This window comes from Numenius arquata, chromosome 3 (genome assembly GCF_964106895.1).
Source record: "Numenius arquata chromosome 3, bNumArq3.hap1.1, whole genome shotgun sequence".
Classification (NCBI taxonomy): domain Eukaryota; kingdom Metazoa; phylum Chordata; class Aves; order Charadriiformes; family Scolopacidae; genus Numenius; species Numenius arquata.
Genome location: NC_133578.1, coordinates 42,801,015 through 42,872,506, shown reverse-complemented (window position 1 = coordinate 42,872,506; position 71,492 = coordinate 42,801,015). Strand labels below are relative to the sequence as shown.

General features: G+C 46.9%; 1 protein-coding gene across 3 annotated transcripts; it reads right to left on the bottom strand.

The window, feature by feature from the left end:
• Positions 1-49,318: 49,318 nt before the first annotated feature.
• Positions 49,319-64,120, bottom strand: ASB1 (ankyrin repeat and SOCS box containing 1). 3 transcript variants are annotated; one of them, XM_074145273.1, is made up of 5 exons: positions 64,039-64,120; positions 63,739-63,880; positions 61,524-61,826; positions 56,821-57,206; positions 49,319-54,936 (listed from the first exon to the last, which is right to left on the bottom strand). In XM_074145273.1, the coding sequence occupies exons 1-5, from the start codon at positions 64,097-64,099 to the stop codon at positions 54,803-54,805; spliced, it is 1,026 nt and encodes a 341-aa protein (XP_074001374.1). In that variant the 5' UTR covers positions 64,100-64,120; the 3' UTR covers positions 49,319-54,802. The 3 variants fall into 3 exon arrangements, with proteins under 3 accessions (XP_074001374.1, XP_074001375.1, XP_074001376.1); XM_074145274.1 differs by having other exon boundaries at positions 64,051-64,099; XM_074145275.1 differs by lacking the exon at positions 61,524-61,826 and having other exon boundaries at positions 49,325-54,936; positions 64,051-64,099.
• Positions 64,121-71,492: the final 7,372 nt, after the last annotated feature.

Below are 71,492 nucleotides of genomic sequence, written 5' to 3'. Positions count from 1 at the left end.
GCTGTGTCTTGGCTGTGCTCGTTTCCAGCCGCTGCTCACTGTAACGATTATCAGCGATAAATTTTAAACGTGTTGGGCTCCAGTTAACAGGGAGCTTGCCTGGGCCCTGCTGAGGGAGTTTGTTGTTTCAGTTGGGTCTCTTCGTCAGCTCCTGAGATCTGATTGTCAACACCCAGTAGAAGGATGGTGGTAGCTCTTGGCTAGGGAATAATGTCTTAATTTGGGAGTGGAAATTGCTGCTTGCAGAATTGCCCTGGGCTATATCGTCTTCTCAGGGACACAGGTAATGCAGTTTATATTAAATGACAGTCCATCGTGCACTGTATCATCTCAATTATGCCCTACTGCTGTGCCGAAGGGGTAGCCCTGTTCCCAAAACCAGCAGCTTTTCCACCTGGGGCAGAAACTCATACTGCAACTAACGAGAGAGAGAAACACCATGTCTCTAAAACATCTCAGTTCAGCCCTTTCACGCTTCCCAGGATGCTCCTGTCCCACAGTGGAGATGAGATGTGTCTCTCACGGTCTGAATAGCCTTCCAGAGCTTCAAGCCAAGTCTATCTCTCTTGCTCATGAGTTTCATCAAGGAATCATAAGACTGAAATAAAAAGCTCAGAAAGCTCTCTTGGTGGCCAAATATGGACTCCCAAGTTGAGGGCTATAAAATCACGTATTACTTGCCAGATGTACTGACAAAATGCATGATCATGTTGAATCAAATTTCCTTCTGGGCTCTGCATAGGAGAGGGATCGCTTCTGGGGAGAAATATTAGTTCAAGGACATCCAAATGAAACCAAATGGATTCTTGAAAAGTTTGGAGCCAAAGTCCCATGGACAAGTTTGAATTGGATTTCTCTGCACAAGATTATGTTCAATTTTGAAAATCTACTCTCAAATTCCAGACCAAGAGAAGGAAAGCTCTGGGATTCATTTACCATAGCCTTCTTGCAGAACTACCGAGCATCTTGACATGCAGCAAACCAGATGTTTCCCGCAGAACTCATGCAAATGCAGAGTATACAAGCCAAATGGAATTGAGATGTTCTCCAAAAGTCCATCCATGGTAGAAAATGTACCACAAGATGCAACTTAACAGGGTGTTCAACTTGCAGGCTGATAAAGGCAAACAGCGTACAGCTGCATGCTTTATTCTTAACCATCCAGTGTGGCTCTTTGCTGAGAGTTCATAAATGCTAACCTGTGAAAAAGTTTAAAGAGTTTAAACGTCAGATTCATGCTAAGTTGAGAGACTTACATAGAGTGGATCATTGTGCCAACATCAATGGTATGAGTTTCAACAAGGGCAAGTGCCAGGTTCTGCACTTGGGCCACAATAACTCCGAGCAGTGCTACAGGCTTGGGGAAGTGTGGCTGGAAAGCTGCCTGGAAGAAAGAGACCTGGGGGTTCTAATTGACAAGCGGCTGAATATGAGCCAGCAGTGTGCCCAGGTGGCCAAGAAAGCCAACAGCATCCTGGCTTGTATCAGGAATAGCGTGACCAGCAGAAGTAGGGAGGTGATTGTGCCCCTGTACTCAGCACTGGTGAGGCCACACCTGGAGTATTGTGTCCAGTTTTGGGCACCTCAATCCAAGAGAGATATCGAGGTGCTGGAGCGAGTGCAGAGGAGGGCAATGAAGCTGGTGAAGGGCCTGGAAAACAAATCCTATGAAGAGCGGTTGAAGGAGCCGGGACTGTTTAGTATGAGGAAGAGGAGGCTGAGGGGAGACCTCATCACTCTCTACAACTACTTGAAAGGACACTGTAGAGAGGTTGGTGCTGGTCTCTTCTCACAGGTAATTAATGACAGAACGAGAGGGAATGGCTTCAAGCTGCAACAGGGTAGGTTTAGACTGAACATTAGGAAAGAATTTTTCACAGAAAGAGTGGTCGGGCATTGGAATAGGCTGCCCAGGGAGGTGGTTGAGTCACCATCCCCGGATGTGTTTAAGAGCCGTTTAGATGTGGTGTTGGGGGATATGGTGTAGGGGAGAACTTTGTAGAGTAGGGTAGATGGTTGGACTCGATGATCCCAAGGGTCTTTTCCAACCTAGACGATTCTATGATTCTATGATTCTATTATGGGAGTCAGTGATAAAAATGATTACTGCTTCTCAGAGAATACTGACCAGGAAGCAGCCTTCTTGCCCATTTTGTGAGAAATGCTGATATTTTTGAGAACAAGGAAGTAAACAAAGAAAAAAAAATTAATTTTGATGTGTAATCAAAGTCAAATTGAATCAAAATTTGACTAAAAACAACAGCATAAATCAACAAGGGGGAAAAAGTCTGATTCAGATGAATTATGATGTTGCATTTAATTTTTTTTTTAGCATCCTCTATCCCCAGTAGAAATACAATTATCTCACATTCTAAAGAAACCTGGAATAATTCTTTTTAAAACTAAAAATGGAACAGCCCAGCAACTTGGAAACATGAAATGACAGCAAAACAAAACCACCAACATTTTCTCAATGCTCAATACGTAACTTGTTTTCCTGCTAATCCAACATGAAACCCCTGCTCTATCAGCTGTTTGCTGGCTTCCAATGGGCAATGATCTTGTAGGTTTGAGAGGATGTTCTGCCTTGCAGTGCTCAGATCCATTCCCACAGATAACTTGCAATACTACATGCCTAATTCAAACACATCGAGGGATTTTGGCATCCGGTTCCAGAGCTGTATTGCTCCTTTGATCTTGTCCAGAGCAGTGGGCTGGCTCTGCCACCCATTTCCAGTTCTGACTTCTGGTGGAAAGCAGCAGACTTGGGACTGTTTAACCCCCTTTTGAGACCGGTTCTCCACTGTAAAATCCTGTGTGTTGTGTCTCTCATCACAGTTCCTTTTTGCAGTTTACCTAATTTAGGTGCATTTCCCACCAATGTGCCTGACCTGGCAGGTAGATTGACTGTTTAGAAGTATTAAGCTTTTTTAAAGCAAATGCATCCTTGATCTCTCTTGTCACCTCCCTGGTTGGCCACAAGCATCTGGTTCAGCCCATGCCTGGTGGCACCAATGTCAGAGCAGGGCAGCTCACAGGGCAGACTGACAGCAGCCACCAACATAACCATATGCTAAGAGCTTGGTGGTTTAAATTTTTAATAGCAATCTCTCTCTTTTCACCCCCTTCAATAAAAACGATTCTGGAAACACAAATCAATTATTCCCAGATTTCAATCTGGGAATTGGCACCACTTCTGGTGCAGCTGCAAGCACAGCGTTTAACCTCTTCGGTATTTCAGTGTAAATGCCTGCAGTGAGGGAATTACTGCTTTTTATGTTTTGCATTTCAGCTGCATGCCCAGCCCCAAGCTTGGGAAGCACAGTGCTCTCATCTCTGAGAGCATCCTGCTCTGAGCCTGTGCTTGGCTCATCTCTCTGCAATGGGCTGAACCAAAACTCCAGGCCAGAATACACTGAAGACTTCAGAAAAGTTCAATACTGTACCCAAACCTTTCAACTTTATTTTTTTTTTTTTCCTCTTATTTCAAGCTGGTGGGATTGAGTGGGAAATGGTTTTGTAGACCCTCACAGTGAAAAATGTTTTCTGAGAGTGAAAAAATATGGTTACTCCACTTGATGTGTGTGGAAGCTCCAAAGTTTCACACTTTCTTGACAGCCACAAAGAAAAATGAACAGTCCAAAGAGCTGAGCTGTCAGGACACCCATGGGGAAGCTGAGACCTGAACTTCTGCCACCTTCCACACAGGCATCTCAGCCAGCATCCATGTAATCTGGTAGGTCCTCAAACAGCCAAGGGATCTCCTGGGAAAGGCACCTTTGGTGCTGGCTTGAATTTGTGTGACTCATATCACCTCATATCACCTCATTCTTGTGTTGGCTCAAGGGGGAAGATGTGCCACATACTCCTTACCCACTCAAATGCAGGTTCCCAGACTCAGGCACCACGAGGAACCACAGGTTGTGGATTTTCTTTTTCTTTTCATCTAATAAATAATTGCCTTCTCCAGTATTCAAATCTCCAGCTTGGCAGGCAAAGGCAAAAATGTGATCTTTTTGGCAGGAGATGGAAATCAGCAGAGCACTACCTGAAAATAAAGTGCTGATGTTTTAGGGAGAGCAGTTCATCATCAGAGACAGGTCACAGGAGGAGCTGGTCAAGCCCCTGTTTTTCTGAGCTCCATCACTGCCATGTGATGCAGCGCTATGAGAGGGGTATGCCAGCCAGCTTTGGGCAAGCCAAGATGACTCAATAACTCATGGCAGAGGCTGGTGGAGAGAAAAGAGCATGCCCTGGAAGTAATATGGCTCCAGCAGAGCCATGACTGGTGTGGGATTTTGACTAAACTTCTCCTACTTCTGGTTGGGGAAGCTGCGCTGCATGGCTGGAGACTTTGGAACCCCGTTAGATGTCTACCTGGTCCAGCTGACACAGAGCCATGGGATGGATTTTCTTCTCTTGCCTGCCTCTTGTAGACTAGGTGAGCATCCCATTCTGGCCTCAAAGCCTACAATTTGAAAAGGAGAGGCGAATTCTCTTACCCCTCATTTTCCTGGCTGCCTTAGGTAAACGGGTTTGAGCATCGACATGGTTTTCTAGCACTAAGCAGTACTGTGAAGCAGGACAGAGCTGCGGAGGCCCTAAGACTGTCTGTAGGGCATGGAGGAAGATGGGTCAGAGGAGGTAGGCAGGGAGATGAAGTGGACTGAGAAGATGAACTTAGATAGGTTTGAGCTGATTGTATTATTCACCTCAGTGGCTTACAAATTGACTGATTTAATATCCATCGGAGGCAGTGAGAGTTCAATGGCCAGCTCTGTAGGGCTTGGCTGTGCAGATGCAGTGGCTATGCCCCAAATTTTGCCAGGGATAGGCTTGGTACCCTCCAGCTGCGAGTGAGATGGAGATCAAGTACCCATGGGGGATACAGCATGCACTTTATGCATTGCTGACCCCTTGGCATCTGCTCATCCCCCATGCTGACACCTGACAGCGAGCTGTGTGTGAGGCTGAACTACAACGCCCAGAAGCCTGCACAAGGTGGTCATGACAGAATAAATGGCACTCACCCAAATATATGAAGTGCTAATGACCCTTGTTGGCTTTACTTGAGGCAACAATGCTATCTCAGCAGTAAATCAGCCTCCTCTTCATTAAAGCTGTCACCTCGGGAATGCCAACTTCGAAAATAATGCCATCACCTCCTCCAACTACCTGCCAGGGTCTGAACACCAGAGGGCTTTTTATAAAGGCATTTTATATCCCAGAGTCCTTTGCTTTTGGAGAAGTCTGAGTACGAAGCAGACATACAATGGGAGAAAGAGCAAATTTCTCCTTCTTTTTACTTTTTTTTTAATTATTATTTTTAGATTGGTCCCAGGTTGCCAGGTTGATTGATTAATTGCTGGTGGAATGGAAAAAAAAAAAAAAAAAGAAGAAGTAATAGCCTGCAAATTTGAGAAGACACTGGAGGATTTGGGGAGGGAAGGGAGGAAAGGTGATCCACATTGCAAAGCCAATGAGGGGAATTTGCCCTGTAACTAATTTTTTTTATTTTTTTTTTAATGGTAGATGGTGGAGTTGTAGGTGTCTGAGGAAAGAACAGGGAAAATCAGATTCACAGCCAAGTCAGCCACAACAAGGGACCAGAGTGATCTATGAGGAAGAAACAAATGAAAACTGAAAATTTCATCTGGAAGGAGGGGAAAGAAGGATGTCTAAAGAAAAGATGGGCTGAAAGACTAGGAATTAGAAAAAACAGCAAATGATAAATTATGAGTGACATCTTGGAAAGGATCATGGGAGCTCACAAACCTGGCTGTAGAAAGAAAAAGGTCAGCAGGTAACAGCGGGTAATATGGATCAATATATATATATGTGCCTTTGTCATGGTCTAATCCAAGCCACCAACGAGAACCAAGCAGCAGTTCACTCACCCCTCCCTTTTTCCCCCCAAAGAAGGGTGGGGAAAAAGAGAGAAAAAAGGAGGGGAAAGGGAGGGAAAAAAACCTCATAGGTTGAGATAAAGACAGTTTAACAGAAACAATAACAGTAAAGGAAAAATAACAATAATAATAACAACTAAAATAATGACATGGGTCACCATCTGGTGAATTGGCACCTTTCTGAGCAGTGATCGTGGATTCCCACCCCCCCTGGCTAATCCCCATTTATATACTGAGCATGATGTCTATGGTATGGAATATTTCATTGACTATTCCATTGTTCTGTCTATACTTCTATGGGAAGATGAAAAAAGTCCTTGAACAGTGTAACTATCACTTAGCAACAACTAAAACCAATAGATATTATTGACATTCCTTTCATCACTGGAACGGGCTGCCCAGAGAGATTGTGAAGTCTCCTTCTCTGGAGATATTCAAAACCCACCTGGATGCATGCTGGTCGAACCTGCTCTAGGTGAACCTGCTCTAGGTGAACCTGCTTTGGCAGGAGGGTTGAACTAGATGATCTCTGAAGGTCCCTTCCAACCCCTACTGCTCTGTGATTCTGTGATTCACAGCAATCACCGGAAAGAAAATTAACTCTTTCCCAGCTGAAACCAGGACAGCCCTCACACCCACTCAGCCAACACAGTTAGGAAGCAGTTCTTAGGAGAAAGACTAACAAGGATCCTTCCCTCAGGTCATGGCACATGTTTAATCCTGGAGTCTGCAGCCAAAGTCTACAAACTCCTTGAGAACAATGGAAAGATAATGAGGTTGAAGTCACCAAGTTTTTTCTTAATTAACCTTACTCTCCTGATATTTACCAAAAAAATTGATATGCTAATTTGGTCTTTCTTAAAAATAACTTCTCCAGATGAAGGTGGACATACTGTGCAATGATGGTTAGTTGTCCTGGTGACACAAAGTCAATCCAAAAGACACAGCTGTGTGAAAGGGAGGCTTTCCTTCTCCAGTACTCAGTTGGCAGAAATCAATTGATGTTGCCATTGCCAGGAGGTTGGAGAAGTTGTTGTTGTTGTATGGCTAACTCTTGATCCAAGGGTAGTCTGGAACAGTGGGGACAAGGACAGTGCCCTCCTATTGTACCAGCCATTAGCAGAGGCTGGGCAAGGCTTGGCCTTCAAGGCAGAGGTTGTGCCTGACGGCTTTGTGTGGAGAGGAGCTCTTTGTGTCAGTGGCACCTTTAATGCACAACCTGTTAGAAAACACACCTGAAGTGCCCAAAGGGAAACAGCCAACACATGAACAGGTCTGGACCTCCAGGCCCTTATTTCAGCATTGCACAGGCTGGGGACCACTGCCCTGGAAGCCCCCTCCAGGTTGGGGAGAGCTTGCACACTTCGCGCAAAGTGGTCCCTGAAGAAAATGACCCTGGCTATTTTAGTTCTTGCAAAAATGTATGTGCCATGAATACCCCATTGTGAATCCCCGTAAAAGGTGCAGAACGTCTTAAAACCAGAGTCAACAAACACACACAAGTCTTGATGGAAATGCATCCCAGTCAGACAGGTCTGGATCCCATAACTATAAAGGTGTTTTATTTCCTGGAATTCTGACATCAAAGGATGGATTTTCAAGACAAATAGCTGCTATTTTCATTTCTCTGGAGAAATCATATGATGTGATTGACAATTAAGATCAGAAAAAGATTTGATGGGCAAAAGATCAGGAAATAAATCTCCCCACACCACCGAATCCAGGGCTGTTACTGAAAGCTATTCATCCACGCTCAGCACTATGAGGATCACAGGAATTTGGGACCTAATTTAGGGGTATTTTTTTAGTAACACTAACACAGGATTGAGGAAATTGGGCTTAGTTTTACCTGCTACAAAGATCCGTAAGTGTTAGAATGAAGGAACAGATATTGAGCTAGATTCCCTGAAGAAGGCACAGTGGAGACATGGGCTTGCAGCATCCTCTCCTAGACATTTTAACCCTTTGGTGCCAAGAGCTTTTCCCACACAGTGAGCAAACATCACCACCTTCCTTCATCCAGATTTTTTGTGCATGGAAGAGTTGCAATACCTGAAAAAATAGTACTGTTTGAGAATGCATTGGTAAGTGGCAGTAACAAACATGCTGAGGCTTGTGGTTGCTAGCTGTGATCTGCTCAGGGATGGTAGGAGGGAGGGAGAAGGGGTCATACTAGACACAGCCACCCCAAAAAATCAGGAGGGTTAGCAAGCCTACATTTGTACAGCTGAGCCTTGTCTCCACCGGTCTCTAACCATCGAGGCACTTGGGCTATATTTGACATTGATTGACCGTTTTACTCTGAAGAAAGAACATTTTATTTCCTGAGACCATTATATTTGTATGTCACAACCGCATAGTCTAGACTTCTCTGGTAACAGGCAAAGGCATATGGTTTTATTTCTCTGGTAAGCCTAATGGTGTACAGGAGGCAAAGTTATGATTCTGTGTTTGTTTTCCCCCAAGGGAACCCACAGATGGTGCTGAGTCCTGAAGTGTGCCATAAGCGTAAACCAAAATTGGGTTTGGGTCTTCTGTCCTACTTCAGTCCTGTTTCTAAGGGTCTTTGAGAAACAACCTCAAAACACGGACAGAGGGTTGGCAGAGAAGTGCTGTGATGGAGGAGGTGTGGCTGACCGTAATGTTTCTGCTGGCTGCTCCTATTCAGGCCTTCGCTAGGGAAGGGAAGGTGATCTTCTCAGTCCCAGGACCAAGTAGCTCGGGCACCCATGCTGAAATTCAGCTGTGCATGGGATCAGAGGGGGGATGCTGAGAAGTCCTTCTTCCCTCCTGCATCAACTGTCCCTCCAAATCAAGCTGTTGGGCTGCTGTTGGTGCTCCTCCCAAGAAAAGGGTGTTCTCCTGATGTACCATCACCTGCTACTTCACTTGAAGCTCTTCTGTGGCCCTTTGGGTTGCCCAGATCCTATAGTGACATGGGGATGCTAACATTGATCTACAGTCCAGAAATGCTCTCAGTTATATGCTGCAGTAATAGGAGGTAAAGAAGTACAAGAGAGACTTGGCTTCCCTTTCTGTTTACTGTTCACGATCTGGACAGAGTTAAATAAAACTACTTTCAGGTGGAAGACTCTGCCACCGTCAGAACAAGCAGATGACTTTCTCTTTTCCAATTTTTCTTTTTTTTTTTCCAAAACCTGCCCAAAGACAGCATCATTATTTTCCGATTGTTCCAACCTGAATCCAGGAAAGCACTTTAAGCACTTGCTTAACTTCTGGTATGTGAATAATCCTGCTCTTCTTTGGCAAAGCACTTAAGCACATGCCTAATTTTAAATTTGTTCTTGAGCACAATGAAATGTAAGCTGGTGTTTGAGTGCTCTGCTGGATGGGAGCCAGAGCGCTCAGCACCTTAGAGGGCTCAGCTCCTCAAAGAAAGATGCCATGATTCAAGAAAGCTGTTAACTTTAAGTACTTGCTTAAGTTTCAGGTGTAATGTGGTATAAAGTCTTAACCTGTGAAGCCGTAAGTGAGTAAACTGGACAAATGCCAACCAGAACTGGAACTGAAGAAAAGTTCCCTCATTGTTTTTCACCAGCACTTCTCTTTCTCTCTTTTTGCTGGTATTTTTCTTCTTTGGATACATTAGCAGCTCTCTGTGTGAGTTAAAAGTAGCCAAAATTTATTCAAAAAAACCAAAGATGGTCTAGATCCTGAAAGTCCCAATTTTTGTACCCTCTCAAAGGACAATGACCTCTTTTGTAACTTCATTACGAAGTCAACATGTACGTATGTTGCAGAAAATTGACTGTAAATGTTTTTAAAGAAGTAATGAATGTGTATATGCACACACACACACACACATATATATGTGCTCACGTATATATTCCTCTTCTCATAAATCCCAGACACTTATTTAATAAAGGATGAAACTTTGCAAGGGTATGGAAGGAAAAAGCTAGCTGTAGAAAGCACATCAAAAAATGCCCCTGCTCTTAAGGCTTCCCAACCATCCCAGCATAAACGTCCCAATGTGAAAGCTTGTCTTCTTGGTGATTTTCAAGCTCCGGTGGTTTGTGAAGCATCAAACAAGTCTCTGGCTAAGATCTGAACATTGCCCATCTGAGAACACGTCAGTAAAATTTTATGGGGGGGAAATTCCACATTTTAAGGAAAAAAAAAAAAAAAGAAAGGAGCGGAGATTTGAGTCTGGTTCTCTTTAGAAAATGGCAGCTGTTTGAAAGCTGCCTTCAAGTTCAAAATGTTAGAAGCTGGTATTAGGAGCTCAAACCTGGTGTTAACAGAAATGAAGGAATGGATATCACAACCACATATGTGATATTGATGCAAGAGTTGATGGGAAGTCAGAGTGAGAGCGCTCTTGTGTAGATGTAACATACTTGTAAATTATGTTTAGGGTCCTCTTCAGTCTTTCATCCATAAAGGATAGCTGCCTGCCATCCCTACTGTGAGATAAAAGGCTTTCTCCAGGCCAAGCAGTAGACCTGAGGCGCTGGTGAAGACGGTGATGAGGGAAGAGGGTTGATAACTCGTGTGATGGGCACATGGACATGGAAGAGAGTTTGGTGTGAACTTTAAGCAGAAATCAGAGTATTTTTTTCTCCAAAACAAAACAAACTCCATGAATTAAGGTGAAACAAAAGTTCTGGTTTAATTCTTTCTGTTCTATTTTGGATATCTTCCCGAGTCAAGCCACTTTTTAAAAGAAAAATAATAACGATGAATGAATATTAACGATGAAATAAAACGTTTGAAAATTTTCCAAGTGAAACCTTTCTGTTTTTAATATGTCAAAGCATAGCATTTTGACACCTAAGAAAATTTAAATATATATTTTTCTCCTTAAAACCCACTGTCTTGCCAAGCCTTAATTCAGCACATCATTCTGCCCTCCCAAAAATGCTTTTTTTAGTGTTAATAACTGTTCTGGCAATTCTGTTCCTACAGCTGGGGCAGTGGTGGGAGAGGAGAGGGCTTCCATAGCACCAGTTGTCCCAGATATGTGACCCATGGTGGGACGTGGCTGCCCTGAGGGCACGTCCTCCTGTGAGAACGTGTCTGCTTGCCTAGTAGATATGTGGAGTTGGTCCATAGCGCCAGTAGCAAACATCTGCCAACTTATTCATTCAGGTTTGGATCTTCAGCTCAAACCCTCCTGAACACTCAGTTTCCCAGGGAAGAAGGAGTATTTTGTACATATGTTTGCTCTTAACCCCTCTTTTCATAGGAACGTGTCAAGGGTTAATAGGTCTGCAGAACAGCCAAGGGAAATGGGAGAGCCAGCAAGCCCAGGTCTTCGCTGGTGTCTGTCATTGCAGGGTCTGTCTTTCAAAGCCTATATAAATAAACTTCCTAGTAAACTCAGCAATTTTGTCATCATAAAGGCTGGCAGCCTTTCCTGGCAATAAAATAAACTCTAATCATTTCTTCAAATAAAACACAAATAGCAGCAATGCATTCACAGGAGGCTCTGGCTGATCTTGCTTCTCCCCCAGCCCCTCCAGCCACCCCACCATGTGCGTGCCATGCCAGCCCATGATGGATGGAGAAATGCAGGGGCACTCTGCTGCTAAATGCCTAAAAGGAAACAGACCCTGTGTCTGCAACATAAATCAGGAATGGGCAAGGAGCTCAAACGAAATAAGAAACTGCTCTGATCCTCCTGTGGTGCGGCTCAACCAGATCAAAAATACTCCTGCCCCATCCACAGATCCTGAGGATGCTTTCCTTCCCTTTCTTATGCACACCTATTTCCTTACCAGCTCTCTTTTCCTGAAAAGAAAAAAAAAAAGGCAAAAAAAAGAAGCTCTGATAATCTCAGGAGAAGCCTGCTCTTGCCATTTGCTTTCTGTGGTGTGGCTGATTGAAAACCAAGCTTCGCAAAGAATGTGTGCATTGGACAACCACTGCTCTAACCAAAAGGAACGTTGAGTCAAAAATTTATGCCTATCAGCGCTATCAGCGATGTTGCATCCCTTTTCCTGTAGAAAACCAACCAGAAAGCAGGCAAACATGAGCAGAAATGAATGCAAAAGTGGAAGAAGAAAGAAAAGCATATCAGTCCTTCCTGCCATTTGTGCGCACGAACGTCCTTCTCATTTGAGGCTTGCTCTGCAAGACGCATCGGTGGCAAAAAAGGGAGGTGGAAATGGTAAAAGAAGCTGAACTATCAATTTTTTATATCATTTTATCCGGCATGTTGCTTTGTTTGTTTGTTTGTTTGTTTAAAGGTTAGGAAAAAAATTATGGGTTTATGTGCAGACATCAGCAGATCACATCCCATTCTGTCACATATTCACTCTGTCTCCAGGAATGTGCCTGATCCCTGTTCAATAATAACCCTTCTTTCTGATATCAAATATCTAGCTGACTAGCAGCTCAGAGTGCAGCCCCACCACACGCTTGTGCTGTATCTCCCTGGGCTCCCAGCTCAGCTGTATCTCCACTGCAGCATAAATGGCAGCAGCACGACTCGAATGTGCTCCATAGGCGTCACGGCAGGGGGTGTGCAGTGACGCCAAGAGCGCTTCAAGAGCACTGTACAGTTGTGCATCCATTTCAAAAACAAGCACAATATGGTCCGATTTTAGTAATCTGTAAAATAGAGCTGCTGGCTCGTGTCCTAGCATGGCGTCAGCCTCTCCAGATGATGAAAGCGTGTCACTTGGGCCAGGTCTCCGGCACAGTCCATCTCCCTCTGCCTTAGATCTAGGCAACAGAAGTTTTGCCAAGCATTTTGTGTTTAGTTGGGGGTGGGGGGTGGTTTGCAATCAAAATAGCCAGCTCTGGAAACTTCAGAGCACTTTGTAAAAGTTTGCAGAAGTCTCACTGAGCAGCTCAGCTAGGAAATGCTTCTTAAAAGTCTGAGGATGTGTATATTCTGAAATAAAACACTGTGGCTTTTCCACACAAAATTACCTTTGCTTTTTGACTGTCCTTATTTTGTTTTGCTTAGTTTTTTTTAATGCAATTTTCACTTGCTCAAAACTGCAAGGCAGTGTTTCTCTTTTAATCTTAAAATAGTTTACTTTACCTGGGATTTCCATCACTTTGGTTGGTTCGATGATTAAAAAAATAAATAAATCTGATATGACTCGTATTCATTGCGTTTTTAGTTGATAATGAATCAGAAACCATTCATTTGGACAGCCGGCTTCTCCCAATCCACTCTTAGCAACTTGCAGTGCAGAGGACATGGCTGGCATGGGAAAGTAGATGAGAACATCTGCTGAACACTTTTATTGCTTCCAAAAAAAAGGAAGCAAACTCCCTGGAAAAGTTTCTGGCCTGGACGATGCTTAGAGAATTGAGAGGAGAGGCGGGTTAATCTTAAACTTACTGAAATCTGCATCTCGCTGAAAAACGTGTTCTCTTTGGAAATGCATTAAAATGGGGTTTTGAGGGCTATGAAAAAAACTTTTCAATGAACTAGAAATATGCACATACCACATACACACTCCCTAAGATTTTCATTTGCATTAAAAAAATAAAATATCAAATGCCAAACTTTTTTCATTTGAGTAACGAAAACTGAATGTTTTCAGATTGGTTTTCAACTCTAAGCCAGGTTGCAGCTGCTCAGGTTGTAGTTTTATTTTGAGTATTATTGTATCATTGTTTAAAATCACTTAAAATTAAAAAAAAAAAGGAAAAAAAAAACCACCAAAAAAACCAATAACACAAAACCCTTTGATTTTAAATTAAACTTATTCTGGACAAGTCAAAACCTTCCATTCAGATCATTCTTATATTTTACAGTGCTGGTAACTACAAAGTTGCAGGAGAAAGCACTGACTTAAAAAACAAAGAACTTTTCCTCATCCTTAGGTATCCCGAATAAATTTTCACTTTAATTAGGCTGCAATAAATTAACATTGAAAGAAGTAACGCAGAGAACGTGCAATTTAAATCCAGACTAGTTTTTTATAGTCATGACCCATGGCGCAGAGACCCAGAAGCACTGTTGGAAGCACCACCACGTTTGTCCAGAAACTTGGAAATTTGTGCAGAACCTGAGTTTGGACATGGGAACTACCACGGTGCCCGGCACTGTCCTGCATTTACAGTGGGAAATTGCCGTCTCGGGGAATAGCCGATCATAATTTAAATAGGCCTTTTCTTCTTGACAGCTGGGTTTGAATGCCTGGGTATGGTGATGCAAATCATAGCTTTGGTGAATGTTTTGATATGTCTGAGCACAGCCATTTCTTTGTGGAGAAAGCCATAGCTCCCACAACTCTTAATGGGACAAGGTGAGATATTTGTGAAAGAAATATCACACTTTGTCTTCCTGCTTTTGCGATATTCTCCTGGGCAATGCTGATCCACCAGCAGGACCTCTCCCAGATTTCCCTTGAGCAGGAGATGGAGACTGAGGATACCTAGCTGAAAGTGACTCTCCACACACTGTGGTTTCACCACCGCCAAAAATGCCAACGCAACAGATAGCAACTGAGTGCAGGGATACCCAAGGCCTCCACAAACAAGGCAACACAGGGACTCAAGAAAAGCCCAGAGATCAGTACAGACAAACTTTCTTGAGTTTTTGATGGTCTCCGTAGTTTCCTTGACAGAGTAAAATTAGTCAAGTGTTGAGCTCCATGGCTAGACTTCTGGGACTTGAATGTGTTTAGAGCTAGAGCAGATAAGTCCATGCTGGAGTGCATAGAACATGCTGGAGCCCTGTAACAGTGCCATTTGGTGGACGGAAGTCAAGACCCATTTCGAGCTGCGATTTACGATACACTCGGCATCTTCCCTGCTGCCAAATCAAGGATGAAAGACCTTTACAATAAAGGAGGGCAAAGGTTTCTGTGTTTAATTGCGTTCCTTCAGCATAAGGGAAATACTCTTCAGAACAGCCACCCACAAGACGAGGATGAACAGAGCCCTGCTAGAAAAGCTGAACTTCCCACCAGCCTGCTGGGATCTCCTTCAGAGTCCCTCAACAGGAAAACATGTGCTCCCTTAGGGTCATTTCTGCACATCTCTCCTTACCCATCGTCTCCTTCTCACTCTCTCTCCTCCAACTTTGCACACCCACACCACATCCTCACCTCTACCAGCTCCTCATATCAAAAAGGCTTCCCCAACAAATTACCGCCCGCTTTAGAGAAGTGATAACAGGACATCTGAGAAGGAAAGGGTCCCATCCTAAAGAACCTGGTTGTGTCATGCTTGGCCATTCTTGTTATACCTGGGATGATGTTGCCTACCTGAAAAGATTCAAAGTAATAATAATAGTAATAATATCCTCCCACTGAAGGGTCGTACAACTTCACTGAATCAACGATATTTTAAAGTGGTAATTGGATTCTTCATTCTAGGAATTAAGAAACACACTCTGTAAATCTCTCTTTGGCTTGTAACACTGTTTATAAGGATATCTGTAGTATCAGCTTGAGTTTTTTTTGTTGTTGTTGTGGGTTTTTTTTTTCTGGTATATTCCCAGCTCTTCTCCTGGACAGCCATTTCCACTTCCTGGCTCATATTGCATGAGCATTTTTTATAATACTTCTTTCATCTGATTTTAAAAATGCTTTGATCAAAATCTCTCTTCTGAAAACAGAATGTGGTTTGAATCATCAAGCCGTGACTATTGCTAATAAAAGGAAAGAACTGACTTTTAATGACTTTGCTGGTGTTTGTGTGATCCAAAAAGAAATCACTGGGAATATACCTGCAAGTAACAGAGGCCCCTTAGTACTTATTTTGTGTGAATTGTTTTTCCAGGCTTTTTTTTTTTTTTTCCTGCCGTTGTTGTTAGAATTTTTATGGAGTCATCCAAGAGGCTTTGTTTGGTTTTATTTTTAAAGCATACAAATTTGACTGACTTTCGCTTTTTTCTCTGGAGATACCTTGTGTGAAAAAAAGATTTTTCACTGCAAGTCTGTTTGCAGAAAAATCTGTTCCATGAACGCTCACATTCTGAAGCAGCTCCAGAGAGGTAAACACATGGTGATACTTGCTAACTAGCATTTTAACCTTTCAGCCTATGGATATCCTTTTTCTTCCCCAAAACATACATGGCAGAGATCATTACAAGGCCTTTCATCCACACAGTATCCCCAGACCACCCTTTGGTGGTAGGTTGATCCCAAAATGCTTTCATTCCCATAGAAAAGAGCAAGCTAAGAAAGGTTTATGTGCAGTGTGAACCCCTCCACAGCTAAGACAGCCGGCTGCCCCTCTCCAATGGGCTCAGCCCCACATGCATCAACACCAGGACTGGAAACTGGGAAACAGAGTCCTACAAAGCTGAGAGCAATCTGCTTTGTGTTTTCTCATGCGGTGGAAGTGCACGGACATCTGCTCTTCATTAAAAGCAACTTTTTTGGCTAGATACAGGTAGTGTGTTTTCACTCGGTAGCTCTGGCATTAAAATCTTATCTTGTGATTTACTAATTTTAAGGGAGAAAATGTCAAATCTCCACTTGCAGGTGTCCTGTGCTGAAGAACCCACCAAATCTGTAGCCAGGTTGGCTGAGAGGTTCCCTGTGTCTGGGTGTCTCACCTGCAGCCTGAACTGATTATGCACCAACAGCTACATCTCTTTAAGCCTCTGCCTGCTCAATCAGAGAGTTGTCTGCTGTCAGAAGCACTCCTGACCTAAGACATTGTAGACTACTCTCTTAATCTTCTCCAAATATACAGTTTGGTTCCTGATCTCAGCTTGTGCACATCTCTTTTCTGCACTTCTTCTGGCGTCTTTATTTCCCAGAGCCACCCCCATCCATCCATTACACTCCCACCCTAGATCTTGGCAAAGCAACACCTCTGGAACTAGCCACGAGATAAAAAACATAATTTTAGGTCTTTTTTTTCCTCTTAAGACACCATCTACTACATCCAGTTCTGCATGCTTCCAACCACTTGGTTCTGCCCTTGAACAATTAACTAAGTGTGAGAATAATGATGTGGCTCATTTGAGGTTTTGTTTCCACTCAGATGGGAGTTAATCTCCCCTGTGAGTTCGAACATTTCTTTTCCTGATGAATTGTTTGTTTTTTGATTCTGGATGATTTCTAAGAATAGCAGTTTGGGTTCCATAAAAATTTACTCTTGTGCTTTGATTCATTGCACTTAAAGATGCTGTTGTCATTCTCCCAAGTGTTGGCATGCAGTATTTGACAATCTTCAATGGAGAAAATTCCTAGAATATAAGAACAAGACCTTGGGCTTTGACTTCATTTTCTTTTCTTTCCTCTGCAGACGCAAAATGGATGTTTATTTTTCATTAGCAATGCCACAAGATTTTTGAAGGCATGTTCCCTTTGGTTTTTAGACTGACTCTTTTTTTCCGGCTTTAGATTTGCCCAGGCTTCTACCCTTTGTTCTCTGCGGATGTTATTCTAGCGGGCCAACGCTCCTGTAGGAAACACAGCCATGGCCTTGATGTGTCATGTGGCTTCCACAGTGGTATGAGTTTGTTGAACTAGGAGAGCTGGCTTGGGACTAGGCAGTACCCAGTGACTTAACGACTACAGCGACTGCCCCGAAGGCAAGTGTCTTCTCTTCCATGTGTGTAATGGCATTGCAGGGTCAGAAGAGAGCAGGGCAAACAGCATGAGCCCACAGATGGGGATGGCACCTGCAGTAGGTCCTCTTTGGGGTACCAGGGCCCCTCACATGGTGAAGGTCTTCCCAACCCTACACAGGCTGGGGCATCATTTTAGCAGGATGCACTGAGAAGCAGGAGCTCAGACTGGGGGGTTGGATGAAGCGGCCAGCACTTGGCATTGCCCCCACGGTGGTCCATGGAGGTGCTCTGGCAGGTCTGTAACCACCCTGTGAAGTCAGTCATCGCCATTGGGGTTATCCCTGGTCCCAGCACTTGCGCAGTAAATACCGGAGATGTCAAAGCAGGGGTGGCATTATCTCTTGCCTGTCCTTTGCTGGCAGAGCGTACAAGTGTGAATCCCCCAGCACAGCCTGAGTCACATGAAGAGTGATATTCATGGCAGTAGAGGTTTCTAACCTGAATCCTGCAGATTTTCTCATATCTGATGTAAATCCCTGGTTTGTCTGCCTCCTGCTTCCAGAACCAGAGGCACCTTTGCCATACAGCATTAGTTCTGCCCACTCAGTTCTTTCCATGCCTTTTGACCTAAGTACATTTATGAGAATCCCCAGTCATCCAGATTGTTTCAGCTGATGCCATCTCATGTGAATCACCCTAGCTCCAAAGCTTTGATTTTTTTTTATTATTTTTTATTATTTTTTTAATTTTTATTTTTAAGACAAGCTTTCCTCATCTTTCACCCCACTGGGAAGCACTCAGGCTCTGGGGTAATGTCAGGTTCCTGTAAGTGCTAGAGAGCTTCCTGGTGGCCTGGAGCTTCAAGCCAGCATCCACCCACATTTGTGGTGCCTTTGAACTGCTTATAAATAAATTGCGCTCATGCGCTGTTTCGTGTGCAACCATGGGACCGAGGGGAAGAAACTCAGATCTCAGGCACAATGTACAGACTCTGGTGTCATCCCAGCCATTCATCAATGCTGAAACCCTTATGAAATCCAGAAGAGATTCTGACATGCGATTTGCTCACTCCATCATGGGGGTTGGGGGTGGGGAGAAAAATTTTTTTAGGAAAACAAGCGAGCGAGCAAGCAAGCAAACTGGCAGAATTCCTGCCACAAGGAATGAATTTGCACACACACTTTGATCCCTTTATGATTTTTTTATTTGTGTTAGCCACATCCTCTTCACTGCACCACTCAGCAAAAGATGCTTTAAATTAGATGAGGCTTGGAAAACACTCTCTTTGTGGCTCCCTCCCCCCCCAAGTCTTGCCTGCCCCTGAGGCTTAGTATTGGTCTGGTAGCCAGAGCCTTGCCTAACATGAAACTGGCACAAATGAAAAGGCGGATAAATAAACGTCCAGGAATCTTGTTTGTCATATTTAATCCATCACGTTTCCCAAACAGCCTGGTCAAAAAATTCTGCAGCAGTGTTTACATCATCCTGATTGAAAGCTACATCCGTGCATATAAATACCATTCCTCAGTGTAGCTCCAGTTTCACATGAAGGCAGCTATCATCCTGTCTGCCCTCACCACTGGAAAAAAAAAAACAAAACAAAACAAAACAAACCCTTTTGCATTCTTCTTTCTCTCATTCCTGCCTAATCCAGCCTCCAGCACTTGCACACTTCTTTGTTTTTTCCCTCCTTTTCTCAAGTCTTCTGGTTAGTGTTGCCCAACTCTGTGATTTCCTGGTATATGCAATGGGTGATAAGCAAGTGGAACTCATGAGCCCGTGAAGAGAAGGTTAGAATCATAGAATCATAGAATCGTCTAGGTTGGAAGGGACCTTTAAGATCATCTAGTCCAACCATGAACCTAACTCTGATAAAAAAACAAAAAAAAAAAAAAATACAACCCCCCCCCACACACATTACTAAACCATGTCTCTAAGCACTATGTCAACCCGTCTTTTGAAAACCTCCAGGGATGGTGCCTCAACCACTTCCCTGGGCAGCCCATTCCAATGCTTAATAACCCTTTCCATGTAAAAATTTTTCCTAATATCCAATCTGAACCTCCCCTGGTGCAACTTGAGGCCATTTCCTCTTAAGGAAGGTTAATCTCCTCTTGGGTTAATCTCCATGCTAATGAAAGTGGCACAATGCAAGCACTTAGGTATGCTTCCATATGGGGCTTTGAGTAACCTGCTCCAGTGGGAGGTGTCCCTGCCCATGGCAGGGGGGTTGGAACTAGATGATCTTTAAGGTCCCTTCCAACTCTAACCATTCTATGATTCTATGATATGCAACCTGGTAGGGTTTTGCATCATGACAAGTCACACGTCAGGTACCGTGCACTGGGGCTGGGAGCAGCAACTCTGTTTTGAGGTGGGAAAAACCACGAGAAACACAAGTCAAGCCAGTGCAAATGAGAGATGTTTTCCATTTAAGTGATTGGAAGGTGCAACTGGAATAAGAAAGAAGCTATTTCATCACTAGATCAGGGAACAGGAGTGGTCACTGATCCTACATCCAGGCAATCAAGGGCAAGAGATCATGGTGAGGAAGTTTAGAAAGGAACACAGAGGCCAACACCTCCCCATGCCATTGGCTACCAAACACTTCCCAACAGCTTCGGCTCTTCAACAGATTGAACAGTAAGGAAAAAAAAAAAGGAAAAAAAATAAAAAGGAAAAGGAAACTCTAACCCGAAACATGATATTTTGTCTCATCAAAAATGAAGTTTTCTGTTTATTTCATGAGCTTCTCCTGTTAGAAGAAAACCAACATGTTTTTTTTCCATCCTCACCTTCCCTCTCAACTATTTTTCTTGTGGCCAAAGTTACTTATCAGACTGGATGCAAACCATTGTCTGCAAATCATGTTTTTCTGTGCTAAATGGTTTCATCAGAAAATGTCACACTAGGTTGCCTCCAGTGGTTCTCATCCCACTCGGACACACATTTCTATAAAACACTTTGCCCACTCAACTGCCCTTATGGAATAAGCCCAACATTGCAATGCACTTTGACACTGACACACAGTTAAATAACTTCATTTTTTAAGATTCACCTTGATTTGGTGGCATGATTTTTAACCACGCTTATTGGCCGTATTGCCCAGAGGTTGGACTTTACAAAAGGATTGGAGACAGACAACCTAGGAATGAAAGGCTTTGAAAAACCAGGCTCTTCCTTGGACATCCCCTTGGGTTTGGGGTGGTTTCTGAGGCCCTTATCATTGAAAACCTCCAGCCCCAAAAGGAAACAGCACCTGTTTTATTTAGCCAAGCAGCACAGACGTTTCCCAGGTGCCTCTTAACACCCATTAGAATAAAAATAAGGCTGTCAGATGATGCATCACAGATAAATCAGTATTTCACCTGTCAGAAAATACTCACCTCTCTACTTGTAAGTACTGTCAGCGTCTCTACTTCTGAAATTAGGGCCCTGTGGAGGACTAAGGCAGACACTGCTATCTCGAGTAATAGCAAACTGTATAACTTTATAAGAAGTTTTTAATCCTAGTGAAAAATAAGAGACTGTAAATCCACTTTTACTCTTCCTCCTTCACCTCTTGCCTGCTCAGAAGCAGGAGCTGCTTCTGGCCTCCAGATGTCAAACCCACAAGCTCTTCCCTTTTTGCTATTTTTGCCGTACACTTTGATCTTTTGCAACGGCTGCCCAGGGAAGCGGGTGGAGGCACACGGGACCTGGGGGCTGTGGATGCTGCTGTGTCCCCCCCACCCTGAGCCCACAGACATCACCTCCTCACTTCCGTTTTTGCCCTTCATAAGCAGGGGAGGGAAACCCACCCAAAAGGTGGGGTAAAAAATGGGGAGAGAGGTGGGGGGAATGGTGTTGGGAAGAGATGGGCAGAAAGGCAGAGAGGATGCAAAGAGGGAAGGGGTGATGGTGAGGAAGGGAGCTGCTGGATGGGCATGAAGGGGGGGCTGGAGGGCACCTTCCTGTGGACTCAGTGCCAAGGTCTGAGTGGGGATGGGTCTTGGGGGCACAGGGAGGAGTTTGTCCCTTATGGCACATCGCTTTGGGCCAAAGTGGGATGCAGGACCTAAGAGCAAGTTGCCGTCTCGAGCCACAGGGGCAGACGGAGGTGCCGAACACAGTGCTCCTTGGCCACTGCCTGCCTTTCCACCACCTCAAATAAATCTCACCTGCTTCAGGGACATTTGATCACTCTGGACTTCCCTTTTTCCTGTACCAAGGGTTGAACACCGCAGCACTAAAGACACTAAAAGGGAGTGTGCTAGGTATAGCGGTGTAAGTATGGTGACATATGAATCCCTTACTACCGGCAGGGTGCCTGACCTCCAGGCATCCCCAAAAGAGATGGGATTCCCTTTCAAAGACAAGGAAGTCACGCCCAGAGAGGTGTCTCTGAAGTAATTCACTGCATGATCAATGAGCTGTATTGCCCCACAGTGTCTTAGACTAACACCTCGAAACCCACACTCTCTCCAATAAAAGAAGAATAAATAAATCTTTTTCATGCAATACCATGCAAGAAAAATGAAATTATACAATCAATGGGACTCTTTCCTGCAGCAAAGGAAGCAATATTACAGCTGGAGAGTCAACGTCCAGCTCAAGAGTCGCGAATATCTTCTTTCTGTTTCCCTGCCAATGTTTTATTGTTGTGGTGGGGAATGCAGGAAAGCTTTTGCAGCACAGCTCAGCTTGCCTTGAGAGACCCACTCAACAACTTCAGGCTGCCAATGGTGCTGAGAGGACTGCGCGTCTTGATGCTTTCATTGCCAAAAAAAAAACCAATAAAGGAAAAACTGATGGTTTAAAAAACCTATGGAAGCAGGGGAATGGATATGGACGTTTGTGACCAAAACAAATCACATCAGGTATTTGTCCAGTCTCTGCATCCCCCTCGCTGAGAGCGTGGGGTGAGGAGATGTTCAGGCACCTTACCTGGGCAGACGCGGGCAAAGGCATTGTAATCCACACTGACAAGCTGCGGAGATATAGGCAAAATGCTGGTGAGTGCGAACCTTGGTGTTTCAGTTGCTCCAGCTTTACAAGGGAAATCAGAATAGAGGCTTCATTTGCAGAAGATGTACAAGAGAACACAGAAAAGCAAATTTTTCATACAAACGTCTTTGCCCCTTTAACTTCCAAACAGATCACTGCATTTTGACAGCCAATATACCTATTCAGTGTGCTCCAGGAAAAACTTCTTTCCCATGGACTTTTCACTTTTTTTGGCCAGTGAACAAAACATTGGGGCAAGTTCATGCGCATTTTCCTAAGGAGAAGCAAATTTAAGGCCTCCTTCTCTGTCATCCTTATATTTTCCAGCTGACCTGAGACTGAAGAGGTGACTTCAGTGCTCTAAGTCAACAGGAATAAATATAAACACTCAGGTGGGCTATCTGTTTCATGCAGACCTTCTTGAATACTAGCCACGCAGAGCCCATCTGCAATGGCTGCACAAGTGAGCCAGGTGCCTGCTATTACAGATGGTGCTGGTACAGGTCTCAGGCAGGCGAAACGGCTCCAGTTCTGCCTGTAGTTCCTCCACGACCATACCTCTTACCTCTTTAGCCATGCTCCTTGAGCTCCATTTCTTGCCTAAAGTGGGGTACCGTGGGATAATGCTTCCTCTTTGCCAAGCTTGTTACAATGATGGATATCGTAGTGTGATTGGCCCCAAGAGGCTCGCAGCAGCAGCGGCTCACCAGGCACCTCCCCAAATCTCAGCTCCGTCAACTCTGTCTCAGCCCCTTGACTCAATCCGGCTCTACCAGCAGAGATCCTGGCACAGTTCAGCTGTCATCCATCTCCCATGGTCGGTCCCACCGCTTCCCGGCACTGGGGATGCCCCATGCCTGCACATCTGGGCATCCTTGCAAGCCTCACGTGGCCCAGGCTGCCTGCAAGCTTGCAGGCAGGTTTAAGCTCAGAGATGCAATGAGTTTACTGTATCCAAGGCACACCGATGGGGCAGAGGGTTGTTGAGATATCCTGAAGCATGGTTAACCATTTTCCAATTGGATAGGGATAAACTGCAAAAAGCAACAGCGAGCTTGGGAGTTATGCCAGAGCATGAGAGTGGTCCTCTCACATGAGCCCAATCTTCATTTGAGATGGGACACATCGGTAGGCAAGCCTGACCTCAATGGTCTTCTGAGGAACCATGGCTGGAGGTGACCATTATCACCAGGCTCAAAAAGTGAATGATCGGGGCATCGAAGGGAGATGGCACAGCTTTCCAGAAACCCAAGCCAGCACTAAGCACTAAGTGGAGCACTAAGATGATTTAGAAGGTAAAACACTTGAGTCTGTGTCAAATTTCTCTTTCCTCTACTCCCCAGCACCCACCTGGTTGCCTGCTATTCTCCAGCCCTCCATTGCTACGCCCACCCCGCTCCCAGCCGCCGTCACCTCATTGCTCATTGTGGCACAGGCCAGGGTGACGACAGGCAGACTTTGCACATTTCAAGGGGCTCCAACGTGAGCACTCCATAGGTCAGCAACCTCCTCGGCTGCCTCCCCGTCCCCAGAGGAACCTGCCAGTGCCTGGAGGGCAAGGGACCGCGCTGTGGGGATGCTGCATCCTCCCAGGCACCCACCACCCATCTTCTTCTGGGTGTCTTGTGGTAGCCACGATGCTGTAAAAACTAAAAACAGTGTCAACAATGTGCAAACAGGTGTTTTCTATATATACATACGTGTACATATACATGTACATATATCCCTGACGTGGCACTGAAACTATTTGCTGGTTTTTGTTTAAAAGCTCCGGTTTTGCCCTGAGGCACTTGTGAAAACAAGGCCACGATACACATTACAGACAGATACCACCACAGAAATCTCCTCTCCTGCAGCTGTAGCAACTCTTTCCCTTGTAAACATATCGAGTTGAGATCAAAATTCTCTCCCTCCAAATGAATTCTTGCATCTCCGCTAGCTGCATATTTGTGGCTGTTTAGTATTCCCAATTTAGGCATTGGCAGAAACGAAGAATAAGTGAGTATAAGAACACATATGCTGAGAAATGCAGTGCTGAAGGGTATCCCACCCTTAATTTAAATAGTAGAACTAAAATATCTCGTGTGTGTCTATGTGTGTATACACATATGTACATATGTCATGGTACTTAAGCAAACACTAGATCCGCAGACCACTGAGCATTTGTTTCTCTTATGTCACATTTGGAAAAGTGCTAATGCCTTATGGGAAATGTGGAAAAAAAAGTAAATATTCTGTTTGAAGCAACATAGGTTACCAACCTGCTTTTCTGACTTTCTCTTCTCCTGCAGCAAAGAGCAAGGAAATAATGCACTGAATGCTTCTGCTTTCTCCACGTATAAACTAATTCTGTCCCTTTGAACCAGCCTAGCTGGGAGCAGGTTTTCTTCAGGTACATTTTTAATACTCTACAAATCTTCAATTCCTATTTCCTGCCACCTTCTTGGGGGAAAACAAAAAATCACATCCAAGTCAATTGCCAGGGAAAGGGCTATAGTTGCAAGAATTGGACTCAAATCACCCGATTTCTAGGCTGATACAGATTCTGACCAGGAGGGAGGGGATGGTTCCCCTTGCATATACAGCCAGTTTAGGGCTGGCACCCGTCCAGGCTGCCCTCTTGAGGACCACCAAGGAAACCTGGAGGGAGGGTGGCATCAGCGACCCCACATTGTGAATGGCTCAGCAGGTGCAGAGAGATACCATGGACCCCCATCTTCAGGGAGAAGCTGATGGTCCCCCACATGGGGAAATACGCTCAGCTCTGCAGCAGTGAGAAGTTTCATCAGGAAATATTATGTCCATGCAAAAATTTTTGCAATTTTCGCAAACCTTGCATGGAAAAACGGAGACTTGGACACCAGAATAAGACTGCTTAGCAAACATCAGCTATAAAATATTTCATTAAACATCACTGCTCTCTGAAAGAGCTGCAGGCTGATGGGTGAATCCACGCAATAGCTCAGCGTAAGTTATCTGTTTAACAGGTTCCTACTGCCCTGCGCTTTGTGGAACCCTCCTTTATTACTGGATAAATCTTGGCTTCCCAGGAAGAAAACACTCCTGCCAAAAGGGTAGCTATTACCTCAGTGGCTTCTCGTTATAAGAGGGCACCAGGAAATGGTGCTGTGCTGGGATCAAGGAATTTTCCACCACTCTCCTGCTGTGCTGGCATAGCACAGCACCGAAGCTACTGCATTGAAATGCTTCTGAGACACTGTCATATTCCTCAGTCATATCTTCAAATATCCATTTCACTGCATTATTAAGGTTGTTTTTTGTACTACACTTGTGCCACAAGGTCTCACTGTGCTCAGGACTGGAAAAACACAGACATATCCCTCTCTCCAAGTGCTGTGGATGTAAATGGAGACATTGAAGCAAGGGCCAGCAGCAGGGTGGCTATTTCTCTTTATTTTTTTTCCCTGTCTTTGCACAGAAAACTGGCTCCAGCTAAGTGAGTTACAGAAGGTTGCTCTGGGAGCTGGTGGCACTTCTAAGAAGAGGAACTTTCACGCCACACAGAGGTTTTAAAGCAAACAATGCGCTGTGGCCATCTGGTTCAGGTGAGGTGGGAAATGGAGGTCCAACTCTTTGTTGTGAGGATCTGATTTAGATACCTGGAAGCAGGCGAGGGGAAGCTAGCCTTAACCCGGGGAAAATCTGAGCCTGAAAGGCAGGATCCCTGCTACCAGTGGATGGGATAGCACTCTCCAGTGGGAAGGGTTTGATGACCACAGACAACGCAGTACTGCCTCTGGCCTCCCTACCAGCTGCCTCTGCTCAATGGGCTTAGCTCAAACAACGTTTTTGTACAGGAGCACACCAGGAGGTGAGACAGAGATGACCAATAAAAAAGACTCGATGTAAACATTTGCCTCAGGCTCACTTTTTCCCGCTAATTTCTGTTCTCTAGCTAGAGATGACACCATGTGGTTACTTGCCACAGCCTTGAGAATCAGCACTGATGGAGAAGGGTGACTTTTCTTGGAGAGCTAACAATCTCTCGGGACAAGTGACCTGTGAAGCTGTAGAGGGTTAAAAGGCCTGGGGGAATATGTGGTCTGAGGATGAATTTATGAACCCTAATAAAACTGCTAGGAGAGGAAAGATAATCAGGGCAAACTGAAAAATGTTTCAGCATTTGCATTCCTCCACCTTCTGTCCTAGAGGCAGAGAGACGTTCTCCCTCATGTCCTGCCAAAAAAAGAAATGGCTGTAAAACTGCTGATATCATTTTCAGTTCCTCCCCCACTTGGAATCTGCAAACCTCATCCCTGCTTCCCTCTCAGAGAGTAGGAAATGGTTCAGGTTAAATGAGCGTGGAAGCTGGAAAGCCTGGAATTGGAATCATTTCCCCGCTGGCCTTCGAGGGGCTCCAATGGGAAAAGGCCCCAGGCACAACCAGAGAATGAGATCTCCTGCCAGGTCTTCTCCCACTTACACCTCCCAGTGTTTCACCTCACAGGGTCTGCTTTAGTACTTAGGTGGTGGGGCTGGGCGGGGGAGAGAAGGTTGTTTTTCTTTCCTTCAGCCTTTTCAAATGGGCTTCCAGGGCAAACAAAATAATTGGCTCAGGCAAACGCTAGAGCTGAAAGGCATCACTTGGCAGGTGGAGGTGTCACCTTTCCCATCGCTCATTGCCAAGGCACTCCCTTGGAAGGAGGCAACTGTACTCCCTGCCCATCCTGCTACCAGCCTCCAGGGTTATTACATAGAAGATGGTGGCACCTTCCATATGTTTCAACATAGGGATCCCTAGAGGGCTTGAAGGGTGCTGAATACTCTTTTCAGTGGTTGCCAGTGACAGGACGAGGGGCAACGGGCACAAGCTGGAACATAGGAGGTTCCACTCAAATATGAAGAAGAACTTCTTCACAGTGAGGGTGACAGAGCCCTGGAACAGGCTGCCCAGGGAGGTGGTGGAATCCCCTTCTCTGGAGATCTTCAAGACCCGCCTGGATGCAGTCCTGAGTGATGTGCTCTGGGAAAACCTGCTTTGGCAGGGGAGTTGGACTAGATGATCTCTAGAATGTCCCTTCCAACTCCAACAATTCCGTGACTCCATGATTCCGTGAATATGTACAGTTATGCTTCAAAAAAGAGATTAAGGTTTCCAAGAAACAAGTATGAGGAGCAAGGAGAGAGATGACTTGAAGAGAGGGGATGGATAGGGAGCTCACGTCCGAAAATTCAAGACATCTACAGAAATACTCAAAGGGAGATTGCTCTGCACTATCTGCGAGATCCGTTCCCCTGAGCACACAGCAGCAGCAAACGAGCTGGTTAAAACAAAGGGCAGCACAGCTCCAGAGGTGACCGCATTTTGTTGAATACCTGGAACAGAAAACCACTGGAGGCCTCTGGAAGAGGTTTGCATGGAGGATGCCTCCAGCGCAGTTACCATCACAAAGGAGCCCCCAAACCTGCCTTGGTGCAGGTCTTTCATCAGTGAAACTCCAGCTGGAGATCTGGGACTCAAGCTTCTCTGTGCCAGGCACTGTACAAACACTTTGAAGATGGTCCTGGCCTGCAGGGTTTGGGCTCTGTTCATCTAAGACATCCCCTGTGCATGTAGGCACTGACTTTACTTCCTCCACAGCCTGGAAAGACAGCCCTTTCCCTCGTCTTGCAGGACTACATGACCTCCTTGGGCTGAGGAGGATCCTGCAGCAGAGGTGGATGTAGGACCCAGGCTTCATGAGCACCAGCTCTGCCTGTTAAACACCAAACCTGTCTTCTCTCCAGATGAATAGGAGGCAATTCCAGCACTCTGGCAAAGCCGTGTGGAGAGAGGTGATAGACCCTCAAGGCTATCCCTAAATCTGTCATACAGTACATCCTCCTTCCCCTAGCACTCACATATTGATATTGTTGGGGAAAAAAAAAAAAAAAAAAAAGCAGCCCTGGCCCTGGATGTCCCTGTAGATCTCAGAGGAAATGGTTTTATAGGACTCTGGTGGATGCAGAAAATAACTTCCACTTAACAGCAGGCTCTGTCTCAGCATTTGCTGGCCTGAGACAGATCAAACACTTCAGAGCAATTCCCAAGTTATTGGTCCTCCAGCTCAGAGGTTCACAGCCAAATCTTTATCCTCTGCTTCTAAAAGCTGGTTCTACTTTATATTCAGGAATAATATCCCTAAAACCACACATTTATGAACGAGCAATACTTTCCTCACTCTGCAAAAGCCCTGCACCAGGCTGGCGTCCAGGACACAGCAGAATCTCTTGCAAAGGTGAAGAGCATTTGTATCCAGACCCCTCAAGTGCTTTGGGAGTCAGACCCAACCTAGCACTGCCACCTTTGCAAACCAGGTATTGGGACACAGGCAGGCCATTTAGTTAATGAGCATCTGCACAACACATTTTTAGTTCTCCTGACCCTTCGTCTCTCATTATCCAATGATCTTGAACCAGCCCGTGTAAAGGGACGCTTACCGATTACCTGGTCCCCCAGAGCAACAGGCTTTCGGTTGGACTAAGGCTTCAGAAATGATGCCCAAACTGGATGAGCGGATTAACCTTGGTGATCAAAACGGTCACACTTCAGAAAAGGCCGTGTGCAGCCCAGAGAAAGAAAAACAGCACAAGGTAAATGGAAAACTCTCACCCAGAGAGAGCTATGCTAATTGGCACCAGCTGGCGCTCTGCTAATATTTTGATAAAGTCCTGTTTTCTCTCCAGAACAGAAACTTTACTGAGCTTTTTTTCCCTGCCCCCACCTCTTCCCTGCCCTTTCCTTCTGTCATAGCTCTCGCATGGTGTAAAGGGGAACATATGTAGGAGACAGAAATGCCAGATGAAAGCAAAGAAGAATAGAGGAGGGTAAGAAACCATTCAGCTTCACAGACACATCCAAACCTGGATTATATCCCTACGCCAAGCTGTCCTTCTCTCCTCCCCCCATCCCTATCCCATGCACGCACCTTGCCCTCCTGCAGCCTCCCTTGCTGAGTTAAAAGGGAGCACAGCACACACAAAACCTGTACTTAAGGGTGAAGGACTCCCATTATAAAGTTGAGCTCGTGCATTCAATTAAGGCTGGGAACCAAGGGAGACCCTGGTGCAGGTGGGTCCCACACCAACATCATGCTCTCCCACAGCGTCTGCACACAGTGGTGCAGAGCTGGCAGCAGGGTCCACCAGCAGCTCCAGACAAGGCAAAGGGATGGACCCCACCAGGACCCAGCCACAGGTCCAGCCAGGACCAGCAGGAGATGAAGCAAGGGAAGCTGGACATAGGTCTACAAGACCCCATCCAGGAAACAGGGTGAGAGAACTTCAGAATCATGCAATAATTTGGGTTGGAAGGGACATTTGAAGGTCATCTAGTCCAATCCCCCTGCAATTGGCAGGGACATCAACTAGATCAGGTTGCTCAGAGACCCATCCAACCTGACCTTGAATGTTTCCAGGGATGGGGCATCTACCACCTCTCTGGTCAAACCTGTTCCAGTGTTTCACCACTTTCATTGTAAAAAAATTCTTCCTTATATCTAGTCTGAATCTACCCTCTTTTAGTTTAAAACCATTACCCCTTGTCTTACCACAACAGGCCCTGCCTGACCCCATCTTTCTTACAAGGCTCCTTTAATTACTGAAAGCCTGCAATAAGGTCTCCCCAAAGCCTTCTCATCTCCAGGCTGAACAACCCCAAATATCTTAGCCTGTCCTCATAAGAGAGATGTTCCATCCCTCTGATAATTTTTGTGGCCCTCCTCTGGACTTGCTCCAACAAATCCATGTCTATCCTGTGCTGAGGGTTCCAGAACTGCACACTGTACTCTGGAAGGAGTCTCACCAATGTGGAATAGAGGGGTAGAATCACCTCCCTCGACCTGCTGGCCACACTTCTTTTGATGCAGACCAGAATGCGGTTGGCTTTCTGGGCTGCGATTGCACATTGTCAGCTCATGTCCAGCTTTTCATCCACCAGTACCCCCAAGAGATGGGTATACTTACCATGTAGCCCAGGGCAAGACTGGATGCCTTGCCCTGAAGGCAAATGGAGCCCAAGAGCCCAAGGGCAGAAGGCACATGGGTCAGAGTCCCTGATGAGGCTGCTCAGAGCAATTAAGGTGCATTGGTGTCCTCCAGGCCCTGAGAGAGAAAACCCTCCCGAGTTTCAGTCCCTTTGGGTTATGGGCAAATTTGTCTTTCATTAATAAGGCAGTTGACCTCTGGCTCTCATAGAGTGTGTCTGAGCACGTCTATGGTACAAATCTTGGTGACAGCCACCTTGCGGAGATAGTGGTGGCCAACTCCTCTCATGCTTTGGCAGATGCAAGGGCAGGGACTTTCTCTGCACTGAGTCCCATTACCTGGTTCATGGATGAAAGCTTCTGGAAGTCAATTTCTTGCATCCAGCTGCCATTTATTTACATCCCTCCCACAGAGCCAGCAGAGTTTATTTTTTTTAACCTACTGTTTGTTGGATAATAAGACAGATGTCTGCACTGAGTCTCAATTTGAATAGTTCTAAACCAGAAACAAATGTATTAGATGGGATGAATGAATGTGTAGTGTGTATCCTGTTCCAGCAGGTCTGACCAAAGCAAGAAAGAGTGGCTAACTCCCATTTTATTTGTCGAGGGAGCTGCTTTTTAGATGGGAAACGGAAGTACCCCAGGAAAGGAGGGGGATCCTTGGAGTAAGACGTGACTCACCTAGGGAAGAGTAAAACATAAGTGAGAAAATGTAGCTAAAACCATGCAAAATACAAGAAAAGTGGTGCTTGCCCTCTGTCTCTGCCTCCTAGGTCCCCTGTGGTGGGCTGAAGCATTCGGATAGGGAATAGGACACCCTCTTGGTGAAAGCTGAGTTAATTCTGGAGGAAGAACATGCTCTCGGATGCCTTTGAAAGCCCACGGCAGTACTTCTGAGGTGGAGATCAGCACACTTGAACGGAGACCAGAACCACCTAGGGAAAGAAGAGGAAGAAAACAAGCCAGGGGCGAAGTGGAGCAGGAGAGGAAGGTGGAGCAAAGATCAAAGGAGAAGGGCAGGTTCAGAGAGCCACCACACCGCCTCTGGAGCCAAGGAGCTCTCTGGTTCTGTTGGGTCTTCCTCCACCAGTCCCAGCACACGTGTGTATCTGTTTGGACAGCTGACTGTCACTGACCCTGGGTGCTCAGAATGGTTGGTGGGCTCAGCAGTGCCGGTTGCTCACTGCCTGGGATGGTCCTGGGGGCTCACCGGGGCAGCCCAAAGCCTGTGTGTGGTCAGGGCGCTGCCTCCCCTCCCAGAGCAAGAGATTACAAAGAGCACAGCTGAGAAACTCAAAATACATTAGAAGGAAGCGAAATGGGAGCTGGGGAATTCAGCATTGCAACCGCCTGGGGCACTAGCATTAATCAATAGAGTCCCAGGAGTTGGTATACTTTCTACAGCTGAAAAAGGCAACTAGATCACCACAGCCCATCGTAGGCTAGCAAAAGTAGGACAGAGGCAAGCCATCATGCTATGGGAGTGAAAGGTTTGTCACCCCATCTGTCACCTCTTGCATAAAGGACTGCCATCTCAGGACAAACATCTGATACTGGTTCACCTTCACCTGTCCAGCCAGCTGCTCCTTCTGATAGTCTCCTTTTTTTGATCAGGAGGTGTTGTCAATATTTAGGCCACTATTCAGGGAAGAGTGTCAGTAGTGTCCAGGCATTGCCTTTTCTCCAGCTACTCTGAAAATCCCCATCCCAAGCTCCACTTTCAAGCTGAAGGGACCAAATAGCAGCAGCATTATTTCACTATTGCTTATTTTATTGGCAGGAACTGATGCAGCAAGTGGGTCACGGTAGAGGACTCCAAACATCATTAAATAGTCTTAGAGGACAGAGTTGCCTTCTGATGCTCCTGAGTTCAGAAAAAAGCTGGACTCACAAGGGCACAGTGTCACCCTCATCAAGGTCCCGTCTGAAGCTCCTCTCACCATTTTAATTTCCCTTAGCATATTACCTGCCCTAAGAGCTTTACTTCACTTGTTGGGTTTGGCGTCTGGTTTGTACTATTTTTTGAGAATTCCAGAACATGTTTCTGATTTTGGTCATCTTCATCTTCTTCTTATGATTATTAATAATATTTTTCCTTCCAGTCACTGGACTCATTGCCATGTTGGCTGCAAGGCTTCAAGACCAATTGCCATTTAAAGAATCACAGAATCACAGAATATTTTTGGTTGGAAGGGACCTTTGAGATCATCGAGTCCAACCAACAGAAAAAAAAAAAAAAAAAAACACACCCAAAAAATCCCAGAACACCAACACCAAAACCAAACCAAACGCCCACAACCACACCCCACCCCACCCACAAACAGACACAAACCAACAGTCTCGGGCACTAGAGCATGCCCTGAAGTGCCACCTCTACACGTTCCTTAAATACCTCCAGGGATGGTGACTCCACCACCTCCCTGGGCAGGCTGTTCCAGTGCCTGACCACCCTCTCAGTAAAGTCATTCTTCCTAATATCTAAACCTCCCCTGCCCCAACTTCAGACCATTTCCTCTGGTCCTGCCATTATTCCCTTGGGAGAAGAGGCCAACACTCACCTCTCTACACCCTCCTTTCAGGGAGTTGTAGAGGGCAATGAGGTCTCCCCTCAGCCTCCTCTTCTCCAAACTAAACATGCCCAGTTCCCTCAGCCTCTCCTCCTATGACTTGCTCTCTAGACCCCCCACCAGCTTGGTGGCTCTCCTCTGGACACCCTCCAGCAGCTCAATGTCCTTCCTGTAGTGAGGGGCCCAGAACTGAACACAGCACTCGAGGTGAGGCCTCACCAGTGCCCAGTACAGAGGCACCATCACTTCCCTGCTCCTGCTGGCCACGCTGTTCCTGATCCAGGCCAGGATGCCATTGGCTTTCTTGGCCACCTGGGCACACTGCTGGCTCATGTTCAGCCGGCTGTCCACCAGCACCCCCAGGTCCTTTTCTGCCAGGCAGCTTTCCAGCCACTCTTCCCCGAGCCTGTAGCATTGCCTGGGGTTGTTGTGACCGAAATGCAGGGCCTGGCACTTGGCCTTATTAAACCTCATCTCATTGGCCTTGGCCCATTGATCCAACCTGTCCAGGTCCCTCTGTAGAGCCTGCCGACCCTCAAGCAGATCAACACTCCCACCTAGTTTGGTGTCATCTGCAAACTTACTGAGGGTGCACTCAATCCCCTCGTCCAGATCATCAATAAAGATATTAAACAAGACCGGCCCCAAAACTGAGCCTGAGGGACACCACTGGTGACTGGCCGCCAACTGGATTTCACCCCATTAATTACAACTCCCTGGGCACGGCCATCCAGCCAGTTTTTTACCCAGTGAAGAGCACACTTGTCTATGCCATGATTCGCCAGCTTCTCCAGGAGAACGCTGTGGGGGATGGTGTCAAAGGCCTTACCAAAGTCCAGGTAGACAACGTCCACAGCCTTCCCCGCATCGAGCAGGCAGGTCACATGGTCATAGAAAGAGATCAAGTTGGTTAAGCAGGACCTCCCTTTCATAAACCCATGCTGGCTGGCCCTGATCCCTCGGCTGCCCTGCACTTGCCGTGAGAACTCACTCAAGATGATCCTCTCCATGATCTTTCCCGGTACCGAGGTCAGACTGACAGGCCTAAAGTTTCCCAGATCATCCTTCCGGCCCTTCTTGTAGATGGGCGTCACACTGGCCACCCTCCAGTCATCTGGTACCTCTCCTGTTGACCAGGATTGTTGCTAGATAATGGAGAGAGGCTTGATGAGCTCTCCCACCAGCTCCCTGAGTACCCTTGGGTGAATTCCATCCGGCCCCATAGACTTATGCGTGTCCAGGTGCATAAGCAAATCCTTAACTACTTCCTCCTGGATTACGGGGGGGTTGTTCTGCTCTCCATCCTTATCTTCCAGCCCAGGAGGCTGAACACCCTGGGGGTAGCTGGTCCGACTATTGAAGACAGAGGCAAAGAAGGCATTAAGTATCTCAGCCTTCTCCTCGTCCTTGGTCACAATGTTTCCCCCCACATCCAGTAAGGGATGGAGATTCTCCCTGACTCTCTTTTTAGTTCAACCTTCCTCTCTTTCAAGAGCACCTTCTCATAACACTGCCATATTACTGCTGCAAGTCCATGGAAAATAAAAACTTGAAGGATACATCCCTGTGTATGCTTTGTACCATAAATGTTTTCTCTCCCTCTCCTATGAAACAGAAGGTCCCCCATACCATGTGCCTGGTAGTACAGAGGGAGACCCCCAAAACCTCAGAAGGCTTAAAATAAAATTTTTTGCCATGAAAAGTTAGGATCTGGCAGCCTGATGCAGTGGGATATCAATCTTAGAGCAAAAAGGATCTGCTGACTGAACAAGTCTCCCCAGTTTGGGACCAGCCAAGGATTCATCACTGGTGCCCCAGGAACTAAGAGAAGTCCCGAGGTCCCAGCAAGGATAGAAGAGGAGGGGACATGCCTACTAGAACAAGGGGAAAAAAAAATCCAACCAACCAAACAAACAAAACAAACAAACAAACAAACAAACAAAACTCTGGAAGAAGAAATAGGTTTTCCTGAGATTGACAAATATTCCAGATTCCTCCCTTTTCTCCTTTGGTACTGAACTGAACATTATACAGAAAAGCTGTCAAAATCTGCTGTCTTCTATAGTTTGCAAATAAATAGCAGCTAAAACCCAGCAGACTTAGATGAAACGAAAGCTGTCTAACTTGGTCTCCCTGTGCCTTATGATGTGATGATGAGGTTCCTCCTGTCCTTGGGCCCTTACTGCACTGGGTGCTCAGGCTCCACGTTATGGGTTTGGAAAGTTGATCAAACCCCACGGGGCTCTCTCAGGACAACGACAGCTTAGTCCTTGCATTGCACGAGAAAAAGCTTGCATGGATGTCTGCATTCACCCTGACTTCAGTGCCAGTCTGCCAGCAGATAACTCCGTCAGAAGCTGATATGTGTGGAGCAGGGAGGACACCCCTGCTGGCCTGTGGATGGGCAACACGTAGTGCAGCAGAGAGACAGAAAGGAAAGTTATGTGTCCCAGCTGAGAAAACATTAGACTGCAGCTGGCCAGAAAACTGACTCCAAGAGAGAAAGGACCTGCACAAAGGAAGAAGGGGGGAAAGAGAGATTTCTGAAGGCAAATGCAATAGTCATTTCAAGTCAACTAAAAACAAATCGCTTGCTGTGCTCTACCATAACTTATCTCAGTGGGGAAATCCACAGCTGGGCAGAGTGAGAGTAAATTGTATATGTTGACAGCCAAAACTATCCCCCAGTAAGTGGAGACACAGGCAGATTGGAGATACAGAAGACTACTGAAGATAAAGAAATAGGGTTGGGTTCTTACAGCCAATGCTTCAGCAGCCTTGAGACTGTTGGTGTCACAAAGGAAAAGTCTTGCAGAATCCAAATCCTTTGTTCACCTTCAAGACTCAAAAAATGTGAATGTGTACAACTAGCCATGCTGTGGAGGAACCTAGCTGCCAAGGCGCATATATCATATTGCATCAGCTAAAGGGAAAAACAAATCAGACCCGAGCCTGGTTTCTGTCTGTGTGTGGGTCAGGTCACCCATGGCCATCAGAGCCCTTCCTTGTCACTATCTAGCTGCCTGGCTAGAGTCCTTTGCAGATAAACAGGAACCTTAGGGCTTAGATGAAATTAAGTCATTAGTGTGTTGTGGTACTGCCCCAAGACTGAGTGCCAAGCACTTCTCCTTGCTCCCAGGGAGAAGGGATGAATCGGAAGACCTATGGCATAAAACGTCTTCCCAGAGACACCTCTGGATCCACCCCTGTAGGGGTGACTGAGTGGGGACCCTGCTGGGATACTGTGCAGGGCTGCTGGATGAGGAATGAAGACCCCACCTCATCTTGCAAGAAAGCAAAGGACTCAGCTTGAGACCTGAGGCACAGGCTGAGCTTTGCACCCACATGCCAGGGAGCAGGGCAGGTTTTGCATCATGAGAGGCTTCCATAGAAAGGAATCAGTCCCTGGCTGGTATGAGACAAGCCAGTGCTGTTCCCTCCAGCCAAGACATGCCCCCACCCCTGTCGGAAGGAAAGAGGATGGCAGAGCTGTATCTGCAGATCATGAGGCTGGTATAAACAAAGGCATTTCTGAAGCATGTCCCCAAGCCTTTGGCTGCAACATACAGCTCCCTTCTGCATTTTTTGTTTTTCAAGTTGAATCTGCAGCATTTCATCAGCATAGAAGTATTTCTGCCCTTTGTTGCAGTGCAAGGCAGCATAGGAAAATGAGTGTGATGGTGAAGGTGGCAGCTGAGCTAACCCAGCTCTCATCAACATGTGCTTTAGCATCCTGCAAGTGCTCTCTCTGCATGTCTGCAAGGTGCACATCATCCATGTGGTCTCTGATAGTTCAAGGCAGGCTAGGACTTGTGCCTACCATCCTCCCACTTTCTCCCAATGACTGCAAGCCCTACCCATCTTTGTCTCCTGGTCAAACAGCCTGCTAGCTGCAAATGCTCCTACTAACCAGGTCTCAAGTTCCCTGAGGCACAGAGTAGGAGGAGGAGGCAGGGCCACAGCAACCAACTCACCCACAAGGACCCTAAAGCCTTCAGTGGACTTCTTTGGGAGTTCTCACCGGTGCAGGGACCCAGAGCACTCATCCACTTAGGAGGCCAAGACTAAGCACAGCCACCAAATAGCACTGCGGTGTTTCCAAGGTTGATTGCTCTCCTCAGGGTGCCTCATTGCCTCTGTAAAGCTGGGCCATGCACAAACTGAACCTTTTTTCTCATCCTCACGACACATCTTCTAGGAAAGCATGGTTTGCAAGACCAAGTAGGTAGAGAAAGACTCAGTATAAATATAACAGTCTCCCAGACCAACTGTAAACTTCAATCAATCAAACAAATCGTAACTTTACTCAGGACATAAACAAACCTTGTTCTTGTAAGATGGCATCACTTTGTCTCCTTTCCCTCATCCTTGAGGAGACAGCTCTCATGGTGGCTGTGCAACACTCACAACACACATCCCTCTCACCCGTCACCAGAACTCACCACCTTCTCTTCTCCTAAACCTTAAGAGCCATGTATCTTCTGCAGTGACTCAAATAGTGGCTTGTTGTTGTCCAGTCTGCCGTGATACGGAGAGCACCCAGCAGAAAAATCAACGTGCAACAAAGATGAATATAATCATGGCACTTCAATTGCTGACAAAAGGCATGTAATGTGCAAACATCCACCTTTTCTCCTGCCTCAGTGTGTTCTCACACCAAATTAGCACAACAAGATCTTTCAGGAATCCCTGAAACCATTTAAAAAAAGCATTAATGGGAAAATAAGATACTGGCCAAATGAAAAAAGCACCAAAACAGCGAAGTGACATGTTTTTCCCAACTGGCTTCCCTTGGAGCAGGGGAGTACTTCAGGGTAGGGGGAAGTGAGGGATGCTGTTAGAGAAGGTAGCTGATGGGGGCCCATACAAAGCCTTCCCAAGGAATCTCCCTTGGTGGCTTTTCCCACAGCATTACACAGCACAGCACAATCGAAATGTCGGCAACGAAATAACACAGCTTGTCTTTGGACCTCCACCACCTCCCCTGCCCCACATTCCCTGAATCAAGCAGTATGACAATATGGTAAGGCACCACACAAATAAGTTTTCCCAAAGTAAAACAAGGGAAACCTTCATTTTGGACACCTGGGGTCTGACACGAGGCGGGTTGCAGGCGAAAGAAAAGCTCCTGCCTCCGTATAAAGGCAGCACTGTGGAATCAGGTGAAAAGTGGGTTTTTTTTTTGGTTGTTGGGGGTTTTTTTTGTGATTTGAATTCGATATTCCTGCCTGCTCTTCCAAAAGGTTTCCTTGCCCTCCATGGGACTGCACCATGCAACAAGGCAGCCTAAGGTGATTTATAGCATTGGGTGAAAATCAGATGAAATTCAGTTGTTTCCCACTTGAGCTTGAAACTAAGCAAGCTTGGGCTTTTCTTTGGGGTGAAATTGAAGCACAAAGGAAAACTTGGGGGGTGAGAAAAAGGCAGAGAGGGAAACCAGGTAAGCTGAAATGGAAAAGTGTTTTTTTCCTGAACTCACGTGAACCCAAACCACTGGCCTCCATGCATCCACGACCCTGTCCACACCAGCCTGTAGCACATAAATCTAACACTGAACTTGGAACTGAGCTTCAACATGGTTTCAACCACATGCAATTAACCCGAGTACAGGATTTTTTTTTCAGGGACTGGTCAGGTCCTGCCTGCATTTTAACTGGGAGAAAACTTGCGTTGCCAGCAGATGTTGCCATTTTTGCAGTGGTATGTAGTTTGGGACCACATATGCTTGGAAAAATTGCGTGCTCAGGCTATTAGCAAGGGCAGGGAAAAGATTCGCTGTAAAGATGAAATGCATTAAAGAAGCTCACATGCTTTCTGATGGTGCTATGCCAGGCATCAGTAAATGTGACCAGCTGAAATTGCCTCCAAAAAAATAAAAGTGGAGGGGTGGAGGGGTGAGGGGGAGGAGGGACTGCTGGAACCCAGAATTATTTAAAAAGAAAACAAAACCTGGAAACATTCACCAAGTGAAGCCAGACTTTGATGATTATGTTGTAATTATTCATGGTTGAAGGGACAGAAAAAACCTCCAGCATTTAAATGTGATTATTTGTTTGTTTTTTTGTTTGAGTGCAATTGCTAATGGTGATGGTTAATGGGAAAAAAAGAAAGGAAGAATTGTGTATAATTGACACACAGCGCCTGCCCCCTGTATTAGTTCCCAAGTCAACCAGCAAAACCATAGTCTTATCGCTTTGGGCCTTGTGTGGACTTTACTCGTAAACCTGTATTCCAAATCCTGGGTAGTTGCCAGGAATGACTCTATTTAAAAAAAAAAAAAAGATATCCTGGAGGGTTATGAAATACATTCCCCTGTAAGCCATACTCCATCCCTGTTGTTGGCATTGAGAGCAAGGAAAAAAGCACTTTTCTTTCTCATTTTTTAAATACATACATTTAAGAATAATTATGGGATGCTCTGAAATGGCTTTGTACCCCTTTGAAGTTCTGCCTTCAATCTGAAAGAGATCCCAGGAGTCCAAGTGTGTTTGTGAGCCACAAAACTTGTGCTTTGACAAGCCCAAGGTAGGATGCAAGGACTCAAGCTTCCCCTAGTGCTCCCCTGGCATCTTTCTCTGCCATCTGTGAATATCCAAGGAAAACTATTCTGCAGACTTCCCAGCTGCGAATGTCCTGCTGCCCTGCACATCCCCTCTGGTTACCAAGAACAATTGCATGCACAAAAGTAAAAGGTTGTGAGCTCTAAACTCTACACTTCTTCCTATCGGCAAGATCTTGAATTCTCTGCTCAAGAAGCAAAGACAAGCCAGCAGAACTCCATGCATCGAAGATCTTCAACAACAAAATATACCAGCTCAGACAATAGTGCTGTTGGCTTAAGAGGTTTTCACGATGTCCATTAGTGATTTAGGAACATACATTGCCCTGACACCTAAGAGATTTAAGTACTTCTGAAAATGCTTATCGAAGCAGGAATGCAAAAGTAAAAACTGTGGCCTGTGCTCCTCAAATAGTGGCCTTAGACTGGATTGGACCAAGATCTCACAAGGTCCGAGATACGATGTTTCCGCCCTGCCTAATGGTGGTACGGCGCATTGTACCACCCTCTTGGTTCCTAGAAGAGCAGCTGCTGCCTGAGGTTCTTCCTGTTTCCTGTTGGAAGCCACCCAAGCTGTGAATAAACGCCATGGGTGGGCACTGAAATATCCAAGGCAACCTGAGACCTTTTTGGTTCCTTCCTAAACATGGGAGCATCATGCATGGAACTCCTCTGGGTTACTAAAGACAGTGGCGCTGGTAGATGTGACAGAGGTCCCATATCCTTCTGGAGCAGAGGTGGGAGACTTGGAAGTCTAACTTACCAGTCCTAAAGTGGCAACATCTTTGAGCAATTGACTCCAGTCCAGGATGTCTGAGATGTTTTTTCCATCCAGCGACCTTATCCCCAGCCCTGAGCAATGAAACACTTGGGAGGGTTGTGTCATTCCCCTGCAGCGTGGCATGGTGAAGAGCAGAGCATCGGTTTAAACTACAGCCAGATGGGTTCAAGTCAGAAATTAGAGAAAACTTTCTATCAGGAAAGACAAAAAAGCAAAGGGATTAATTTTCTGGTGACAAGCTGGTTTAAGTCTTTCTACCTGGCCAAGCGATCTCCTTTCCAGAGAAAGGAAGGGACGGGACAGGTTTGAGAGTGGCTTCCTGGAGAAAATGGAGGTTGGGGGAAATCCTGAAAGAGCCCTTCAAGACTTGCTGGGATGGCAGATACTGACCGCGGGAGCAGCAGCAGCTTCATCATTTGTCCCTACCCAGGGCGCGTAGGAACAGGGGGTCCTCAGACCAGCGGCAGTGGCTGTTGCACCAGGGATGCTCTGTCTTTCTGATGGGGTCTGGACCCACCTGGTGATCCTGGACGGCCGGAAAGGTCCCGTTCAGGCAATGACTGCTAAAGGGGCATTTTGACAATCACCTCTGTGCAGTCACCAACAGGCATTGGCATTAGCTGGATTTATAGTGAAGCTTTATCTGTTGCCTGCAATTCTAATTTGTGGTTCGTGAGCCATAAAACTCCAAGTTTTCCAGGCAGGGGAAAAAAAGAAGTGACGATTGACTGTTACTGCTGCTTCTTTTTTTTCCACTAGAGCTGTTTCTTATGCAGTTGTAACCAAATAGTAACCAAATAGACTGTCTATTGGCCAGTGCTGTTTATTCCAAAACAGTATGGATTTCCCATTTGTAATTCAAAAACCATAGGGTGTAACTTTCTTTGCTTGGCATGAAGCATGGTCGAGCTTCTAGGACACAGAGATGATCCTGAGGAAAACTGTTCCTGCCTGGAGAAGGATCCATGAGAAATAAAGTGCCTTTCACTTTTGGTGAATAATGTATTTTTTAAAAGCATCTCCAGCTTAAGCTGCAAAGCAGCCATTTGTTTCCCAAAGTGAGTATTTATTAGACTCTGCATAGTTAAATACTTTTTATTCCCACATGAAAACTCATTTTTCTTGCCCCACGCAATGGACAGGCTTCCATTTACACTTGAAATTGGTTTTTGACATGAGTTTCATCAAATTAAAAGGAAACTACAGAATTACACAGAAATATTAGCCTGTATCATCTCATGTGAGACATAGAATAAAATCAGAACAAACTCACTATCAAACTGAAACCTGGCTGCCCACGCTGGGCACTGCAGCTATTTCTGCTTTTCTCTAAAGGGGTGTTATCAGCCCACCACAAGCCAAGGCTGCAGCCTGTGGCAGCACATTGAACAACTGAGCCTCGCTGAGTTTCACTTGCTAAAATGCTGCAATTTGGGGGGGGGGGGTAAGGAGCAAAGTTCCTCACCCTCCTGATCAAGGAGAAAATTTGGCAAGCATTTTAAAATTTTCAAAGTAGTTGCAAAGCTGCAGGAACCAAAAGAAGGCGGTGGGAAAACGCAACAGCTCAGAAATACAGGATTTGTAAGGTATGGGGTTTTCCATATTCCCATGATTTCTGAGAGCCTGAAAAATGTTGGTATGTTTACCTTGCAGAGTAATGTCATTATGGGGGAAAACATCCAGGCTTTGGTGTATTATTCAGTGCTGGCATCTTATTCAGTGCAGGTAAGATGTGGGGTTGGGTCTTGCATCCTCCATCTCCAGAAGTGTTCAAGATCAGGTTGGATGGGATTTGAGTAACCTGGTCTACTGGGAGGTGTCCCTGCCCACGGCAGGGGGGTTGGAACTAGATGGTCTTTATGGTCCCTTCCAACCTAAACCATTCTATGATTTCAAGAAAGGTGTGGAGCAATGCAAAGGTGCCAACAAAGGCTCAGGAGAAAAGAGCCATCATCTCAGTGATACCTGCAAGCCAGGACCAGATCCCACCCCAGCTATGGGAAAGACCCCACAGAAAGGACAACCTCAGCTGGTATAACATGATGTAAGGGAGATCTAGGGAAGTTTGCTCATGAGGTACACCAAGAATTGGAATAAAATGGATGAGAAGAGGGTGGGTTTACTGGGGAGGAGGTTCAATGCACATCCCTAGGAATAGGTTAGAGGAGGAATGCAGCAAGCGTGCAGGCGAGGGCTGGGGTGGGATGGACTGGGCAGAAGCGCAGGGTCCAGCCCAGGCGCAGCTCAAGGGACCACAGAGCATTTTGGCAAGCAGACCCTCCTCAGGAGCCAAAGGGCAGAGCAGGAAAGCTTCCTTGCAGTCCAATTACTTCGGCGGGAATCTAAAAGATATTCCCATTGCCTGCGAAGCTGTGTGCCAAGTCTGGTGTTTGTTTGTGTCTGTGTTTATTTCTCAGAGAGTTTCTTATTCTGCACCCCAGGGAACTGGCTGGATGCAAGCTCTGGCCTTCTCATGGAATAAGAATTAACTCCTGGATCTTGGCAGCATCAGGAGGAGATCGGCTCCTCCTGAATTGCAGCCTGACGAAAGCCCCGCAAGCTGCAAGTCACCCAAAAAGCAAATGCTCTGTGCCTCCCATCTGCCCAGAGACCCAAAAAACCCAGGCCCATCTCTGTCCTGTAGCACTTGGGGGGCTTTCGGTGTTGCTTGGGGACCTGGTGTGCTTCCACTACAGACATAATCATCCAGACCACTGTGGGCTTGAAGGGCCCATGATTCACAGCTCCATGCCAAGCTTGAAAGTGGGTAGGGGAAGCAGTTTGAAAACAAGAGTGAAAGGCACAGTACTGTTTCAGACAGCAAAATAAAATGGTATTTACCCAAGCCCAGTTTTCCGCTGGGCTTTTAAATTTCTGAACTAATTAAAATCTTCTGGTACAAATTGCTTTTGCTTCTCCAATGGACCATGCTGACTTGCACAAAGGGAGGCTCTGACCCATCCTTTCAGGGGCTACTTCTGTTGTAAAAGGGTGTGAGTAATAGCTGAAACATGTGGGGACTTTAACATTTGGGGAAGCTTCTCCCTATCCCCAGTGGGGATAAACCAACGTCAGTTCTTGGTGGTTGCAGGGAAATGACCTGCTGGTCTCGGACTTCCTGCATCCCGGCATCACACATTCCTGCTAGCAGTGAATCACATGGAACAGACGTGGCACTTGCCCACAGAAACCCAGCTCGGGCTCAGGGAAGTCTGGGCAGAGAGCGGGAAAGTGATGTGAAGGAAAACACCCAAGTCACTAAGAAAACGGGTCTCGAGGCTCCCAGGCTTATATCTACCCAGGGGACCTGAGCACTGCACATGCCTGAGCCACAAGAAGCCTGAGAACTTGTTGCTCTCTCCCTTTTCTTGTTGCTGTCTACAAAGAAGGCAAAAAAGCAGCTTCAGACACTTGAAAAAGAAAATGCTGATGCACTGAGGCACTGGGCAGAAACATCAAGAATATCTTCTTGCGAGCAGCAGATGCTGCAGGGAGAGGTAGGGCTGTAGACTGGAAACACCAACTGCTCGGGCCAAATGGGCACCCCAGCAGCCAGGGCTATTTAGCCAGGTCCATCTAGTAGCCTAGACCTCATTTTAAAGAGAGGTGGTCTCTGGAAAAACACAAGATCCATCTGATTTGTAATCTAATCTTCTGAGGACATTCACGGCATATAAACTCTTTTCCATGGAAACCTATCTGCAGAATGATACGCATGCCAGATGCCTTGATTTAATTAGCCCATATAATATCCTTAGTTACGTTTAAACATCTGACCCATGCTAACAAGATTGAGTACTTCAAAGATGGGTGAATCATTTTTCATACCAGAGCAAAGGAACATCGGCAGAGCCAAATTTACAGCGAGCACCCAGTGACGTCCCCTTTGCCAACGCGTTCACCATTTTCACTGACCTTGGAAATGACTGTATCACCAATTAAGTAATTTCTTCCAAACAGCAGGATGGTGTTGTCCAGATTCCCGATGGACCCTGAAAAGGATCCCACATGAAAGTACATCCCAGCCAAGGCGTCCAGAGGATTTTGTGCTGGTTCAGAGCAGAATGATGCACATTGACCATGTCTCCACGGCATTTTAAATGCTCTCTGCTGGGAAGCAAACACAGACCCGCAGCAATTCGACCAGCACAGAGCTCCTTGCAATGCTACAGAAGTCTGAACGTACAAATAACCTTTACCTGTCCTCTATTTGGTCTTTGGATAGCACACCACTGTGGGATTCATATTTACCGGCACCTCATTTCTTCTGGCCTCTCGATGCAGAGTGAAGAGGAACACAGTTCACGCACCAGCAATGGAAACAGAAAAGCTTCCTAGAGTTGTTTGCATTGGCACAACGGGTTTCACTGACATCTTTGCATCATTCACAGTCTATGACGCATGAAATATTTAGGGTTATCACTAAACCGAAAGTTTATGGACTAAACCCAAAGTTCACTGAACACCCAGCAAGAACAACTCCCAGCAAGAGGGACCAGACACTGTCTCAGGCTACCGCGTTCAGAATAATTCTCAACTTTCCGATTTCACAGATGGCCTTTAGGCTACAGTTCTGGTTTGAATAATGGGTGATTCGGACAGAACACTCTGGTATTGCATCATGAAGACCACGAAGATGCTGAAACAGGCAGGGAAAGAGCAGCTGGAAGATGTGAAGGTGCAGATGACCCACCTCCAGACTGGCGGCAGTTGCCGACAAAGGTAAAGAAGAACCTCTGCTTTGATGTTTTGGCTTTAAGGAAGTTGTGCTAATGGAAGTTGATAATTACAGGAACTGATATTAGGAGTGCAGGTAGGGCAATTGGAAATCTCTGCTTTCCTAGGTAGTAGTTATAGGAGGCTTTATTTGTTGCTTTGATGAAGATAAGGACTTGAATGCATTTAAACAACAGAAAGTCTTACAACACATTTGGTATAAAGCAAAATTCCTTTCCAGCTCAACAAGAAGTATCTGGAGGTACATGTCCAAGTGCACCTTGGTGGTGTTGAGGTGTGAGGAAGATCGGTGTTGCACAGCCATAAAGGCTGAAAGAATGCAGCATCTCAAGACAGAGTCAGGCTTTCCATGGCCCAACAGCTTCGTCCTGTCCAGCAGTGCCTGGCAATGAAGCGCTGCTCAGAGGTGCCACAGGCACCAGCACATGACCAAGGCTTTTATGTATGTCCTAATCGAGACCAAGCTGCAGCTACGATTAGTTATTTGAAAATAAAAAATTAAACTAAATTAAATATTGCATCACAAGACGTTCCCCTACAGACAGTGTCATGGGATAACATTGATATCATCAAATACAAGACAAAACTTTCAGAAGCTCTTTTCATACTGATAGGAAATGTTCAGTTGCTGAAATTTTCCAAAATTAAGACTTGTTGGTAAAAACCGTGTTTTGTGGGAAATGAAATAAGGGATGAATCTATTATTACATTCCACTGCAAACAAAAACAGGCTCAGAAAGGCCAGAAACACCCACAAAACAATCCACCCCACTCCCTATGCCTCCTTAATCTTCTGTGCCTCCAACTGGTACCACAGCTCGCAACGCCGTAAGTGATACCACTACATGGAGCTAACAGCCCTCAGTGCTTTTAAAGCGATTTCTTAATTTAACTTCCAATTTATGAAGGCATTTTACCATCCTTCAACTCTCATTTTCTCTGAGCAAACACAGATCCCACTTTGCAAAACTTTAAATAAATGGATGTCGCCAAATTATTAAAATTAAAGGCAAGTTCAGAGTTGGCCAAGCGAATCATGGCTGGAAACCAGCTTCCAAAATTCCCTTAGTGGCTTTCAGACGATTGTGGAAAGATGCCATCAGAGAAAATGCTGTGTCTGCAAGCATCACCTCACCCTGGTATGTTTGGAAAGCTTCTAGAAAGCCTGTGCCACGGGGAGTGGACTGTGTACAGATCGTACATCATCCTGCTACCTCCTGGGGGATGGCCCAAGCCATTAATCAACAATTGCTGTCCTACTCCATCTTACCCACCTTGGCTTTACTTTTCTAACTTCCTAGCGACAGAAGCATCCTATGAAAATACTTGGAGACGCTTATTCCTGGGGCTCGCAGGTACTTACCACCTGCCACTGCTCCGTTCTTGCACCAAGCTTTCAGGCAAAGGCTTACTTGAACCTTGACGTAACTCGCAGCCTTTGCTAAACACACATTTGACGGAAAATGTGAATTTCCAGCATTTTACCTGTAGCTTTTCACCCACGTGCAGTGTGTTTGGCTGGCAGTTGCTGGGTTTGGATGCTTTACTACCTTTTGAGGATCAGGATGGTGGCACATGTGAACTGGTGGCCAGGCACAGTGAGGCTGCCTGATTTTCTGTTGGAAAGATTCATTGTGCATTTTACAAACACCAGATGCTTGATGATAGGAAAATAAAGCATACTTTCCAGTAAACAAAAGCAGACCTCGTTTGTCTCTGAAGCATGAACAAACAAACAAAAGAAAAAAAGTGAAAAAAAGTGCAAAACAGAACAGTACGAATCAGGCTCATACACATGCATCGGGGGGGAAAGTGCTGAAACCAGCAGGAAACGCGTGTACCTGGAGATGGGCTAATGAGCTCTGCAGTGCAACGATGCTCTTGGGGGGCTGCAACCTCCCTTCCCTTGTGCAGGGCTGAGTGGGTGCAGGAGCCGGGCACCCCGTGTGGCTCTCAGGCATGCCACAAGTAAACCCCAGACCTCTTATTTTTCTGCCAGGTTGCAACTTGCAGGGGACAGAGAGTTCATTTGGGAGGGAAAACAAGCCTGAAGGAGCCGATAGCTTCTACCCCTCTGCTCCTCTCTGGTGAGACCCCACCTGGAGTACTGTGTCCAACTCTGGAGTCCTCAGCACGGGAAGGACATGGACCTGTTGGAACGGGTCCAGAGGAGGCCACAAAGATGTTCAGAAAGCTGGAACATCTCTCTTACAAAGACAGGCTGAGAGAGTTGGGGTTGTTCAGCCTGGAGAAGAGAAGGCTCTGGGGAGACCTTATAGCCCCTTCCAGCACCTAAAGGGGGCCTACAGGAGAGATGGGGAGGGGACTCCTTATCAGGGAGTGGAGCAATAGGATGAGGGGGAACAGTTTTAAACTGAAAGAGGGGAGATTTAGATTAGATATCAGGAAGAAATTCCTTACTGTGAGGGTGGTGAGGCACTGGAACAGGTTGCCCAGGGAAGCTGTGGATGCCCCATCCCCAGAGGTGTTCAAGACCAGGCTGGATGGGGCTTTGAGCAACCTGCTCTAGTGGAGGTGTCCCTGCCCATGGCAGGGGGGATGGAACTCGATGATCTTTAAGGTCCCTTCCAACCTGAACCATTCTATGATTCTATGATAGGGAACAACAGAAAAAAAAACGTTAAACAAGTCGGGGCTTCCCCAGCAGCGTCTGGGGGCGTGCAGTAATGCATGCTAGAGGAAATGCTTTGAGACTGCCTGAGATTTACTGCAGTCTTGGTTGGTTCTCATAGCCCAGAGCAAATATATGAGCGTCAGAGAGTGCAAGGCAAAATCTCTTCTCTTCCTTGCTGCTGCAGAAAAGGGAACTCCACATTACACCCTAAGATAAGATTAATGAGCATGAGTAATAAGGAAAATGTTGCAATGTTGTTATATAAACCAAGGACAGACTCATCCATGAGCTCTTCTCCCCAGCCACACGTGAAATTCAGTGAGATGACCAGAAACCCCAGCCTGTCGACTCCAGAGAGACAACTGAGAAGGGACAGGTTAACAGCACGCAAAATCATGGCTGGAGTCTGGCAGCCCTTTAAACAATTCCATGTTTACTGTCCAAAGGCTTGCGGCTCAGACTCACAGATCTCTCCCCGTTAACGATAAATCTCCTGTTCTTTCTAAGCTGCAGCATAAAGACGTTATCACTGAGCCACCAACCTGCAGGGTCACGGGGGGACCCATGGGCAGACCCCCCCAAGTTGGGGGGGCTACTGCAGGAGCCTAGGGGGAGATGCACTGGGAGGCAGGAGGGAGTCACTTCTGAGCTAGAGGAATATAAATTCTGGAGATGTTAGAATTTCAAATTAGGGCTTGTTTTGCTTTGTTTTTTAATCACCATCTCCATAATTCCAAATAATTTTTGGAGAAACTCTCTTTCTGCCTTTAGAGGAAATTCTGGCACCAGCTTGGACAAACAACTCCAAAGCGAAAATAGCAGGAATCCTAAAGAAGGGACTATGCCCTCGACTGGAGATAGCCACAGGGACTAAATCCTCAGGTACCCGAAATGCTCTTTCTATCACCTGATCTAAAAAATGTAAATTGTCCGGGTGTTGTAGATGGAGACTGCACATCTGCTAACCCCGAGAAAGAACAGAGCAACCATCAGAAATGCTTGCAGCTTAAGCTTGTAGGGAGTCTTCCAATGAAAAAGATGGGAAAAAAAAGCTAAGTTATAAGAATCAAAATGTTCTGAGGAATGGCACCGACTTCAGAGTACTTTCATGCCCGGGCAAACTGAGGAGCTACATTTCCAGACCTGGGTACAAAGTAAGGAGGCGCAGAAATGAGAAATCTGAAGAGCCTTCTTCCACCTGTTTTGAAGGACCAGGTGGAAAGCCAAGAGCTTTGGGCTGCTCTAACCAGCATCAGGTGACAGCAGCCACCTTGCACTGGCACGAGCTGCCACGGTACCCCGAGGAAAAGGCAGGCCAGCTCCGCTGAGAGGACATGCAAGCTTGTGAAAGATTTGGGGAGGGGGGGGAAAGAGGGAGCTCCTTTGAAATTCACGATGATTCACACCACATTTTGGTTTGGCTGCCATATATCCATCCTGAAAACTGGCCAGGGGTGGCGGGGCAGGAATTGGCAATGGTGCAGGAAACCACTGCCCAGCCCCTGCCTGCTTGCCTGTAACCCCCTTGCAGGCAGCACAGTTCTCCGGCCCCCTCCAGTGGCTACAGACCATGCGGAGGAGTCAGCTGCAGCCTCGGAGGCCAGCAGGATTCAGGCTTTTGCAAGTCCAGTCCTCGCTGCATAGAGCGGTACTCCTCCCGCCCGTGGCAAGGTAAATAATTAGGCGGACAGCCACCGTGCTCTTGCACTGGAACATCTTTATTCAGCTAAACGTGGATCCAGCACACCACAGACACCTCCTATCTGCTCTCCAATCTGCCCTTGCTGCTGCGCACAACCATTTTACTCTGGGCAACACCAACAGACCACCTTGAAGAGGGGCTCCGTCACCTCTGTTGTGTCCTGGGCAGGTTCTTACGCTGCTTTCTTCACTGGAACAGGAAGGGCTAAAGAGGTGCTGTACCTGAAAGGCCAGTGGTGGTGTAAAAAGTGTTTTACTTGACTTTGGGGATAGGGAAAAAAAAAAAAAAAACCCACCAAAGACACTTCAACCCAACAGACACTGTTCTTCTGCCTTTTGCAAAACTCCCAAAGAGCAGTGAATTATATTTGGGTACCAGCATTTCATGCTTTGGAAATCCCCTATAGCAACAAAGACAAGAAAAAAGCCCACATGAAAAAGACTGCTTTGGATCTGCTTTGCTTATTACAGATCTGTTTTGGTTCTTTAACCATTTTCCAAATCTTGTTATCCCATCTCCACCCATGCTTACAGCAAGGCCACACAATGCACACTTTATACATTACGCACAAATATAATGGGCATTCTTCAATATAGGGGATGTATACTGCAGAAATGTTTAGTTTCCCACCTACGACTTCACGATACTCCTTTATTACTCCACGTTATCTGAGCATGCCCCCTGGACAACAAGGAAAAGAATACCTTTACAAAAGAGAATGTTTTGCTACATAGGAGGAAATGGTGAAGTCTGAGCTAAGGCAAAAATAAATGCTGTTTATATAGTGTGAAGATAAATAACATGCACACATTACTCAGATTTCATATTGGAAGACTGTAGTTTCTTGGGTTTAAAAGGACAGAGACAGCCAGAAGACACAGGTTTTGGCCCTAAAGGACAGGAGACCAAGGTCTACCTAATCATTAATCTATTTTGAGATTCATTATTATCTCTCTACAATGAAAATTCCAGATCATCTAAGTCTCCATATTAAACCACTTCACTTAGGCAAAGCTGGGTTTACAGAACCTCAGCAACCAACAACCCCAGGGACTTACCCTAACAGTAGTGGGTGTACTTGCAGCTTAATATCATGAGTTGTCCCCCTAAGTTGGACTCCCTTTAGGCCATCAAACCAAAAGACCGACCATACAGGTTTAACACTGAGACCTCTGCAGGAGGCACAGTCCCTAAGTTAAGATGGAAGTTGCCTGGGTAGCCCAGGCAAAATGTCTCCTGCACTTCAACGCTTTGATTCTGCGAATGTCCAAGTGATTGATGAACTTCAAGCTTGTCTGCTATTGGGTTGGGACAACCATCCTTTGACCTGTGGATCTGGGGCTGGAGATATCCATGGTAAGGGAAAATCTTTGGACTCCACATCAGTTGGATTTGAAGATGCATGTAGTCCTTCAAGCCTGAGGTCAAAAGAACTACCCATACACACAGAGGCCAAAGTTCTCACCCACAGCATGGCTTGAGCTTAACAGTGGGACCTACAAAGGAACCATACCAGTAGCAGGTGTTGATTCTGTGCATAGGAAGAGTGTGCTCTGCACAATTTCACTCACATGGCAGTTACGTTTCTGGGAGGGAACACAGTTGCTAGACTGGTCAGGGAGCCACTGGCTGGCTATCCATAAGCACACTGTAGGACAGTGTCAGGCAAGGGCACCAGCGTCACAGAATCATAGAATGGTTTGGGTTGGAAGGGACCTTAAAGATCATCAAGTTCCAACCCCCCCTGCCACGGGCAGGGACACCTCCCACCAGACAAGGTTGCTCAAAGCCCCATCCAGCCTGGCCTTGAACACTTCCAGGGATGGGGCATCCACAACTTCCCTGGGCAACCTGTTCCTGTGTCTCACCACCCTCACAGGAAAGAACTTCTTCCTAATATCTAGTCCAAACCTCCCCTCTTGCAGTTTAACACTACTACCCCTCATCCTATCGCTCCACTCCCTGATAAAGAGTCCCTCCCCACCTCTCCCCTTTAAGTACTGGAAGGCTGCAATAAGGTTTCCCTGGAGCCTTCTCTTCTCCAGGCTGAATAACCCCAACACTCTCAGCCTGTCTTCATCGGAGAGCTGCTCCAGCCCTCTGATCATCTCCGTGGCCCTCCTCTGGACTCGCTCCAACAGGTCCATGTCCTTCCTGTGCTGAGGACTCCAAAGCTGGACACAGTACTTCAAGAGGAGTCTCACCAGGGCAGAGGAGTAGAACCACCTCCCTCAACCTGCTGGCCATGCTTCTTTTGGTTCAAAAAACCAAACACTGAAGCTTCTATAACTAAAATTGTAACAGGTCACCTGCAGAGGCTTAGCTTTAACCCTGTCCTCAAGTTACATCAGGCACTGATTTAACAACTAAATTCTCCGAATTTCTTCAGGCCACCTCCATCATTCACACCATGGCATTTCACCGTAGCTCATTCCAGGGGGAGCCAGCTCTCCCCAGAGGAGCATATGCCTTCCACCTTCATCCCACCACCTTCACCCAAAAGGCACTAATGGGTGACCAGTTTGGAAAACTGTATGAACAATTAAAAATCAAGGGGAAAAAAGTTGACCCAAAGAAGCTGTTGCCATGTCATTTTCTCAAGACAACCTACCTCATTTTCTGCATCTATACACCAGAGTTAGAGAGCATGTTTGGTCCATGCTCCTGCAAAACATTATGGTTCCACCACCAAGGTGACAAGAGGCTTTATAACCTGTTTGCATCTTTCAGGCATGTTAACACTTCTATAAAGCAAGCGCACAACTCTCAGGCAGCATGCTCATGGGCTGCCCTGGCCTCCAGCATGGCAAAAACCTAAACCATCTGCAAGCCTGAAAATGAAACAGTGCAAAACTACTGCCTTCTCACCTTGAAAGCATGCCTACAGCTTCACATCCTTACCATTATATCTCACCTGATGAGGGTTTTGAAAGTATGCTCTGCATTGGTATATGAGCACTGAGTGTAACCACCACACTTTAGCTTGTTCAGCAGTGCAAATTTTGCCACCTTATGCTAAGATCAGTGAGCAGAGCAATGTAAGGGGCCAGCTGGACCTTCCAAGCCCGGCCATGGAATTAAAATAACAGGAAACGATCTGGGACCATGTTTTTCCTACCCTACCTCCTTCTCTGAAAGCATCTTGGAAAGGCACATGTTCTTCAGCAGATACTAAAACATACAAGAAATCCATCACTCCTTATAAAACTGCACCCTAAACATATCCCACAGTGGGAGGACCAGAAACTGAACTGTGATTTTGCATTCATTTATGCCTCTGGAAAAATAACATTTTGTAACTAGTGTAAAGACCTATGGGGCAAGTCCATGGGGCAGCCTTGAGGATCTGCTCCTATAGTGGCACGGTAACCAGGGCTGTCAGCCAAAGCCATCTGAAACTGAAATGCAAGATAGCTTAAACAACCCCACTTCCCTGTTACCACAGGAGGTCAAGGAGAAGAGCGACCAAAGCTAGACGCCGTTCCCAGAAGGTGCTGTCTTACTGTCCTTGCTATTCCATGCTCAAATCAGCTCTCAACAAGAAGTTCCTAGGCACTAATATCATAAATAAATCCCCAACATCTCTAGGATCACATCTGGAAAAATACCCTTGCCAACTGCAAGGGCATAGGAAGAACACCTGGCAAAGAAAAATTGTCCAAAAAATCAACTTATAACACAGGGACTAGAAAGAACTTGATCAGTAAAGGAAAAGCAAGTACCAATTATCACCTGGGGTTTTAGACAAGATCCTGAAGGACCATCATCTCTGTCCTTCTAAAGTTGCTATTTTGACAATGTTTCCTATACAATGACTATGTTGCTACCCTTAAGGAGCTGGCTGACCCTGAGATCCTGATGAAAGGCTGTCGACTCACTGCAGAATGACACCCCCCTGCCAACTTGTGACATGAAGGTAAAGCAATGTAGAGGCACTGGAAATGAAAGGAGCCCAGGCTCCTGGTTGCAACACTGCATTAAGAAGCACATAACCTCCTAACTCTTCAAGACAAAAAGTCCTTTCTTCTCCCTTTTGTGTTCCACAATGCTGGTAGAAGCCGTATGCAAACAGAAAGACCTATTAAGTGGATCTGGGAGGGTTTTCTCTGGTTATACTGCCATTGTGGGATATGGAGTAAAAGGCAGGTAGGAACTTCTATTTCTATGTGCTGGGCATCATCAGCTGCTTTACTGGACTTTCAGCAACACCATAATCACTGCAATATTGCAAGCAGGCAGTCTAGAGCTCATTTTGGTGTCTTTTTCTTCATAATCACACAGATACATCCACAGGCATTGCATCAACTACCACCCAGCACAGCAACACAACAGTTTAATTTAGCAACCCTTCACTGTTGTTCCTGGTCACTCCCAAATATTCAAACCCACTTTTACAGCAAACAGAAGATTAATTTAGCCATTGCTTTTCAAAAAGTACCCCAGAAATCTTTCAGGTTCACATGCTGGCTTCATCTGTGTATCACAGTCCTTTGTCCCACCACCACTGCAGTGGGCGACTGAACCAGGCAGATCACATCCCCACAACACTGCTGTGTGGCTATCAGTTTCCAGAGGTGAAACTACCTTTTCCTCTTCTCTCCACATTTTCTCACTCGTGCTATGGCAGTGGTCACGAGGGCCAGTCCCAGGCCGTCAGGATGAGGACTGACCAGCCCCTGCCTTGTCCATCACAGTGCTGGGAGGGAGAGCCAAGCTGCCACAGCAGATCCGGTGCTCTGTACAAAGGATTCGGACAGGACATATTCTGCCACTCCCCTGTCTGTGTGATGGGGCCTCTACACGAAGAAAGCCAAGTCAGCAGCCACCTTGCAGCACATAGAGACGTGGACACAATTTTCCAAGTAACGCACAGCACTGGACAGGAAACGATGCATTTCACACCAGAAGAGGACAGAAGAAAATACACCCACTTTTACAGCAGCAGTCACAAACTCCACAGGGAAGAGAAAGGCCAGGTACTGACGGCAGAAAGAGAACAGTGCTGTTGTAAAACCCTTACCAAGGCAAGGAGAGACTCCCTTGTACACTATAGGAAGGGAAAAGGCTGGAGTAAGGATACTTTCCCCAGGCAGAAGTGCCACTGAGACCCAAGGTGCATGTAACACAGAGCAATAAAAGAGGTAGAGTCATAACAAACAGACATATGCTAACAGCTATAGGATATATTGTATTTGCTCACGTAACAGCCACACACACACACTTATTGGCCTCGTTGCCCAATCAGTTGCAAACAAGAGATCACCAGTTAGATGATAGTTAGATAACCGGTAGCTTAGGAGCAGACACACAAAACCACTGCACCCTAAATTTGGAGGGGAAAATCACCGGGGCAGGGAATTACGTGCACTCCATGGGCAATACAGTATTTCACTGTGGGGGAAGGGTTAGGCTTGGCACCTGGCTTTATCAGCGCACTCATTTACCAAATCAAACTGTCCCGGAAAGCAGCCAGTTGCCCTTTAACTGTGTTCATGAAGTAAAAATTGTTTAATGGGGTCTGGGATTGGAAGGATATGGATCAGATCCAGACGAGATTTGCCAAGTATTCTTCGTACAGCTATGCGGCAGAGAGACAAGAGGCTCCGGGTGCGGCCTACAACAAAGAAAGCAGAGAAAAACTATTGAGGGACACGGAGAGGGAGAGAGAGGGATAACAGCGTGTAAACTGTGCTGAGCTCTGGCTGACAGCTAAGGAGCCAACCACCCCTTCCATATGCCACGGCCACATCCACATCCTGCACAGCAACACGAAGGCACCCCAGGAGAGCTAAGCGTGCACAAATGCGCCCCGTGAGGAGGCCATCTTTCTGGCCAAAGATTTGGAGCAACAACAGCTGCCACAAGTTTGGAAAGGCAAGCTGGAGACTGCATGGGGTTGTGACCAGGAAGCCAGTCCCTGCATGAGAGGGGTTATGAGATCACTGCCAAATCCACACCAAGGGAGGAAGTGAGAGGCTTTATACTATTTGGATAATTTTAAAATTATGTGGACTTTATTTTTGGTCTAAACCATTCCCGGGGATTCAACAGCATTGATGGCCAGCTCAGGCCTTATCCCAGCTTTCTTTTAAGGACTTCTTTTGAGTTCATGGAGAGCTCTTTCAGCGCTGGGACAAGAGGATGGTGGTATCCATGTTGATTCAGGAACTGGACTTCCAAGGCACCACTCCGTTATCCTGCATGCTCCACCTGAGCAGTCCTGTTTGCCTTCTAAACCTAGGCTTAATGGAAACCACCTGCTCTAGCTTATGTGCGCCTCTTCTCAGCAAAATTCCAGGCAGGTTTAAAAACCAGGCATGTGCAAAGCTGAGTAACTTTGGGATGGGGGCTGGGGGTGTGGGGTATCCCACATCCTGAATCCCTTTGAAACTTCTCTGGAGTTTGAGAGGGAAACCTAACTTCTGACCCTGGTGCAAAGCCCTGGCTTTTACCAGCTGAACCTCGTGGTTTTACAAGGTGCTGCCCTTGCTGGAACAAGGGTGCGTGCTGTACTCATGTTGCTTTTGTGATAAAAAGAAAAGAAATTGCAGGTAAATTTAGGCATGTTCAAGTATGAGGGTCTGTTTTACTTCTTTTGTAACTCATTTGCTTCCTTGAGGATGTTAAATTCAAAAAACCAGCTTTTTCCTACTTTTTTCCACCACCATCTGAGCTCCCTCCTGCCACTTGTTACCACCATTTGTGACTTGACTTCTCAAGAAGCTTGTGCAGACACAACTACCTCTTGGGTCCCTCCCTAGGCCCCCCTGCAGAGCACAGGATCTCTCAAGAATAGTAAGGGGACATCTGTACGGCTTTGGAGAACGAGGCCTCACTGGGTATGCTATAACCTGACCGTGGTCCACAGATGCAAAGCCCAGCTCCGAAAGGACCACGCTGCCTGACATTGCCTCAGGCTGCTGAGGACACTGCTAGGCAATGGAAAAGAGCTGGCAGAAGAAAGATGAAAAATGTAAAGTTACAGAGGTAAATGAAGGACTCAAGAGGGGACACCCCATATGGACATACAAAATGCAACACAAGAAAAACAGTCTAGCTGGAGGCTTATGGGGAAGTCATTGGAAGTCATCAGTGTTGGCAGAGCCGGAGGCAGGCAGCGGCTCAGCAACACTGAGGATCTGTGCCAGGAAGCCGTAGAGGTCACACCCACAGTCCTCTCCTGCCTGGCCAGCAACAGCTGCTTAGAAGCCATATCACGGGTGGTAAAGTCCTTAGTGCTTAGCTTAACAGCTTGTTGCATCCCAGTTAGTTTTTCTGTGTGTCAGAATTGCTTTACGCTTTAAGTTAGGTATAACCTGTTTACACAATCCCTTTGCATTTGGCTGGAGGCACCTGAACAAACAGACCCAAAAGAGGATGGTAAAACCCACCCTACCACCTTAACAGCTCCTAACTACCAAAGAAACTCTCCAAAGAGTTCTCCTGACTCCAGAGCTAGATAAAATCAGTGCCACTTCAGTAAATCAAAGCCACTTACCCCTTGCTTCTTTGAACACCTCCAGAGCCTCAGGGTTGACTTTGACCCTTCCCATGGATTCAACTCCCAAGGCTTCCATTTTCACCAGGTTCAGATTGGCTCCAAAGTCAATCAAGAGGTGGACAAACGCCGCTTCACAGCCATGCCGCAGGACAGCGTCCATCACACACACTGGGGAGCCCCGGGAGAAGCCTTGGATGTTGATGGGCCCACAGCAGTTAAAATCCGGGTTGGCTCCTGCCTGGAGCAGCAGCCGGAAGCACTGGAGGTTGTGGTAGGCAGCGCTGATGTACAACGGGCAGACCACCAGCGTGGTGAGGGGCCGCAGCGAGAGGCTGGGGACCCGGGAAGTGAGGTGGTGATTGACGTCCACGTCTGCGCCATACCTGAGTGGGTGAGAGAAGAGCAAAGGTTTGGAAACAAGGGCAATAGCACCACAGCCACACCCCAGGGTGACAAATTGGCAGAGAGTGAGACTGAAAGACACCTGGAGCACCCTGTCTGTCTTTGGTACCTCTGGGGTCCACCACCCAAGTACCACCCATACCTACCTGAGAGGGGCCTGGCAGCACTTCTGAGCAGGGATGTCATATCCAGAACGGTCTGATTTTCAATAAGCAAAGTTGTTTCTCTGCCCACAACAGCCCAGGCTCAGGAGAGAGCAGCTGAGGAACATCCTTCCTTGTCCTCACGAAGGACATGCCTGAGCACAAGGGATGGCTCAGCCCTGAGCCAGCAACGTGTAATGTTGGATGCTAATGAGCCAGCTGGGGACCAGAGATGTTTCCAAATGACTCAGTTGAAGAGGTGCAGTGAAGTGACTTCCCCACCAGGACAAAACAGGCCAAAAAGCAATGAAGGCAATCGATCTGACTGTCACAGGCAGCAGGGAAATGGAAACAGAAATCTGTGCTCAACAGGGAAATGTCTACGACAAAATCCTACTCCCAAAGGAGCTGGGGTGGTCGAAATCCTATCAGAAATCCCATCAAGGAGTCAAAAAGAGGCCTTTTCCCCACTAATCAGCTCAGCTGAAGGGATGTACCCACTAACTCTAAGCATGCAGGAAACTGGAAAAACACAAAATAATTGCGTCAGACCTTCCGCTCTCCCCATCCATCCTGCATAGTTCCATTCACAGGTTATATATTATACTAGATACTGCACAAGAGATTACAGTTTACGGGCCAGCACTCCAGGAGCTGAAGGGGAGACTTCCACAAACCTCTCAAGCCTTTTTTCAACTGGGTCCTGCCTCGCTCTACCCCACAGAGAATCCCATACCTCACATCTTCATCACATCCCAACTGCTCCATAAGCCCTGCAGCCAGAGCAAAGAGGGCTTGGACTTGCTGTGGTGTAGAGAAGGTATGCGAGCAGGCTAAAGCCCTACTCAGTGCACATCAGCGTCACCATCAAACACAAGAAGTGACCACTTTCTGGGAAGTAAGGATGGCACTAAGTTGTGAATGAGCAAAAAACAAGGCTTATTTGCTTTGGTTCTTTTCATTTTTTGAAGGAAGTGAAGAATGTGGCCAAATAAACAAGAGCAAAAAGGCTGTGCCATTCTCTGGAAAAGCATGGAATTTGAAAAATGACAATGCTGTGGAAAGAAGAGATGGCAGAAATAAGCGCTTATTTCCCCCAGGCAAGGTAACACCCAAGCACTGGGGACACTAACTCCATCTATTTCACATGCAACTTGGATGGGAACAAGGAGGACAACAACACAATCCACTAGCTGGTTTTAAGTGCAGCACTGCAGATCAAGCAAAGCCTGGTCCCTTCTCCCCACAGAGGCCAGTCCACCTCCCAAAATTGCAGACTGAGCACTCAGAGAACTAGTTTTTTCAGTCTTTATAGATTATATTCCTTATTCTGTTCCTTTCTGCAGTTAATAAACCAAATAAGGAAACCACCTGTGGACAAATTCTGCCTAAAGGCAAGCACAGCTCTCGCTGAACCCCCCTAGCCCCTACCCTACTTAACCAAACGCTTCAATTCTGAGGATGGGAATAGCCTCATTTAAATTAAGCACACACAGAACAAGGCCCAAGGAAAGCTGTCTAAGAGCTGCATGCAGTGTATTTTTACCCCAACGCACAAGATCTCCCAAGCATGAACATCTTGGCTGAGACCTCAGGAGACCTGTGGGGTGGAGAAATGCAGAAGAAACGGGGAGCTAGGCAGTAACAACACTGCTGAGTGAGCCTGGCCTGGTGATCACTGCACACTAAGGGGACATTCCCATCTTTTGGGGACTTTCGCAGCACTTTGCTCAATCTCCATGACCTCACCTATGTTAGAGCATAGAGGGCAAAAAAAAAGAAAAGCTGCGTGTTCTCCACAGGCAATCACACATGTTCCCTGTAGATAAACAAACCTCTTAAAATCAGACTACATGAGCATTTGGATAGTCATCTGTGCTGCTGCTGCGGGACTTTTGTAGGGCTGTTGTATGGCCACGGTCCTGACCAGACAGCAGGTACACTTTCATTTCAGTTCTTTTTCATTATTGTCATCAAAATTTTAAGTGGAAACCCCCAGTTCAACGTAAAATAAAAAAGTCTACTTTTATAAGTTAGGCATGCTCCTGAGGCATCAGGATGATTTGTCAGATCTCTTTTTCACCATTTTTTGTGTGGGAAAAGGATCCTCTTGTCCTAAATACACTGGGTCAGCCCCCAGTTACACTGCAAGTATAATGCCACAGTCCAATCCCATCACAGCAGGATCACACCACAAGCTGTTAGAAAAGTAATCTATACCCTGGCAATATAACCATAAATATTTCCTCCAGCCATCTGATGAAATGGATTGTCATTCCATAGCTATGCGTGTATTTACTGTTCATGGATACGATTGCTCCTATTGCTTGGTTATCTGGTTCAGCAAGTGTGGCAGGATTCAGGATTCCTGATTGTGGTACCATATGATTAAAAAAAAAATAAACCAGGTGATGTTTAGACACCTGCAGCAAGCCTAAACTGGACTAGGCTTTCTTAGCAGGACACTGAGGCTCTCTCAAGCTGAATACGCTGAAATATTTCCTTATATCTCAGTAAATGTGTCTTCCTCATTGCATTCCCCCTGCCAAATCTTTTAAATCAACATTTTTAAAACCTCTGAGTGAGCTTTGTAACACAGGACTGCATTTTAAAGTAAGCAACTCTGAACAGATCTGTGAAATCCGTACTCTGAGATATTTGAAATTTTGGCCATCTGACAATTTAGTATTAGCTTAGCAGCCTTGGGAGAGACATTGTCTAATAAAAAGATATTGGACAAACTCCAGTTAATTTTTAATCCTGAAAGGTTTCCAAAATCTTGCTTTTAATATTGCTGGCAAGTTATCCCAAGGAGTAGACACATAAATCAATGCATCAGCTCTCCATGTGCTGCTGAAACACCATTTGCTACATTTCACCCTGCCTTAGTGGATATATCAGGGAAGATTCTTGGGAATGCAGCATGTGAGCTGAACCCTGTACCAACAACCACATGGCAATGGGGACATCCTTGTCTCAGCTTGCTGAGAAAGGAGCAAGGACGCAGGACCACCTTCCCTTCTTTCTACTTGCCAGCTTCCTTAAAGCTGCACTTGTATGAAAATTAACTTTCCCGTAAACAAAAATGAAAAGAGAAAATCCCCAAACATTTTTAATTTTTTCTACTCAAATCCTTTTTGTTGTTATTTTTCCAGATTTGCAGTCATTGAAAGGATTCCTTGGAGACTGCTTCTGTATGAATCCAAATAAACTTTCTTTCTCTTCCTACAAGCTACGTTTTCCCTTTATGTCCCCTTACTATCTGGTGTCAACGGCCCATATAGTTGCTCAGCGCGGCCCCTTATACAAAAAGGCTTCAAATTGAGAAGAAAGGAATCATGACATGCCACGGAGGAAGAAACTCAAGTTTGCACAGCCCACTGCTAGACCTTGAGCCCACACACTGCTGGTGCTGCAGAGGAAGTTTCCTGAGGGATAGGTGCTCACCAGCCACCCACCGCCCAGCTAAGGTTACTGTTCATCACCTCTTAGTAATGGCCATCACTCTCTGCCCCAGAGATGCCACCCCTTTGATGGAGCTGTGTGTGCATTAGGTATCCAGCAAGGGGTGACTGAGTCAGCTGGCACGGAGGGTGCCCTAGTGATGGGTAAACACCAGGCAGTAAAGAACAGTGTTGGCAACTGTCTGTCCTCCCAATGACAAAAGATGGTCAGAGCAACAGAGCTAGACATAGGAGAGATGTGTTTCCAAACAATTTTTCATTCACGGGCAGATCCACCTCACTCATAAATTCAGCCAGGGGCATGGACCTGGCAGTCGAGATGGAGGTGGTGGGGAAGATACTTTGCAAGATTTGGCTCTGACTAAATAGTGGATGGCGGGCTCAGAAAAGGAGACTCCTTTCTTGGGCTTTGTCTTAGGAGAACAGTCACAGGAGTCACACAGGAGGGCACAGACCTGTTGCCAGGGCCAAGCGATGGAGAAAACAAGGATGTCTCTTTAGCCATCTCTCCACCCTCTCTCCTGTCCATCTCTTGGCCAGCTTCACCAGGCTTGTGGAGGCACTGGGCATGAGAGGAGGGAATGGATGCTCCGAGCTCCATGGGGGAAAAGATCCCAAGGGAATAAGAGAGGGAGCCAGAGGAACTCTTCTCCCCACCAGGATCACCTCCAGCTTGTAACCAAGCTCTCACCTGATCAGTTCCTGGAGGATGTCTGCCCGGCCCACACGTGCCGCATGGTACACAGGAGTGCTGCGGTGGTGCCGGCTGCCGTTGGGGTCAGCTCCAGCTTCCAGGAGGATCTTGGCACACTCAAGGTGCCCATTGACCACAGCTACGTAGAGGGCAGTCTGTCCCTTCACATCCACCAGGTCGATCTCAGCCCCTTTGCGTAGGAGGAAGTCAACACAGGGCCCATGGCCGGCAGTGGCAGCGATGCGCAGTGGCGTGCAGGGCAGCCAGCCGCAGCACCACACCGACTTCTCGTTGATCCGGCTGGTATTGGGGGTGAAAAGCATTGGGTCAGAGAGGGATTCCTGCCACCTTGCACTACCCCACCTACCCCAGCCCTGGAGGAGGATGCTGGGAGAGCCCCAACAGCTCCCTTGAAGCTTTACCTTCCCATTTTTGGCACTTTATAGCACCCGGAAAAGTTCCTGCCAATAACCGACTAGGCGCTGCCCATAGGTAGCCAGAGACTACCTATGTACCAGAGTAGTGCTACATAGTGGCTCTGCTGTGTCAGGAGCTGCACGTAAGCACAATAAGGGACAAACCCTGTCTCAAAACTCAGTCAAAATTTCCAATAAAAAAAATAAAAATTCCCTAATCCCTTTTTTAAAGGGAGACGTACAAAATCGCAAGTGACCAAGCTGGGGACCACCACAGTTTAATTCAAGCTGCTCCAAAAGGGGCAGAAGATTGCCAGAGCAGCAGGGAAACAGCAAGAGGACACAGGAAATACAGGTATACATCTGTATCACACCACTGGCCACGTCCACACTCAGCCAGGCACCATGGGATGACATAAACACAAGTCCAGGGAAACTCAGCCCTGCCAGCAAGGAGTAAGATTGGGAGGTGTGGCCATCCTGCACTGAAAAGCATAACTAGGCCATTAGCATCCTTGCTGGATGGCTGTACTGGCAAAAGAGCCTTTTCCAATTTATAAAAAGAGCTGTGGCTGACGGCTGCTTAGATCCCCTCTGAAATAACCCGTAGCATTTGTCATGCTCATCCAGATCTCAGGTTAGCCCTACAAATCTCATCAACATCCAGACCTCACTCCCAAATTCTCTTCAGATCACCGTGGGTACCATTTTAGCAGGAATACACAGAGAGGAAGAGATTTCTTTAAGGCCAATGTAGGCTGGCGAAATTGCTCTTTAGCCAGCGCAGCAGTGGATTTGCTCTTCTAGCTCACTCCACGCAAGCCCACGGAACTGGTACAGGACAAAGCAGGTTTTATACAGTGCATTTACATAGTACACTAGGAGAGGAATGCCACAATTGTTTTTTTCAACCATGTTTTAGGAAGAGGAGTAGTATAAACCCCACATCAAGCCTTCAGCTGTCAAGTCCTATGATAAAAGTGCTCCCTTTAACCTGGGAGGTTTGGGGATCTCCACCCCATACTTACCCCCAGATTCAAAGAAGTCACTTCTCTGCTCATTCCATCACCTGTGTGATGGTGCTGTGGGTCCAGCCCTGCTCCTCCCACCAAACTTTGCTTTTTCCTGCAGGGAAGGATGCCTGGACCTGCTGCCACAGGGTTCCCATGCGGCATGAGACAAAAAATAAGGCAAAAATCTCAGACCAAGGGACTGAAGAGCCCCAGCTGCCCAGGTGGCAGAAAGAGGGGCCAGGTCATTCTCACTTTTGCTGAAAGGACACTTTTTTTTGAGGCTGGGAGACATTCTGCACTCTATGCAGTTTTCTCCACGGTGCAGGAAAATTAATTAACTATCCCCACGGTCACAGACTTAGCACGGGGCAGATTTTGTAACATAGGGTGTTTCAGATTTATATATGATGGTAATCCTTGTTGTATGTTTTCCCCATTACACATAGGCTCCTGTTTTCATGGTATTACGTTTCCAACCTGATCTGAAAAGAACTTGTGCGTGGCCGCTGCAAGCTCGCAAACTGGCTTGTGACTTGCCTGCTGGAGGACCACGGAGGGATGATTTCAGGGGGCGAGCAGAGCGTCCCCCCAGCTTGACACCCCTCCCGTAAAAACAGAGCAGGACGGGTGTCTCCAAAAGGAGCAGGCCGTGGGGATGGCGAGGGGTGAGCAGCCCCTGGGTGTCACTGGCCAAAAGCAGGACCTCCGCACCCTTGTCCCTGTGAGGGTCTCCAAAGCCAGGGCGAGGGTGCGGGCAGGGCGGGGTGGGAGAAGCCCCCTCACCTTTGGAAGCTCTCCTCTTGCAGCAAGCTCTTGAGGGTGGGCAGGTCCCCCACGTAGGCCGCGTCGTGCAGCCGGGTGTCCTCGCAGTGCTCGATGGGGTGGTCGCAAAACTGCTCCCGCAGCCACTCCTTCAGGTTACGACCTGCGCTGGAGAGAGAGGGGGGGGGAGAGCCGGGCTGAGCCTCGGACAGAGGCGGCTGAGGGCGGCGGGGAAGGCCTGTCTCGTCCCCTCCCGGCACAAGGCGAGCCTGGCAGGAGCCCCCGGGACGGCGGCGGGCAGCGCCGCTCCCCCCACGTTACCTGCCTGCCCGCCTGAGGCGGCGGGCGGGTCCCCGCCGGCGGGGGGGCCGCCCTCCGCCATCTGCCCCTCGCACCGCCGGCCCGGCTCGGCCTCCCTCCCCGCCAGCGGCCTCCCCCCGGGGCCGCCGCCCTCCCTCCCCGGGCCGGCCTGATTGGTGCCTGCCGGCCCGGCGGCTTCCTGCCTCCGCGTTAAGGTGGTTTTCCCCGGCGGGAGGAGGGCGGTTCGCCTCCGCTCCGGCAGCGCGGGAGCCAGGAGCAACGCCGGAGCCATTCCTCCTTCAGGCCCGCCCTCAGAGCGGGGGAGGCTGAGGGGGGAACCCGGCCCGGCTCTCCCGGCGGCGGCCCTCAGCGCCCCGAGGCGGAGCGTGAGCCCGGCAGAGCTCGGTCGCCGGTAGAAGGGGCTTGGGGGCTTCTTCCAGCAAGGGGCAGAAATGTGGGGTGACAGTTTACAGTGCTGTCCCCGCTCCTCACGGCCACCACCTGCACCTGGGTGTGGGACCGTCAAGCGTCTGAAAGCCGGTATAGCGGACAGCTTCGCTTGTCTTCGGCTAGACAAGGCTTCCCACAGCTAAAAGCTGCGGAGAAGGTTTCATGGGGTCGTAATGTCCCGTTTTTCCCTCCTCAGCACAGCTCCCGGGGCTCTGAAGTCCACATCCCGTTGCTGCTTGGTCTGAGGGAGAGGAGGGCCCGTGTGAGGGCGGACAGAGCTGCGGTGGGCTGGAGCCAGCAGAAAGGCAAGGCGGACATGAAAATGCCACCGAGACACAGCCAGGCCTGCAAGGGGCTGAGCAAAAAGCCACTGCTTTGCTTAAACCCCACCAGGCAACGTCAAATACAGCGCCCAAAGCTAACACCCTCAGAAGAGCAGCAGAGAATCACAGAATCTTCGTGGTTGGAAGGGACCTCTGAGATCATCGAGTCCAACCACACACACACACAAAAAAAAAAAAAAAAAAAAACAACCCAACAATCTCGGGCACTAGAGCATGCCCTGAAGTGCCACCTCTACACGTTTCTTAAATACCTCCAGGGATGGTGACTCCACCACCTCCCTGGGCAGGCTGTTCCAGTGCCTGAGCACCCTCTCAGTAAAGTAATTATTCCTAATATCTAAACCTCCCCTGCCCCAACTTCAGACCATTCCCTCTGGTCCTGTCATTATTCCCTTGGGAGAAGAAGCCAACACCCACCTCTCTACACCCTCCTTTCAGGGAGTTGTAGAGGACAATGAGGTCCCCCCTCAGCCTCCTCTTCTCCAAACTAAACATGCCCAGTTCCCTCAGCCTCTCCTCCTATGACTTCTTCTCTAGAGGACTTGTTAGGTACCTGCATGGGCACAATGCTTTCAGAGCACAAAGGGGAAACCAAAGGGAAAACCAAACACAAAAAGGATGGTGGTAATCCATCTAGCTTTCCTGCAGCTCCGCTCCTGCTGCTCTGTGGCAGGCTGTCAGTCCACAGATGCCAGACTCAGGCTGCAAACAGGGTTTCCTGTAACTGTTATTACTTGGGCTCGAGCAATCCGGAGGAGATCACACATCCGGAGGAGACAGGCACAATCTGCAAATTGAACCCATTCGCCTTGCCTGGTGGAAGATCAAAAGGGGAACGGGATCGATGGGATTTTCAGAAGACGTTGGTGCTGGCTCACACTGCCACCTTCCCCTGCCTGCAGTCCTTGGGCCATTAGATGAGGCAGACCTAGGGCCAAGAAACATCCCCTGGAATGAACTGGCTGCCAGACTGGAAACCTGGCTCAGTGTCTGTTTGGCCCTCCTTGAGTCAAAGGGACCAGATCTGGAAAGCAGACAATGGGGCTAGATGGAGCTCCAGCCCTCAGCTTGGCCTGTGTACATTTATGAAAGGCTTTCTAGGATCGGGATAGGCTCAGGCAGGGCTTTCTGAGGTGGGCTTGCCTACCCATCTCCCACTCTTTAGTAGATACCTTTGCTGAGTTTGCAAGCATTCCGTGTTTCCTGAGGCAATGGAGCAGATCCACCACCCTTCAGCGGGCTCCCCTGTGAGCAGCACATTCCTTCCTTAGTTTCTAACCCCAATCTACAACTGTATCCAGCTACAAAAGCTCTGTGCAACCCACTCTGTGTCTGCTCATGGGCAGGGAAGCAGCCATATACATCTCAGTTCCCTGTTGCTGTGCCTGATGACAGCACAAGACCTACCAGAGCAGCTTTCTAGCTGTTGCATCGTCTGCAGATGTAATAGGACTAGATTTAATGAGCTCCTCCAGCTGCAAAGCATTCTGTTGGACTGCTGAGCCAGCGATGGGGTCTCATCCAGAGGAAAAAGTTATGTTAGTCCATGGGCTTTCATACACATGGCCCCTGACCAAAAGCCATATTGCTTGTGTGCAGAAGGGGATAGTTACTACAAGGGACAGAAACCTCTACACTTTAGTGCCTTCTCAGCAAGAATGCAATGCCAGTTTTCAAAGCTCTTAGGAACAGGCCACTGCCGTTGAGCACAATTTTTCTTTAAAATAGGTTTGTTTATTCACCCTGTGTCATTCAGAGCTGACTCTTCTCTCTTCTCCCACGGGTAAAGTGTAGACAGGCAAGAAAGGGGAGCAGAGGGCGCAGCAGTGTTTACTTGCAATATGGTAGTTGTCCCCATGGACAAAGCAGAGCCCGAGAGAGGAACAAAGTGGCTGGTAAACAGGACAGACGAAGCTGGAACACCAGCATCTGCATCACTTGTGATTTGAGGTTCATTCAGTTCTTCTTGCAGAAAATGCCTCTGTTTAACCACTCTCTTCTCTCATCACATCTCACCTCATCATCATAAATATGTTTATGTACGTATTTATGTACTTATAGACATGCTACAATGAAAGGCAGAAAGTTTTTACATACCATATCCCATTTATGCTTTCTAGTAGAAGTTTATCTCCTGAACCAGACTTTTTTTCTTTTTTTTTTTTTTGTTTGGTTTTTTGTTTTCCTTAAATGCATGCAAAAACCAACCCATCAAATGTTGAACTAACAAGTTCTTGTACAGGGGGAGTGGAAAGGGAGCGACTGTGATTGCTGTCTTAGGCTTGGATATGGCCAACACTGGAAATCCATAGGTGTTTAAGAGAAATCCTGTGGAGAAATACACTATGATGTAAATCTGTATCACTCTAAGTGAGTGCAGTGGGAAAATGTAAATTTTCAAACAGGTTAACATTTGGCCAAGACCTTGTAAATGCCTTTTCCAGGTCTGTAGAAATAATTTTATGTCCGGCATACCTGACTGCTCCTACTGGACATATCTCTTAGAAGCTGAGGGCATAGGTTGTGAGCAGCCCCGGCTGCTGTTCAAGCCTGTCCCACCAGGACGTTGGACTAGATCACCTCCTGAGGTTCCTTTCAGCCTGCGTTATCGCATAATCCTAATACTAATCAGCCAATGTTTCCTGTAACTGGAACAGTGCTGAAGTCCATGGACTGATTCTAAAGACTGCAAAAGGCTGTTGCTGCTTGATTGAGGTACACCAGGCAGATCCTCCACTGGCACAAGACAGTAGAGTTCCAGAGGAATTGGGATCTGCTGGCTCACTGTTTTGGGGAACATTATCTCTAAAAACTTGCCCTGGCCAGGCCCATCACCAGAAAGGAGAAGCAGCCAGGGCAGGTGAGCTCACTTCTCCCCTCTTCCCTCCATGGCCAGCAGTTCATTATCTGTGGGTGGTCTCTCAGACTGCTGCACTGATCCCATCCCACTTGAAAATCAATCCACCCAGCAACTGGAGCCTGTGACCCTCTCAAGGAGACCTTCCAGTATCTAAAAATAGCTGGTAAGCCAACACAGCCAACACACGCTGACTCACTCATTAGGCAAGATCTTTTCTCCAGCTCCTGACAGTGGAGCAATGAAAAAGAAAAAAGGAAAAAAAGCAAAGAAAACTCCTTCTGATTCTCCATGGGCAGCTAGCTCAACCACCCTTCCACGTCCACTAACATCTCCTACCGCCTCTCTTCAGCAGACACATCCTCCCACTTGCCATCCTCTTCCAACCATGCTCCTCATTCTCCAAGTGAAACAGAGAGTTCACCCATCCTGGCCCCATCCTTCTCCTGAAAACAGGGTGCTGGATTCCCATCAAGCACCACTCAGATCAGAAAGGAATCTTTTGGCCTCATCTATTGGGGCACCGCTAAAGACTCCCTGCCCCACAGGACCTGGGCACATGCCCTCCAACCTGCTCCTCTCTGCACAGCCCACCTTCCCATGTCCCTTGTCACCAGTCCCCACAGCCCAGCAGTGGTCTTCCCTTCTGCAGGCTGGCAGCACGCACTTGTAAAGCTCCTAGCACGGGGCATGGACATACAAAGACCCGTGACTTAACCCTTCTTTCTGCACTTTGTGACTGGGATTATAGCAAACAAAGAGTTTCCAGTTTCAGGGCTGTAAAAGCTCTCCCTGTGGACCTAGAAGGTCTGTCTCACCTGAACATGTTGGAAGAGAAGAGAGGGGGCAGTGGTGAACTCCTGTTAACCACAGGGAGCTGCTGGAGAGGGTACAGCAGAGGGCTACAAAGATGATGAGGGGCCTAGAACGTCTCTCTTACGAGGAGAGGCTGAGGGACTTGGGTCTTTTTAGTCTGGAGAAGAGAAGGCTGAGGGGGGATCTGATCAACGCTTACAAATACTTAAAGGGAGGGTGTCAAGAGGATGGGGCTGGTCTTTTTTCAGTGGTGCCCAGGGACAGGACAAGAGGAAATGGGCACAAACTTGAATAGAAGTTGTTCCACCTAAACATGAGGAGGAACTTCTTTCCTGTGAGGGTGGCAGAGCCCTGGAACAGGCTGCCCCAGGTGGTGGAGTCTCCATCTCTGGAGACATTCCAAACCCATTCCTGTGCAACCTGCTCTGGGTGGACCTGCTCTGGCAGGGGGTTGGACTAGCCCTATCATTCTGTGATTCTGTGTGAACTAAGCCAGTGGTTGCATTTAGTGCCAGGCTGCACAGTGCAGGGCTGAGAAGAGAAATGCACCTCTTTCTCCCTCATTTATGGATTAACAAGGACATCTTGAGAGTCTTGCAGCCAGGTGGGGCACTCTCTTCTGTGATTGAATAGGACAATTATTCATATCTGGTGCTGAAACAAGTGGCTAGCCCCACCACCACCACCACCTCCAACACCCTTTCCAGAGGCACCACCTTTGAAATCCTCCAAGGTGCCTCCCAGACCTGCCAAGCAGCAGAAAAAAGCTGCATTGTGGAATACTTAGCAATTTTAACTGGTTTGGTGCCAGAGTAACAGTCAAGTTGTTCTTTAAAAAAAAGATAAAGAGAGAAAGAAAGAGAGAGAGAAAGAGAGAAAGGGAGAAAGGGAGAAAAAGAGAGAGAAAGAGAGAAAAAGAAAGAAAGAAAGAAAGAAAGAAAGAAAGAAAGAAAGAAAGAAAGGAAGAAAGAAAGAAAAGAGGAAAGAAAGGAGGAAAGGAAGGAAGGAAGGAAGGAAGGAAGGAAGGAAGAAAGAAAGAAAGAAAGAAAAGAGGAAAGAAAGGAGGAAAGGAAGGAAGGAAGGAAGGAAGGAAGGAAGAAAGAAAGAAAGAAAGAAAGAAAAGAGGAAAGAAAGGAGGAAAGGAAGGAAGGAAGGAAGGAAGGAAGGAAGGAAGGAAGGAAGGAAGGAAGGAAGAAAGAAAGAAAAGAGGAAAGAAAGGAGGAAAGGAAGGAAGGAAGGAAGGAAGGAAGGAAGGAAGAAAGAAAGAAAGAAAGAAAGAAAGGAAGAAAGAAAAAGAAAGAAAGAAAGAGAAAGAAAGAAAGGATAGATGCTGTAAACATAACCGTAAGTCACGCTTAGCTCAGTCTATAAAACCTCTCCCTTCCTGGATCTAAGCCAACAGCTTGAATTTTTAGTGAACTCTTAAGTTGCCCTGGTGATAAATGCATCTGCGGGGAAAGAAGGAAGGGAGGGGGATCCCCCGTCCCCCCATTTTTAGCACAGCTCAACATTTTTCTGCGGAATTTGTATAGTTTCTAAAGTGAACATGAAGATATACGTTAACAACGGGCTGCACCAGAAAACAAGAATGAGAGATGGGAGGAGAACTTAATTCCAGCATCTGGGACTGTCATTAGGACTGGGGGTGTAATCACAAAGATGACAACAGACAGGTTGCTTGGAGTCCGGCAAGTTAACGATGCTGCAAATGTGCCTTGACATACCTGAATGTGACTGTCTGTTGGGAAAAGAGGCAGGACTGATGCATCAGCTAGCTGCATTTTGACCTTCCATCAGATCTCCAGCACTTTGCTCTTTCAATCCTGACCATGAGAAAGTGGAGGACCTGGGGTGGAGATTATACTGTAACACCACAGAAAGACTAGAAAATCCCACCCATCTATCATCTTCAGCATGGCGCAAAAGGAGACAGAGAGATAAACAGTAATCCTGCTGCTCCCAGAAAACTGGTACAATCAGTCCTCAAAGTGAGGAAAGAGGGTTAAAATTGAGTGAAGAACCACCGGGGTAAACACAGATAAAATCGGTAGCCTGGATGTGGGTGCTGGCAGGTCACGAACATCTCACCTGCATGGGCAATGCCAGCCCCAACACGGTCCCAAAGGAAAGTTTACACTGGCTTCACCATGCAACACCACCATTAAGGAAAAACGGTCCCCAAAAAAGGGTTGTATTTCATACTGGTTATGCCCAGAGAGGTGGGGGTCACACTGCATCTTTGATCTTGGATGTAGTACTATTTAGTTCTTTTAGCCTTGACCGGAGGATGCCTGTTGGTAAGGAAAGAGGACAATAATTGTCCTACATGCCCCTTTCATTTCACCAAATGAAATCATGGGACCACCTGAGAAAGTGGGATTTCATTCTATTTTATCATTCTTTTCCTAGCATTTACTTTTGTTAAGGGCATGAAAGGCTCTGGCTCCGGAAATCCTTTCTCAGTAGCCCAGTACTGTCCTGCGGGAACTCCTCAGGAAAGCCTAGCTCAAAGCACGAAGGACCCAAGGAAAGACTTGAATCAGTCCAGTCCCTCAGATGTGCCCAGCACATGAGAGAGGATGCAGCCCATACCTTGGCCACAGGTCCCCAGCCCATGGACCAAGTGTGCTTGTGGGTATTTTCTCTCCCGGGCGCGTTACTGTGATCGGGCTTTTATCATCAACAGTTTGAGACAGCCATCAGAGACATTCCCGGCATGAGACTGGGGAAGAAAACACCGGTGGAGTTTTTATCACCATGTTCCAGGAGATCTGGTCATCTGAAGCCTCCTTGTGATGGCAGATACGGGAATATCAAAGGAGAAGCAGGCGCCTCCTTTACCTCAGTCAACAAACGAAATACCTCCTTGCAGGCAGGTTAGAAAATAACATAAAATCTGCTGAGGACAACATGCCATTGACAGCAAAGAGCTGCCCAGAAATGAGTCACTCAGGAACATTTCAGTCAAACCTCCCCCACTCCTACCAGGGAAATTGCAGACAAAAGGG

What these genes read in the sequence shown, in the direction of transcription:
- ASB1 (XM_074145273.1), bottom strand. Translation starts at nt 64,099, where the DNA reads ATGGCGGAGGGCGGCCCCCCCGCCGGCGGGGACCCGCCCGCCGCCTCA. An exon ending in ATCCTCCAGGAACTGATCAG is followed by an intron (nt 57,207 to 61,523) that starts GTGAGAGCTTGG and finishes TCACCCACTCAG; the next exon opens with GTATGGCGCAGACGTGGACG. An exon ending in GGTGTTCAAAGAAGCAAGGG is followed by an intron (nt 54,937 to 56,820) that starts GTAAGTGGCTTT and finishes TCTTTGTTGTAG; the next exon opens with GCCGCACCCGGAGCCTCTTG.